Genomic DNA, 72,089 nt, shown 5'->3' on the forward strand with positions numbered 1-72,089 from the left:
GGATAGAGCAACATGAGAGTTCGCTGAAGGGCCCCTAGAGCTACTGAAGAAATTCAAAAGAGTCAAGCTCCACAACATTCTAATGACATGAGTTTGGGATTTCCTATCGATGTTGATCTTGATGATGATGAAGAAGAAGAAGAAGAAGAAGAAAATGTTTACCATAGCTCTAAAGTTGGTACTAAAGAAGCTGAAAATGCCACTGGACAAGGTGGATTTGCTACAGTTGAAGATTTTACCGAACCTAGTTCATTTACTAGAGCTGAAAATGTCACTGGACCTAGCATATTTAATGAAGGAGAAAATGTTGCTGGTTCTGAAAATGAACATGTTGGATACCGAAAAAGTCATAAATAAGGTGAGTATTCAAAAAGATCATTTTCTAATGTTAACGAGAAAGAGAAAAGCAAGAAAAGGAAAAAATAGTAGAGGATGATAGTGAGACATTTCTTAAGGGTATGATGGAAGTTATGAAAAACTTTACTGAAAGTCAAGATAAAAGAATTAGTGCTTTGATTGAAAAGATGGGGGATCGTAATCGATCTAATGTTCGTGGTCAAGTTTATTCTATTCTTGAATCCCCTGTATTTGAGTTGTGCATCACAGAGCAACGTATAAAAGCTGCAATGATCCTCTGTAATGACGAAAAAAAGATGGAATTATTTTTACGTATAGGTGAACATGATCGTCCGACAATGATGTGGATGGCTGTCCATGATAAACTTTGAAGTACTGTGAACTTGTGATATAAGTGGCTACACTAGTTTAGTAATTTTTGCTTGAAATCACTTCAAAGTGTGACAACAGTCGCTTTTTTGGGCATCTCTAATTATTAATGTGCACATGAGCATGTTAAATCTTTTTGGGTAACTAAAGTTTTATCAAAATATTTCAACTTTTGTGTCAATGCTAAGCACAAATGTAATTATATAGTTGTTATTACAACTCTTCAAATTCTAGTGTAGTCATTTACTTTTGAGATTCTGAAATGCAATTATATAGCTGCTATGACAGTTTTCTAATCTGTCTTGTATTTCTGTGTCTAGTCTCTGTTTTTCATTGTTAATTTCTTTATGAGTTAATGAATGTGTGTGATAGAAGAGGTGAAGAAGTTCGTTTCTATTTGTTTGAACAGTGTGGCAGATGATTTAGGCGGAATATGGAAACTATAAATTTCATCTCATTTTGGAAGGTTTGATACTGCATCTGACCATAGAATCAATTTCGTATTTGCTATTTGGACACCTTATTTTTAATGATAAGTCCCATTGTGTCAGAGATAATGGTTTCATACTTTATGTCCCTCTAGCTTTGTTTTGGTTCACACAGAACTGGATATAAGATGTTATAACCCCGTGAAATACAAAGAACAGAATTCCAATCGAAGGCTCTACAACTACTTTGCAAGTCAAAATTTGGATATAACCTATTTCACCCTTCATTTTTTCAAAAGTCTAGTATCAGGCTTAATAAATCAATGGTTGCTGACTTTAAGCCATGTGCAGTGACTACTTAGAAGATTCATCATCAGCAATACGGTGATGAATAATTGGTGAAGATTCTCCACAAATAACATAACATTGAATCAATAAAACCACATTTACTTCATCAAAAAAAAAATCAATAGAACCACATTTGTCCAGATTCCGACAGTCCGTAGGTGGCATCGTGGTGCAGCTGCTGAAGGAAGATGGGGAAATCTAACCAAATGTGAGGTTACGGAGTGCGTGACGAACCGTCGTATTCATAACGATCCGTCCTGCTAGTTCGTCATGAAGGTCAGAGAAGTAGTCCAGTACCCAAATTCCAAGAGTTTAAGTGTTTTGGAACGGAGACCCTCGACGGACCGTTGTGCTTGTGACGATCCGTCATATCTGTCGTTGAGGATAATGAAGAGAGCAGCAGAAGAAATTGAACAAGTATGGGATGACGGAGTCCATGACGGTCCATCGTGACCACGACGATCCGTCGCGAGGTTCGTCGACCCAGCCGCGTTTTGACAGATTTCCAGCAAATAGAGTCCTTATGTAATTAGTTTTTTTTTTTATATAAATTGTTCGAAAAATCTCCTTTGTAAAGTTTAAGTGCAATGGTAATCGTAATCAAAAAGGAATTGTCACAAAAAGTTACCAGAAGACCATGCAGCCTTTCTCTTTTTCGTTTTTCCTTTTTAAGAAAAAGACAATGGATCATATACAAGAGTTTGATATATCAACAAATAAAAAAATATAAATAAGAGGACATTACTTCCTCTATTTGAGACGTATGGTGGCAAAATTGTGAAGATGTTTGACATCTTCTTCTTCTTGTTCTTTTTAAATCTTATTTTAATGTAGTAACAATTTTTTAATTTTATATTAGAAAAAGAAGAAGAATAGGAATAAATAATGTTTTAGCAAAGAAATCTTTTTTGATGTTTTAACAAAGAACCTTGTTGCAAAGAAAGTGTAAAAATAAATAAAGTGTAAAGGGTATTTTTGTAAACATACATTTTTTAAATAGAAATTATGCAAGATTTGTTTTTTCTAATACATCAAACCAAACAGTGTATAAAAAATAATAATTGCATAACTAATGCAAGCATTACTAATACACCCTATTTTGCATTATTCTTATACACTCTATCAAACGACCCCTAAGTGTATTAGATGGACATTATATATATATATATATATATATATATATATATATATATATATAACACCATTTTCTTATCGATTAAATAAAAAACGCGCTCATTAGATTGTCAAAATCAATTAGTTAAAAATTGATAGTGTATATCTTATTGATTTGATTATCTTCACAAATCGAATAATGATAAATCGAAACAAAAAGTAGGAAGTTAGGGTTATTTTAGTCTTTTGGGGATGTTTATATGAGGTTGATTGTCTTCTTCGCTCGTTTCACCCTAATCTGGAATTTTTGGGAATAAGGTCTCAATCATGTCTTCTTCAAAGCGAAATCACAAGGAAAAGATTGTTCGTCGCAACAAGTTTGTTTCTCTCTTTCATCTTCGATTATGTAAATCTCAATAGATCCTTCTTTAATTTGCTGAAAAATGGGGGATTTTTCTATTGTTTTTGTTACAGAGAAGAGAAGGTTGAAGAACCGGAGTTACCAAAGTACAGAGACAGAGCTAAAGAAAGGAGAGAAGATCAAAATCCTGATTATGAACTCACTGAATTTGGTGGTTTTCATGCTGTTGCTCCTCCCGGGAATATTGATCTCCTGTAAAAAAAAAAAAAACGAAACACCCATTTCTCTTTTTCTTCGTTTAATTTTGTTCTAACTTTCTTGTTTTGAACTTTTACAGCTCTGCTGATGCTCAGAAATTATCTATTGAGAAGAGCAAGTATCTTGGAGGTTCGTATAGTCTGTGGTTGTACAAGAATATTTTTTAGTTTCAGTTCAGCAGTTTTCTTGATATATGGCTTCAGCTAATCAATCCTTGTTTTGGCTGATTGTAAATTAGGTGATGTGGAACATACACATTTGGTTAAAGGGTTAGATTATGCTTTGCTTCACAAAGTGAGAAGTGAAATAGATAAGAAGCCAGAAACTGGAGATGAGGCGTTAGAAGGAAAAGCTAGGTAAGTACTAGGTTACTTTATTGCTTAGTTGTATGTATGACTCATTTACTTCAACCCCAGGAATAAGTAACTGACTCTCCAAGAGCCTGTTAGTAATTTTCAGCTAATAAAGTTGATCCATGTGTAGCTCCCATTGGATAAGACTGTAGCTTTAGATAGGGAGTTCTTTTGTAGATGCCCCTTTATATGTTCTTCCATAGATTACCCTGATTTAGGGACACTCTGCTAACATCTTTTTGTGTATATGCAAAGTAATGAGCATATTTAGTGAATTGTTCTTTTGAACACCATGTCTAAGAAGCAGTGCTGCTGGAAACTGTTCGATTAACTATTCTATTTATCCCTTTTGCTAATAGAGGTGTAAAGGAAGATCATCAATTGTCATTCCGTACTGCAACTGCCAAGGTGCATTAACTCTTTCAATTGATTTCGTCTCAAATATTTCTAGTTGTTGCTTGGTGTAGTTATGTTTCAATAGAGTGACTAGTAAGTTTGGGGTTTCAGTCAGTATACCAATGGATAATCAAGCCTCAGACTGTTATAAAGACCAACGAAATGTTTCTTCCTGGACGGATGGCTTTTATTTTTAATATGGTATGTTTCCCTTTTATACTTCCTCTGCTCTTATGTGTTGTGTATGCTAGGTTCTACTTGCCTGAAAAGGAATTATTTCACAGACCATTAGTTGAGTCCTCTTATAGTGCGCTTAGACTTGAGATGTAATAGTAAACAAAATTTTGTACTTGTGATAGGTAGCTGAGAAGCTTCTATTTCTATATTGGATCATACTTTTTTTTTTTGGGCAAAACTGTAGTTAACTGTTGATGTCACGCTAGAGTTTAGCTTGTATGGCGGGGGTGAATAGTCTTTTCCTTCTGAAGGCCATTCTTTTTCTTGGAGGAAGGTGGAAAGGGTGTTGTCGGAAATTAGATGCTAGAATCGTTGAAGTTGATTTATTTTACTACTAAAATGTTTGGTGATCAGATGTGTCATATGGAATATGGATAGTGAAGAAGATGTGAAGATTTTGTTCACTTGCGGTTACTGTGTGTATGTTTTCTTTCACGGTCTCTCTTTTTCTTCACTTATGGTTGATGTGTATATTGCAGGATAGTGGATACTCCAATGATATTCCTACAACTCTACACAGAAGCAAAGCTGACTGTCCAGTCCTCGAGGTATTTCCCTTTTCCATACTGCATTACTGTCAGGCAATTTCTTCCTGAATTTTCCATCTGAATGGGTTATCTCATCTATATTTTTCAGGAAATGGTTACAGTCAGTGTTGATGGTTCTGTTCTAGACCGAATAGCTAAAATCATGTCCTATCTCCGTCTTGGATCATCAGGAAAAGTTCTCAAAAAGAAGAAGAAGGAAAAAGATAGCAAAGGTGCTTAGCGTTCGTGCCTTCTAAACCTTACTGTATTTTCTGAAAGTAATTAGAGTCACAATGTGATGTAGATTCTTATATATCCAGTTTGTTTTATGGGAACCTTTTCTCTAATTTCCGACTGGTGTTGTTGCATCCTTGGTAGGCCTATTAATATTATTGCTTACGAAAGTGAGTTTGGGCCTGGTTTCCTATAAAGAAGTACAATAGAATGTTTTGTAGCCGGGATAGAATGTGGGTTATTCTTCTTTGAAACCGGGGCACAGGGTGTAATTGAGTGTGAAGGTAGTTGATAACTAGATATAGTATGATTCTGTATTTCCATGGAGACTAAAAAAGAGCATTTTGGTTCTCTGGAGTCCTTATTATGTGTTTCCAACACTAAGTATACCTTGCTTCTTTTTCCTTTTTTCTGGGCTTTTGGATCTTCTTCTGTCACCTGTACATTAATGAAGAGCTGGGGGAGGGGGTCCCTTTTGCCCTTTTCTTGTTCTTTTGTTGGTGGTGAGTTATCTCTTCTCTTCATTGATAAGGAGCTGCACTTCTATATCCTTGTTCTGTGTTCTGACACAAGTTTTCAATATTGTACAGGGAAGACAGTTATATCCAATGGTTATGACGAAGTATTGAAGTCGGATGCATCAAAGAGCCAAATTGATAAAGAAACTGTGCATCCATCTGCACAACTTCCTAAAAAGAACCATTCAGAAAGAAGAGAGGTTCAGGGACCTGTTGTTGCTAGACCTGAAGAAGAAGATATCTTCATAGGGGAAGGCGTTGACTACTCCGTTCCTGCTGGAGATATGGGTCAAAGCCCTGTATCGGAGGACATGGAAGAATCTCCTCGAAACAAAGAGAGAACCTCATATTTCAGTGAACCTGCCTATGGCCCAGTACCTCCATCTGAGCCTTCTCATGATTGGCAATACACGGTGAGTCAGTTTTGAGTTGTAAGGCATTAGATCATTCCTGTTTAAAATGCTTAACAATATTTTATGACAAAATCTGCCTAGATTCTTTTTCCTACATTTATACGAAGAAAGGAAGAAATTGGATGCCCTCCATCGTATTTGTCGACTTTACTTTATTTACTCCCTTAATTAGATTTTACTATGTGTTGCAACTATTACTCATCTTTTGATTGTTGAATATGTTTGATCTGTCCAGAATGGATATGATGCAGCGCAAGCACAAGCGGTAGCTGGTGTTTACCAACCAGAGTGGCAAGATTATCAGTATCCTGAACAGGTGGCTTATCCTGAGCAATATCTCCAGCAGAATTATGATATGCAAGCTGATGTTGACGGTCTTCAGGATCCACAGTTTATGACTCAAGAAGAAAAGGATAGAGGCCTAGGGTCAGTGTTCAAGAGGGATGATCAGAGGCTTCTGCAATTGAGAGAGAGAGATGCCAGAGAGAAGGATCCTAACTTTATTTCTGAAAGCTATTCGGAGTGCTATCCTGGTTACCAAGAGTACAATCGTGAGGTTGTTGACAGTGATGATGAAGCTGATTTGTCAAAAATGGACATGGGTGGACGCGTAAGTGATACTCTGTTCTTGCTGAAGATTATGCCATTTCTTAGTTCACCCCTTCCCCCGTACTTTTGAAACCTACAAAATGTTGGTCCCTGTAAAGGAAACTTCAATTGCCTCACATAACTGAAAATAATTACATTTTTTAAAATTGTACGAAGATACAACTCTAATTTTTCTTTGATGTTGTGATGCATTGTAGGCAAAGGGAAGGCTTCATCGTTGGGACTTTGAGACAGAAGAGGAGTGGGCGACATACAATGAGCAGAAGGAAGCAATGCCGAAAGCTGCATTCCAGTTTGGAGTGAAGATGCAGGATGGTAGGAAGACGAGGAAACAAAACAAAGACCAGAAGCTTACGAATGAGCTGCATAAGATAAACAAAATACTCACCAGAAAGAAGATGGAGAAAGACAAAGGTGAAGCACTTGAAGACGGTGAAATACAACCTGGAAAGAAGCAGCGTGTATGAACAAACAGACAGATAAAACTTTGATCTTTTTGTTTTTTTAGATCTTCCTCTACATTTTACTGTTCAGAATATCTTGAATTTGAATTAGTACTATGTCTTGATTTAGTGTTCAGAATATCGTGTCTTGATTTAGTGTTCAGAATATCGTGCTAGTATAAACACGTATCGCTTTATTTATTTTAAATCTGAAATATAAATGTTATTTTATAAAATACTATAACATATATGGAAATTTTTTATGATGATTGAAGTGGATTCTAATTATACAAGTTAATTTTTGTAAAATATAAGGGGTTGTTTGTAGTTGATTAGAGTATATCAATATTATTAATGTAGAGACTAGTTATTAGTGAATGAATGTATTATTACTTCCTTATCCTTATTAGAAGTGAGAGTTGAGGTTTACAGTTATGTGAGGCAAATGAAGTCGTAAGTTTGATAGTGTTTAGGTTTTCAGCTCTAGATTTCCTTGATTTTGAAATTTATGTTGTTTTAAAAAATTTCTTGCTACATTTGTACATGCATGGTTTAAATTTTATCTAATTTTGACATGCATTAGGAGATGGATAGAATAGTAATACTTTCATCTAATTTTGACATGCATTAGGAGATGGATAGAATAGTAATACTTTTATCTAATTTTGACATGCATTAGGAGATGGATAGAAGAGTAATACTTTTATCTAATTTTGACATGCATTAGGAGATGGATAGAATAGTAATACTACCTCCTTTCACATTAGGAGATGGTGGAAGGTGTTGAGTTGTAAGAGAGTGACTTTTAATGTAATGTCATTACATAATACATCTTGACAATCTATGTTGCTTAGATTAACTAAAAATATAAGTGAATAAGTATCGTGTTTTTAAAAATATTATTTTTTAAGAATTCGACATGAGTGCGATAAAATATTTAAAGAATCTGAACAACTTAGTCGATAATTGTATTTTAAAATGGATAGAATAGTAAACATATATTGCTGGTCATTGGACAAGCTATTATATACAGAGATCTCTTCTATATATATGACTAATAATAATTTACTCCTTGACAGATGAGAGTTAAAGAGCCATTTATTTACTATTCCCCCAATGGTATATTTCTCAGACCGGAAGTGCAAACATGAATTATTTTTTAAAAATATGCTAACGTGAATTTCTTATTCCTTAGCACAAAGTGCTTAAATTCCATTATGCTCCCTTAAATGATTATTTTTTTTAAAAAAAAAATAACATTGTGGACTCGGAAAAGGCAAATGGGGGAGGAAATTAAATTATGAAAAATCAAATTCTCACCAACAATGTAGGAGTACAAATTGTTACCAATAAGCTACATAGCTATCGGAGCAAAATCGGTCAATTTTGGGGGCTGGAAGATTCATAGCTATCGGAGCAAAATCACTCAAGTTTTGTTCATCGTCATCACTCAAATCACCAAATAACCACCATGTATGATCCATAGCTATCAAGCGAAATCACAATTGATTGCCTTGTTCAACATCCAAAACATTTAGACACCGCTAAAATTCACCAAAATACCCAATTGAGATTTAAACCTTCGTGTTCTACCTTTTATGCACTAATTGCTACTTATGTGTGCAAGATTAAGGCTTTTGATGTTGTTGATATCTTTGATGAAATGTTCAAAGCAGATGTAAAAGCAAATAACGAATTTACCCCTCAAACTTTGATAAATGATACGTCTATATCTTCCGTTATACTTTGCGTCCATATAAGCCCCTGTTATCCAATTATCGGTACAACCCCTCTCACTAATGAGCCCCTCATTTTGTACACATGTCTTAATCCTAATCAACTACCAGTTTAACCGTTTTTAACCTATAAACTAACAACCTGCCCCATAAACTCAATGTCCACCCGATTCTCACTAAAATCCAACCAGTTATTTTGGTGCAAGATAAGACACAAAAATTCAAAAGCCTACCCTAGCACCCATCAATTAGCTCAATCACACTGGGAAGTTATATAGAAGCACATTAAGGAATTGCAATGGAGGTCAAAAGCCTAAGTATGCATTTATGCAAGGAAATAGACAGAAAACTGAAAAACTAAATCACAACTATAAATTAAGATACTACCCTATAAAGCATGTTTCACTCGAGACAATCTCAATAGGAAAGATTTCTAGTTTGTATACAAGTGTTATCTATGTTTGGAAAAGATGGAAACAGTAAACCATTTGATATTGTACTGCTCAGTAGCCACAGATCTGAGGCACGCTTATAGAGGTGATAAAGTCATCAAAGGGATTTGGTGGAAGATACACTGGTTGGATTTTAGTGAGAATCGAGTCGGTATTGAATTTATGGGGCGGATTGTTAGTTTATGTATTTAAAAAAAATGGTCAAACGGATAGTTGATTAGGATTAAAACACGTGTACAAAATGAGGGGGCGTTAGTGAGAGGGGCATGTGTATACTTATAGTTGGAAGGCAGACTTATATGGACGCAAAGTATAACAACGAGTATAGACATACTATTTATTAAAGATCGGGGGAAAATTCATTTTTTTCCCTACTTTAATTGATGGATTTGTTGAACTGGTAAAATTAATGGTGGCTAGGGTTTTTTGGACAACAATAGAAGGAGGGTCTGAGATTTTTTTAATTATTATTTAATATTTTCTAAAGATTTCAATGCTCTCACTCGTCTATTAAAATGTGATAGCACACGCTGTAATGAGTCAGCAAAATAAATGTCAAACAAGCTCGATCAATGGTCAAAAGGGTTTAAGAATCTCATTAAGGGTTCAATTGACAAAATATTAAGTAGAAGAGTCTAGAATAAAGACTTTCTATACTCTTACAAGTACAAGGACTCATCAAATCATTTTACCTAAAAAAAAATAAGCATAATACATAAATTGCACCCTTAACTTTATATTATAACTTTGACCTTTAACTTTGTTAGTGCACAAATAGGCACTTTAACTATTCAAAACTTAAACAAAAAAATATTCGGATCCTACCTGGCAAAATGCGTAAAATACACCCAAATCAGGCGCGTCAGATGTAAAAATTGAGGGGCCCAACAATTAAAAAACATTGAAATGACAATTAAACTCTCTTTCTAATTTTTCGACAATTTCCCCATTTTTTTGCATTATTTGTTGTTCATTGCAAACTGCTAGTGACATTTATTTACTTTTTTGTTATTATGAAAAAAAATTATAATGAAGTTTTTTTTTTTGGCAAGATAAGGTGAGTATACAATTATACATATTGAATGCAATTTAAGTTTGAAGGCATTTTGATTAGATATCATATTGCTACTCAAACTTGTCAAAAATTTCTGAAAAATTCTATCAGACAATTTATCAAACACTTTAAGTGCATCATTTCACTTAATAATTTTTAGCACTATAAGTTCATTTTTTGGCATCCAAAATTCATAATTGCAGTTCTCTTCACTACGACAATCACAATAAACAAAGCACCCTATTTTTTCCATTAAGTATTTGACAACTTAAAGCACTTCAAACTAAAGAAAAGAAGGAGAAGTTCATTGATTCTCATGTCTTTCCAGATTTATGGCTGCTCTGAAATAATTTTGCAATAAAAACATTAGTTTCCTCTAGAGATTCTCATATTAGTTTGAACATTTGACCAACAATATGTAAATTCTTGTTTGTAAAATGTTGAATCTTGGTACCTTGACTAAATTGAGGAAGAAGAATATATAATCCGTAAATGAAATTTTAGCAAATATCTTGAACAATTTTTTCTTTGATTTGAATATAAGGGGCATAAATTTCATATTAGGAATTTTTAAGAGAGAGAAGAGAAAAGGTAGTTTTTTTTTCCTAAAAATGAATTTGTTTTCACTTTCATCAAATTCTATATTATAATTTATTTTTATAATTTTTAAAATCTAGGTGTTTTTATTTTAGTTAGTTGGCAGCAACTGAGTGATTTACTTTTCCACGTCAAAACATGTGTGTAACACGTGTTTTGCTGAAATATTTGCGTGTTTTTTTGTTTAAATTTCGGTTAGTTAAAGTGTCTCTTTGTGCACTATCATAGTTGAGGTCAAAGTTATAATTTAAAGTCAAGATAAGAATCTAATTTATGTATTATGTCAAAAAAAACAAATTGTAACATTCAAATCAAAGCTCTAAAGATGGTGAATCGTCAACGGAAAAAGAAATTAAAATTTCCAATCAAACTCCTAAAGGTATATGTTTATTTCTAATTTGTGTGTTTTCATTTTCTTTAATAATAATCGTGTTCAAGCTAAATTTTTCAATTTTAAATGCATGACAAAAAGTTTTGGAGGCTTCAAAGAAAGCAAATTCAATGGATATTCTAGATCTGGTGAGTTCTCAATACATCAATTGAGTTCATTTATTGAAATTTGTTATTAATTTGATTTAGAGTGCGTTTTGTTGCTATTACTAAAAGATTTTTTTCCGCAATTTAATTTATTTCAATTGTCTAAAATGTTTTTAAACTTTGGTTGTTTTCGGTAGGAAAGAATGTATTTAATTTGCTTGAAAAACACTAATTCTCATTTATAAAATTTGTCATATCTGTTTTCTCATTCCCTGCTTTAAATGTATGTGTAAATGCTTTTTGATTTAACATTATTTACATAACTACTTAACAATGAAAAGAAGTAAGAATTTTTTCTAAATTTTATTACTATGTTTGTTTGTTAATAGTTAGGGAAAAGGGTTAAAAATATATTTGAACTTTGATCGAAATTATCATTACGATATCGAACTTTGAAAAGGACCTTTTACTCCTTGAACTATTTAATAATGTATTTTAAAGGTTAAGGGGGGGTAAACGGTCCTCATAAAAATTTGATATCGTATAACAATAATTTCGGCTAAAGTTAAAGTATTTTTGAGATCCTTTTTCCTAATAGTTAATAGGAAAAAAAATTAGGTTTATCTTTTTTATATCTTGATTGAAGTGGTATTAATATTTGAAAAATTTAAGAGTAAGCTATGTGTCTTAACATCATTTTTTTGTCCTATTTAGGCCATGAAAGTTTACTTTGAAGAAGACATACTTATTGACATCAGCAACAGTTCATTAGTAAAGTTTATTCTTCGATTTAAATGTGTTTCAAAATTTTAAAAAATATTAATTGATGAACCGTACTTTAAGATGAGACATCTCAACCATGCAAAGAATGATCAGAATTCTCAAACTATTTTACCAACGATGTCTTGGGGAATTTGTCTATCTCATATACTGTTGTTTATTATCGCCGACTCAGTTGGTTGAGGATACACATAAACTAAATTTTCCTCTAAATATTGAACCAGAGTTTTTTACGAATTATAATGATTGTGGTGGCTTAATTATTATTAATGTTTTCGAAAATACTGTTGAGTACAACATACTTTTGTTATGGAATCCTCAACTAGGAAATCATTGGTACTTCCCGTTTCAGAATTTTCAGTGGGATTATCTTCATGTTTTGGATTGAGTCTTGATTCAAATGGTGACTATAAGATTCTAAAAATTGAGGGGAATGAATTTGGTGGTCACAAAGTGCCAGGTGAAGTTTTTACAATGAAAAATGACACTTGGCGAAAAATTGGTGAATACCCTCGTGTCACTGGAAATAAGGTGTCTGCTATGAATTCTTTGGCATTTATACGTGGGGCATTTCATTAGATTGGTTTTTATTTAAAAACTTACTTTGTGGTTTCATTTACTATTTCTCATGAAGTGTATGGAGAGATACCATTGCCAAAGAAAATATGTCTGTTGAACACACGTAAGATTGACATTTTTACATTGGAAGGAATGCTTTGTGCTTATTCTAATACGTATGATCAGGGGATCCGTACTTTTAAGGTATGGATAATGAGAGATTATAATCTCAAGGAATCTTGGAATGCAATATTATCTATAGAAAATCGTTATCTTTTTAAAGCCACATCAAAATATAGGTTTGCGAATGGTGAAATAATATATTGATGCGCACATTTACGAGGTAAGGATATTAAATTTAGGACACAAAGAGGACCCTTTACATTGTTGCCTCGAGGTAAATTTCAGAATAGGTTCACTTACACAGAAAGCTTGATCTCTCCAGAATTACTTATTTAGTATTTACTCATATATGATCGAGACACTTTTCATTTTTCCATTATCATGTTACATTTTCTTATGTTTGTTAATTTATTTATCAATCACAAACTTTTTGTGTCAAATTTTGTTTATCAAAGTTTTGTTTATTTCATGTTCCATGAGAAACAACATGAGTCATTTCTTTGTTCATGAGAAATAATTAGTGATTACTGTCACCACCATCCTCCCATCACTAATTCATGTAGTGAGTAATCTATTGTTTATTACTTAGTTGTAGCGGAATAATTTCTACTTTTATACGAGTATCAGTTATGCACGAATTAGTTGTTTATGTATTAGTTATTTCATTTTTATTCTAGAGGAAAAAGACATAAATTTACTTTCGAACTTGTCTCGAAAAGTCAGTTACACGCTTAAACTAATATAGTGAGCTGTTACACACATCTGCGCCACATCAATGTCATGTCACTACCACATCAGATGCAATGTCAAATTTTGACTAAAATTCTCCATATCATTAATTATTTCTTCTTTAATGAACATCACCATGAAAACACAACCATTGTAGCCATATTACTACTAAATCTATATTTTCACCATGTAAATCAGAATAGTCGCCATTAATTTATTTATTTTTATTTTATGTACTTTTCTTTTTTATTTTTTGTCATGTCAGTTTTAGGGGGTAAAAAAATATATTTTTAAATAGTAAAGGTGTGTAAGGTCGTCAGGATAGTTTAAGTGCATGTGTAACTGACTTTTTTCGAGACAAGCTCAAGGGTGAATTTATCTCCCCTTTTCCCTATCCTATATAAAATAATACATAAATTTCCTTTTAACTTATACATGTATTAGTGATGCAGATATTGAAATTGTTAATCAAATGTTATATTAATACTTTTACATGAATAACTTATTTTTTGTCTGTCTATCAAATGTCATATAAGTTATAAAATTAATATATTTAAATAATTTACTTCTTATAAAGTTATATATGTACTCGTTATAAGGGTACTACTGATATCAGTAGAGCTGTTCAAAACTGAACCGGAATCGATAAGTTGAATCGATAAAAAAGTTATTGGTTTATAGTATTGAGTTATTGATTTAGTTGTTTTGATAACAGTTTTGATTTTCTTTTTTGTTATCGGGTTATCGGTTTTTAACGGTTTGAAGTTTTTTCTTAACAAGTTAACTGATAACCCGATAGTAAATTAAATAATAATATTTATATCCCTTTGTCTATAAAGTACTCGACTTAGAGTTTGATTTTCTACTTTTATTTTTTGTTGTCTCAAACACTTGGTTATTCTAAAATATGAAAGTGTTTGTTTTGAACAAGATGTAACTTGTGAACTCAAGTGCATGGTTTATTTGGTTTGTCACCTTGTTTCTAAGTGATTTTCAATGTTTTTTGTGTCGAATCTTAACGGTTAAATCGATAACGATAAAAAATCGATAATTCAATATGTTAATGGTTCTATAATAGTTTATCATCTCTACAAATTGATAACTCATAAGGCAACTCGATAAACTTTAAAATAAAACCTAATCAACCGATACACATTCCTAAATATGAGTATTAAAATAAAACCTAATCTCTTTGCGTGCACTTCAATGGACCTTACGAAACTACAAATACTAATATATAATTTTTTTAAAAAGAAATAGACCCAAACAGACGCTTGCTTACCCGGTTTCCGAAGCAAACAGAGAACCCACAAAACCACAAACCTCTTATCGCCTTTCTTCATTCCTCCGATCACCGATCATCAAACAAACAAAATCCGGTAAGTTTATTCCTTTTTTTTGTCTCTTATTTCTTCCATCAATGTTGATTATGTTCTCTTCAATCTTCAGGTTGTCTCTGTCTATGTATGTACGATTTTTTTAAATTTTTTTTGGGTATTTTAGGTAACCCTAGGTATCGAGATAATTGAATCTGGAATATTGGTTGTTTCGTCTAGAATTTTGATCGGATTGTGTAAATTGATGTGTTTTTAGGTAACGAGTATGTTCTCGCTTTAAAACCCTATTTTTTGTTTCTCCAATTTTTTTTTTATTGCGGTTTCTTATTTGGTTGTTATTCTCTCTTTTATTCGGTATGTTTTGTTATAAAATTGCATGCTTTTTGGTATTTTTGGTTCTGTGGCTTAATTTTTCATTTTTAAAATTCTCAGCAATGTTTAAGTTCTCATTCCTGGCTGAAAGGAATTCTCCAGTGGCGAATATGTTCATTTATATTCCAGTACTGGAATTGGAGCTGAATCCATTTAGTTTGGGGTTGGTTTGATTGTATATTGGATTAGTTTTCTCCATATTTTCTTGTAGGCTTTCTGCTTGCTACAGTTATTAAGAGAATTTTTAGAAACACATCTGGTTATATACTTTTTTCAGAAAAATGTATAATGAATAGAATAGAGGATAAAATTGTGTGAAGAGTTAAAAAAAAGAAGAAGAGTTAAATTGGGTCTAACAAGACTTTTTTGTGGTATTTAAAATTTAAAACCTTTAATGTAGAGCAGGATAAGCATTTTAGGATGAATGGGAATCTTTAAAGTGGTTACTATTTGTTAAATTTTCTTTTGACTGGTGTCGTGTTACCTCTTTGCAGCCCATCTGTTGTTTGTATGTTATACTGATTATCCTGGATACATGGTGAAATTTGAAGGAAAAGTTGTGTATTCTTCACTTGCTAATTTGGAAAAAGACAATACGAAATTTCAATTTGTTGAAGATGAAGTTGATGAGGATTCATGGGGTAGAGTCTCAGAAGATTCCCATGCTGCAGGTAACAGTTATCCACATGGGTACCCACTGATCGAATCTGATGATGTATTGGATAGGAGCTATGGTTCTGGTAATGTCCCATATAACTTTGTGCCGCAAAGTGGGCCTCCTGAGGTCAATTTAAGAAACGTCTTGAGTGGACTAGTTGCTATTGTTACTGGGCAGAATAAAGTTCAGGTTTCAAATACAGTTCCGCAGTTACCTAGTTCTAATGTTTCATTTCTTGGATCTGGTACAAATGGAGATACCTTCTTGCATTCATCAGTTTACATACCAAGTGCTCCACCGCTAGTTGAGCCAAGTGCATTTAACTACAGTGCGTACAAGGATGTGTTGGAATCTGAGCCTCCAGAGTGGCTTCCTGACAGTTCAACAACTATTTGTATGCAATGCACTGCGCCTTTCACAGCATTTACTCGTGGAAGACATCATTGTCGGTTTTGTGGAGGAGTTTTTTGTAGGACATGCACAAAAGGGAAGTGCCTGTTACCCATGAAGTTTAGGGAGAAGAACCCCCAGAGAGTGTGTGATACCTGCTATGATAGGCTTGACCCAGTGCAAGGTGTGCTCATCAACACCATCAGCAATGCTGTGCAGGTTGCAAAGCATGATGTTATGGATTGGACTTCTACAAGAGGTTGGTTGAACCTTCCTGTGGGTTTATCCATGGAGTATGAGATATACAAGTCATCAAACACTTTGAGGACGTATGCACAGGTCAATTCTCTTTACTACTTAGGCGTTTTATTTTTTGCTTTTGCTGGCTTTTATCTCAAGAATCAACTCTCTGCCTTTTGTTACTGTTGAGGTGAATATTGTAAGTTTTTGTATTTTCCGTGCCTTATCTATGTATCAGCTTTTAACCTGCACCCTGTCCTCTTATTGTTTTTGTTACAATTTGCGCCTAATCTGTTTGTGGTTTTGCAAATCCATAAAAGAGTTCATTCAATGAAGGGTAAAGAAACTTTTTGTGTATTTTCTTCCTTTCTTTTATTGAAAAAGAACATAATTGAAACCTAAGGGTGGAAGTAGAATCACATCCAATGGCATGCGTGATCTTCAACAAGATGTTGTAGGATTTACTGCCGTTCCCTTTTTTAAAATGAATTATTATTATGAATAATTGAGTTAGCTCATGGTTGTCAATAAAATAAAAATAATCGAGTTAGCTGATGCTTATTATTTTATTTTGCTATATAGATAGATTTAGGGTATTGTTCAATGTTTTTTTGCGGATGTTTTTCTTTTCATGAATTTGTACCTTTTCTCGTACATTAGTTCTCGATCATTCAGAATTCAGAGATATAGTGCAACATATCTTCCAATCATTGCATGATCTACTCTGTATTTAGTTTAAGCGCACGTTTGGAAATTCATATGGGAATTGGATTTGAGTGTAATTAGGTGTGATGACACAGTTGACATGTTTGTTTGGCCAAGTAATTACTTGGTAGTAGGGAAGTGGGTGTTACTAGAGAGCACTTGACTACCTACTAACCTTAACCATCGTCCTCCATATCCATCTACCTAGGGTCATGTCCTCAGTAAGATACAGGTGTACCATGTCCAGTCTAGTCACCTCTCTCAATACTTTTTTGGCTTGCCTCTACTTGTTCGTACTTGTTCGTAGATGCACGATAGTCAACCTCTTAACACCTCCTCATTGAGGTATCTGTGCACTTCCTCTTTACATGTCGGAATTATCTTAACCTTGCTACCCTTATCTTGTCCACCACGGAGGTCACTCCCACCAGTTCCTAAATATCTTTGTTCCTAACCATATTTTTCATAGTATGTTCAAACAACCATCTCAACATCCTCATTTTGTTACTTTATCTTCTGAACTTGCTAGTTCTTCATCAGCCGACGCTCCGACCCATAAGACATAGCTTGCCTAGCAGCCACTCTCGAAAACTTACCTTTTAAGTCTTGGTCGTACATTCTCATCGGACAAGAACACCAAATGCAAGCTTCCATTTCATCCATCCCACTCCAATATGATTGTAACATCGTCATCACCCCATTTCCGTGGATTATTGACCCAATATACCTGAAACTTCCTCTCTTTGGGATTACTTGTGTATCAATCCTCACTTCCACATCTTCCTCGTGAGTTATGTCATTGAACTTCTATTCCTACTATTTTATCTTAGTCCTGCTCAACCTGAAACATTTAGGCTCCAGGTTATATGCCTCCAAACCTCTAGCCTATTGTTAACACAAATGCATGTCTCATCCATCAATATGTCATTTGCACATAGCATACACCATGGAACCTCGCCTTGGATGTGCCGCGTCAATTCATCCACTGCCAAGACAAATAAAAATGGGCTAAGACAAGTTAGGAGGGTAATCATTAAAAAAAAAATAGAGAACAAGGTGCAAGTTAAAAAATAGTCATATACTAGAGGTGCAAAATTAAAAAAATAAACTTGAATAGTGATATCTTTTTTTAGTTTCATTGTGAATGCTCTCTCTTTACTCACACAGTCAGAGCTCATCTTGACATTCCATAGTCCCTCTTCCTTTAAGGTTAGAACAAGAATGGTAGTGTTAGAATATGCTTCTGCATTCAGAATCTTCAAATTCTTCTCTGAATTATTTGAGGACCCCAATGTGCAACTTCTACCTTGTAATGCTAATTAAATCTTGTAATGCACAGGTTGCTCGGTTGAATCCTGAGAGGTCCATACCCGGTGCAGTTTTAAAAGGAGCTAAAGGTCTGGCAATATTAACGGTCGCCAAAGCTGGGATGCTTCTTACTTATAAATTTGGCTCTGGCCTGGTGGTTGCACGAAGGTCTGATGGTTCATGGTCTGCACCATCTGCTATACTATCAGCCGGTTTGGGATGGGGTGCGCAGGTATACTCTAAATTGATGGTCTTTGCTATTGACACTCCTTCAGTTTTCATCAATTCAGATAGTATAGAAGAGTTATGATAGGAATTCAGTTGAATTGAGTGATTACATTTTGTCCTTAATCAGATTCATTTTCTGTTTTGGCAAAGCTTGGGTCTTGGGTCTCTGAAGGTCTTTTGTCTTGTAGAGGAGCAACGAAGGTTCATGGACATCTCATAAACATTTTGTTTGATCGTAGTTGACAAACATTGTTTTATCTTAATTGACAAACATCGTTTGGTTCTTCCTGAACTAAGAATTCGGTTGATTCAATTGAATTAAACTTTTTTCTCCTAATTAGCTGAATAGTCAAGCACATATTTATTGAATCGTCTTTTTGTGTTTTTGGTTTAAATTTGTCCTCCTCGTCCTTACTCTAAAAGGTTGATTTTCGCCCTTCTACAGATTGGAGGTGAGTTGACAGACTTCATTATTGTGTTACATGACTCTAAGGCCGTGAAGACATTTTGCAGCCGCATGCATTTTTCTCTTGGTGCTGGTTGTAGTGCTGCAGCTGGTCCAGTTGGAAGAGTTGTGGAGGCAGATCTGCGAGCTGGAGAGAAAGGTTCTGGCATATGCTATACTTACAGTTGCAGTAAAGGTAATGTTATTGCATTTCTTTCAAGAGTGAATGTTATCACTTATCAGCAGTACTGTGGTTGCCTTTTAATGGGAAATTAACTTAAATAGCCGCCTGCTCAAAAAAAAAAGCTGACAAATGTATAATACATGTATATTTCTGGTTGAGCGGCCAAACATGTAATCTTCCCCCTGCTTAAATCACTTGGGGTTTGATTTGTATGTTTCAGGTGCATTTGTGGGAGTCTCACTTGAGGGGAATGTCGTTACAACACGGATGGATACTAATCTCCAATTCTATGGAGATCCTTACCTCACTACAGCTGACATTCTTCTTGGAACTGTAGAAAGACCCAAGGCTGGGGAACCCTTATATGCAGCCCTCAAAGACCTATACGAAAGCTTTCCACTACGACTGAAGGGAGTCCTCAACGATTAAGATGGTGGGATGTTTTAAGCTCTTTCAGCGTCTATTGTTTCATACAATGAGAAATGTACAGTATTTGGTTTAACAGGGTAAATCAATTTGCTTTTGAAACAGGATAATATTTTTATTTCCTTGGATATAAACATCTACACTTGTACATAAGTAGTATTTGTGATATACAGTTATAATTCTGGATTATTTGGGGTTAATTATCAGGGTGGGTATTTATCAAATAAGACTATACTTGGTATTTCAGCATTTGTAAGTACTAAAATTGATTATTCTTCTTCTTATCTACGATTTATAAAATATAAACATTAAGCTGCTGAAATTGTAGGTAGACAGCTTAAGACAAGTCTGAGTCAGATGTGAGTAATAAATCCAGTATAATTCCGAAGAAGGGTATGAGGAAGGTAAAGAAGGGGATGAGAAAGGTAAAGTGTATGTAGATTTTACTACCTTAGAGATAGAGATGTTTGGCTGAAGAAAAAATAGCCAAAAGTAATTTAGACAAAGAAATAATGGAAATAAAGATAATCATGTAGACAAAGAAATAATGGAAATGAAGATAATCATGGTAAAATACTATAGGCATTCTAACAAATTATTTTAAAAGAATAGTCATAACCAGATATAACAATAACAAAAGGCATAATATATAAATATGCTCTTTAACTTGGTTTTAAATCATATTTATACCTTTCAACTTTGGATGTGCACAAATAAATACGTAAATTTGTATAAAGTTGAACAAATAGACACACATAACCTACATGTCATTTTTTGTTCTACGTGTATTGTGACATGTAGGACTCATGTGTTTATTTATTTAAAAGTTGGATAGTTAAAATGTTTGTTTGTGCATTATGAAAATTGAAGGTCAATGTTAAAATTTAAAGTCAAGTTTAGAATCTAATATATGTATTATGTTATAACAAAATGTCAATGCTCACTAACAAATTTCCTATCCTAATATGTGTCATTTAAAACATTCTATTTAAGGTCGCGTGTTATATAATATTTAATAACCTATCCCTAAAGTCGAGTAAATAATACTTGAAGTTGACTTATTTTTAAGTAGTTTTGACTCTTTAAGATCTTTTTTAAAAAAAAATAAAAACGGTATACACCCCTTGAGAAATGAGTGATCTTTTTTATTTGATTTAGAAAGATCATAATAATTGAGGGGGAATACATGTGCTTGTTAAGAAATCTAATATCACTTATCCCCAAATTATTTTTTTTTAGGCCCTTCTTTTTTTTAAAAAAAAAGAAGAAGAAGAAGAAGAAAGATGAGGGATGATTGATTGCTCAAGGGACAATCAAGGACTTGCCAAGTTGGCTAAATTTGGATGATTAAAAATTGAAAGCGAAGTGCAAAATTGATGTTGAATTGGATGGCAAGAATTCTTTCATTTCTTCTTTTCTTTCTTTTTTGTAGTATTGACCCACATTATTTTGTAGAGACGAATAATTACAAAAGAAAACAACAAATTTAAGAGCAAGATTTTTAAGAGATATGTATCACAATAATTTAGGAGAGAAAAAGACATGAAATATATAATATTTATTATGATTTAAAATTTGAAAAATATAGTGCAGAAATATATTAGAGTCGGAAATTTCTAACAAAATTGATTAATTTTTAAATTTTTTGAATAAGTGCATAAACTTTTGTGAAGAAAAAAAACCCAATCATGTTACTTGATATAGAACTCGCCAAATGCCAACTCACATGAATTCATATGCGACGGAGTACTTCGCATTTGTGCTCATCTTCATCATCATCATCATCATCATAATAATAATAATAATAATAATGACAGTAATAGTAATAATAATTGTAATAAGTGTAGCTAAATATTTATTTTTCAAGAATGTTCACTCTTGCCGGAGTTTTCACCTTTTAGCTCACTTAGTAACTCAAACTCACAATCTTAAGGTTAGAAGTGAGAGATGCTTAGTGCTTTCCATGTGAATAATACTATCGTCTTATTTTCAAAATATTATTTCTTGAATTCATAAATTTTTAAAAACAATTCTTAAATAGAGGCATCAAAGATATCCTTTTAAAAGTTGCCCATATTTAGCTAGCGTTTGGCCATAGATTTTCAAATATTCTTGGCAAATATTATTTGAGTGAAAATTTGGGTGAAATTTCACCATGTGTTTCGCCATAAAATTTGGAAAATATATTTCACCTTTTTAGAAAAATATGATTTATACACACAAGTTTTAAAAACTATCAAAACTAACTAAAAGTTTGTATTACAAGTCAATTGAATGTTAGTTACAACAATAACAAATAATGTCCATGACACTGAAGCAATGTGGTAATTTGGAGTGAGTGCAACAAGAATTATTCCATACATCGTGAAGTAGATAAAGTACATGACTTTGTTACCTAAGGCCAATTTTTAATAATTTTCATCAACAATCATATCATTATTTAATATTCACTAAATATTTCATCACTATTTTGGTGTTCACGTAAAAAATGATGTAATTCAACGCAAGCAAATACTAGAGAGGGTGTTTTTGTAAAAGATAAAAGATTGGGGTATAATTTTAATTTTAAAATATCCCAAATAATGTTATTTGGCCCAAATACTAGAAAAAACTAGTATTTGAAAATTTGGGATATTTGCCAAAAATATTTGCCAAATAATGACAAATTGTATGGACAAATATTATTTGCCAAATTTTTTCCAAATATTATTTGAAAAATTTATGGCCAAACGGCCCTTAAATTGTGGCAAATTATTCTTGGGATGTTAAATGAGGACTTCTATAAACAGAATCCTCTTAGTTTTGATTATTCCTTTTTTAAAATAATGCTTCTATGAAGAACCACCTAAGTATTGGAATGATATTTTATTATTCTCTTTTAAGAACTCTAAGAACTTATTGATACATTTGATAATGACAGATAAGTTAACATCTTTCAGTGTGTTAATAAAATATGAGAAAATACATACATCCTAATATAATAATATCAATCTCACAATGTCAAGTGCATTTGATATGCGTCATGTCATTGATACGTCAGCATCACATCAGTGTCACGTCATTGCCATATCAGCATCCCATTCAACATATTTAAATTTTGATTTTTAATTCTTTTTTGTTTCTTTTTATTTACTCATAATTTTAGAAAGTAAAAAAAATCTCAAAAATAAGAATAAATATAAGAAAAATAATCTTTAAAAAAATCAATTGAAAGAGATTCAAAATCTCAAAACCATTCTCACAAGAACACTCAATTTTTAAGACACAAAATTAGAACAAATAAATAATAACAATTAAAAATTTAATTTGAAATGAAAAATTTATACAGTTTCATTGAAAAGAGCTTCAAGTTCATTCCATTCAAACCTTACCATAAAGACTAATATTAATTTGAAGCAAGAACTAATTGATGACTTTTCAATTTTTTCTTGTTCATCATATTTTTTGAATTTATTGATAAAAATTATAGGAAATGAGGGTGGGATGGGACGTCTTGAAGAATGAGAAAAAATATGAAAAGTATAACAAAGAAAAAGAAAGAAGAAGAAAAGTGTGAAGTATGGAGACTAAAAGACAAATAAAGGGTAGAAGTGGGGATTCGTTGGGGGTGGGTGTTGGGGGTGTCAAAGAAGAAGAAAGGGTAGTGCAAATGGTGGTTGAGGGCGGGAGGGATGGACTGGGTGTGAGGAAGATGAAATGACGGGAGGTGGGGGTGGGGTTGGTGGTACTAAAGGTTGGGGGTGATAGGGTATGGAGAAGATGAAAAAAAAAAAAACTTATTGGATAAAATGAAAATAATTGGGATCCACTCATTCTTTTTTTTATTAATTTTTTATCTTTACGCGTCTCTTTTTTTTTTTGACTTGTCATGTCAACAATTTGGATGTATTTTAATTCATTTGAAAAAAGATTAGAGAACAAATAATTATTCATAAAATTAAAGTGTTAAAGTGAATCTTCCTACCAAATACAAGGGGATTTTATGTATTTTCTCGTAAGAAATTAATAATTTATATGATATATGAATGTTGGCTAGTACTTTATTGTTTTTTTCCTTTTTTATTTCGAATTAATTTTTTTTATATATATAATTGATTAACATGAAGTTTTTTATATTTTATTTTGAATATCTTTATATGTAAGATATTTTTGAAAAGTCAAAATTATAATATCATTATATGAATATTTAGAAGTTAAACTAAATATAATTATTAACTTATCATACTCCAATTAAATTTACTGAAATCAAGATTTCTAATATTATACCATATTATATCATGTCCACTCGACTTCTCATTCTCTTTCAAAATACATTATATCTCAAATTTTTTTTAACTATAATATTTTTTTTAAAAAAATCACTCAAATTTTATAAAGATCCTAATATCTCCTTAAACAATTTAAAAATAATAAAAGTATCTCATTTTTCGATTAAGCCCAGGTATAAAAAAGAAAGTGCATACACGCAACAATCAATAATTATCATGTGTCAATTAAGTTAATTTTAAAAATTTATTTTCTGTTATATTTCTTATTCATTTTTTAAAATAAATAAATAATTTATATTTTCTTTTTCTCCAAAAATAACTCAACAACAGACATTCTTTTCACCGGCGGCGACAATTCTCTCGTGCCGCCACTGTCATAATATTAATAACACATCTTAACAATAGCTAAACAAATTTGTAGGAGAAAATTTTCTTCTATTCTCTCCCTTGATTACTCATTTTTTTGATGTATTTTTTACTCGAAATTAAAATATCTTGTATTTGCAATAACTGAAAGTCTTGCTATAATTTAATAAGTATTTTCTATTTCATTAAACATTATAGCGGGGATTCTTTCTCAATTAAACTTTTTTGCCCATAAAAAATACAATAAATCAAATAGAGTAAGAAAAATCATATTTCTAACTAAATAAATGCTAAAATAAATATAATAACAGTTTTTTTTTTTTAACTCACTCCCCAGTTCCCACCAGCACACTTTGTGTGCCACATAGGATTATTAGGGTAATTAATTAACCTTAAAAAAGAATAAGGGAATATTATTAAGTATCTTCTTAAAAAGTATTATAATTAAATGATGTAATAATGTATTTCCTCTTCTCAAAAACTAATTTGATTTTTATTATTTTCATTATATTTCTCTCTCCTCACACTTTTTTCATGTAATGAAAAGCCATATATTCAACTCTTTTAGGGAAATTCTAAGGATATAACAACATAAAATATTACACTACATAATTCAATATATAATATTAGATCATATTATATTTGAGAAAAACATTATTCATGACTACAGTATTTAGTGTGGAGGAAAAATCATTTTACTTTCGATTAATCAAATTTTTAAAACATGTTTTATATAAGAAAAGAAGTTTCATATAGAAATAAGAAAAGTGATTTTCTTAATGAATATATTGTAAACAAATTATACAAGTGACATTCTATTGATATTATTCTCTCATACTAACACATTTTATTTTCATCCTTATTTTCTCCATCTCGAATATTCTACTTTTCATCTTCACATATTATAGTATTTGTTTTGATTATAAAAAGTATTAAATGAATTGTTTAGCGAATAATAAAGCATGAAATTATTGAATAATACTAATCATCGTATCAACCACAACCAACGTGTTAAAGTATTTGTACAAATGTGTGTAATGATATGAAAAGGAAATTAAAATAAATATGCTCTTGAATTGACAAAATTGATATGCAGATATCCCCCCTCATACTTTTGAGATATTAGTATCCATGTTGTTAAAAAACTAGATCATATACGTCATTCACTCTAACGGAAGACTAAATAGGGACACGTGACACAATCTTATTCGTTGAATCGATATTTAATAAATATTGATTCGGTGTATAAGATTATGAAACATGTCTGTCCGTTCATTAGTATAAAAAATATATATGCTCTAGTTTTAAAGAATAGAAATATCAATATTTTAAAAATATAACAAAAATATTCGTATACTATTTATGATAATTTAAAAATTTATTTATCGTTTTTCCCTATATAAAATATGCTCATACATAAATATAGCTAAAATGGAATATAATATTACTGAATTATGTGACGTGAAAATTTTCTCCTGATAAATATAGAATGTAATTTTTTCCCTGTTGTATAATATACATGCTAGGATGGTTATTACATATTGTAGTATATAGCATTGTTAATTTAAATACATATAAAATTTGTATTGTGTTATATTTATTTAAATTTATTACTATATAATTATAAAATATTTTATACTATATATCAATTGATTTGATGTAATCATGTTATTTTCTTTTTATACTGACACTATTTTTTATTCAATATTTTATTTATCTTTTGCCTTACCTTTCCGTATCAACTCTCACTTTATGTTGTATTCTACTTGTATTATATATTTATCATTTAAATTATTATTGCTTAATATTTTTTAATATAAAGAATAATATGAAGTGTTTAAATATTAGACTATATTAGTATTAATATAATATTATTACAACAATAATAAAAAAAATTGAGAACATTTTTAAATTTCGCTTAAATTTTTAGTTTTACTTAAAAGTAATTATTTACTTGACTAACTCAATTTAAATGTATCCTCGATCTTATAACATGTGAGTGAAATATCCTCCTAAATTATTTTCATCAAGTTCGAAAGATATTTTTAATAGTTCTCTCGATCTTTTATTAAGAGATTCATGCTTTTATAATAGATTGAGATCACTTGTTATGTTATGTATCAAATCGAAGATATATCTAAGTTTGATTAGTCAAGTAAATGTGTATCTTTAAGACTGACAATAATTAAATTACGAAGCTTTAAAAAATTTGTAATGACCACGTGGCAAGATGAAGGTTGAAAGAAATGCATGCACACTCCAAATCATCACTCTCTTTTCGTGTCCCAACTATCTTTTTGTCGTCATAACATTATTTCCGTGACTCTCTTGTTTACTCAATTATTATTTATCAAAGAAATGATTCACTTAGATCATTTTCTCGCTTTACATTTTCTCTCTATAATATAACAGAAAAAATAAATAAATAAAAAAATCCAAAGGAAAACAGAAGGCGGTGGCGTGCCGGAGAAGCGGTGGCCGGTGGTGGGTTCGTCGGAAGTTTCACTTGTTTGGTTTTCTAACAAATGTACTCTTACTACTTTGTAGTTATTTTACATATAATGTTATTATGGAAGGAGTGTAATTTGTTATTTGTTTTGTTTGATAATTGCATTTGCAGTGGGAATGATTAGTTTACTAAATCTTGTAAAGGGTTTGAGTTAAAATCAATTCTTTGAACTTATACAGTGAGGATTGGGATGGAGAAAATATAATTTGTACTGTATTAATTTTTTTTTTTTGTAAATTTGTTTGATTGAGTTGTAGCTTATTGATTGATATTCTTCTATGATTTGGGTGTTTTATTATCTTTTCCCTATTTTAGTTGTGACTGGTTTGTTTCATATTAAAAGCAGTCTTCACTAATGTCTGAAGAAAATAGTCTTAGGCTAACGAAACATTGCTGTGAGATATCCTAAATAAAGCTTGACAATCAATTCTTTACTTTTTGAAGAATATATGAATTAACAGTTGTAGAGTCTGTAGAAGATGATTAATAGGTGGTGATAAGTATGATAATCTGAATGTGCTGAAATATTGAGACGAAGGTTTGAGTTCTCTTTTCTCTATGCAGTGTAGATTGGAGACTGATATATATTGGTAGTAGCATGAGCTGTGGCAGATGATTATTAGGTAATGATGAGCATGATAGTCTGGAAGTTGCTTTCATGGACACGCCTGAAAATAAGAAGCTATCTGAGATAGTTGACGTAGTAAAATTATGGATGCCGAGAAAGACAGAGGCGCAGGTGAGTGTGTCCAGAGATTTCTGGATGCCCGACCAGAGCTGTAGGGTGTGCTATGAGTGTGACTCTCAGTTTACTGTGTTTAACCGTCGACATCATTGCCGTCTCTGTGGCCGAGTTTTCTGTGCAAAATGTGCATCGAACTCTATTCCTGTCTCAAATGAGGAGCCCAAGGCCGGCCAGGAAGATGGAGACAGGATTAGAGTATGTAGCTTCTGTTTTAAGAAATGGCAGCAGGGCTTAGCTACGGTTGATAGTAGGATGAACCTTCCTTGTCCGGGACTCAGTCCATCTCCTTCCACAACAAGTTTGGCCAGCAGCCAGTCTGGCTGTACTTGTAATAGTGGTAGTAGCGGTAGTTCAACTGTTTACCCCACAGGACCATATCAATATGTACCATGCAGCTCATGTCAAAGTGCTTCTCAATCAGCTCAGTTGGGTCAGGCAGCTCTCCAGCAAGATCAAGCAACATCTATGGGGAATCCAGAATTCAGTCATTTTATCTCTTGCTACAGGTATCCATAATTAGTTTCATAAGTACATACTAATAGAATGTATAAACGAGATTTCATTTCCTTTATGCCGGTCTTGCTGGTTTGCTGACGCATTGAATTGCATTTATGCTGCAATGTTGCTTAATATATGGTCCAAACGTATTTTGCATGTTGCTATATCCACACATGGAACACCATACATTATATCTTAGTTGATCATTAGATGTGATTGTTAGAATTAGAATACGAACATGAATAGAATATAGAATCCTCTTCGATAAGGATTGTAATGTATTGTCAATAAATGGGGCTTAGTGTAATAATGTAGATATAATATTTTTCACTTATATTTCTCACATGTGGAAGGGGTCCATAGAAAAAAAATTGGCTTCTTTTTCTTTTTCTATTTTTCGTTTTAGACTAGATAAAGAGACGAAACTAAGGGTACGTCCGGGGCTTCCTCTTTCCATTTAAAATAGAAGCGGTGAAGTCCATTCTAAAGTTCCAAATCTACTTCCAACACCAGAGGTTCTTGATGATAACAAATTGTAAGGTATTTGAGTATTGGTGAAAACACCTAGTGAAAGAAAATTAGGTCAAAATAACGACTGTGTGTCAGATTATGGCAACTTTCTAGGGCTGTTTTGGGTCAACCCAATATCCGTCAGTGTTGTGCGAAAACCAACACCACCATAGACTATAAACCACAAAATTTCACCAATAGAAAACTTTACACGTGCCTTGTCGAAGTAACCTTCTTCATTGAGATCTACATCACGTGTCGGGCGCGTGGGCCTCTATTTCGAAAAGTATCATTGTGCATCTATCCAGTCAATGATGACTCCGTCGTGGGAAGAGCTGCTTCCTTCTTGCTTGAGGGGGGGGGGGGGCTAACATTCACTAATGTAGTCTAAAAGTGCTCTTTGAACCGTGATGGGTAGTCACCCAGGCCATCACACGACTCTCAAACCCAACCGATGGTGGATCCCGCTTGACACACGTGACGGTTATCATCTCTACCACGTCCTTCTTAAAGTCCCTTGTTATCTCGTGCATGCCACCACTTTTACCAAATATAGGTCCGAACGACCAAAGAGCCCGCCACTAGAACCCAATCGTTAAGAGGCTAAGTCCAAGGGACTACGATCTTCAATTTATGCAAAATTTCACTTCTTTCTTCTCTTCTTCTACTAGTTCAACTTCGTTGGACGCGCAAAGCGCTGCATCGAATTTAACTCAATATTTGCGTCATCTGCAAAAATAAGGCAGAGTTGCTTTGACTCAGGCACTCAGCGGTAGGGATGTACTCGAGCAGTTGAACCGAAGCAAGGAAGGAAAGTGGAGTAATTATGAAGACTAGCATAGAAGTTACTAAGTCGTGTTGCAAATTGCAGTGACTATTCATAGCATTCTTCGTTTAAATTGTTGTTGTGGAAAATCCAGCACCACCACAAGGTTTAGCAACATCTGGCAACCAAAGCCCATCCATTGTTACCTGTTGTATATCCCTCATGCGCAACTATATTTACGGTGCCAGCGACCACATTAGTACCATGCGCTGGCGTGTAATCCTATTATGACCAGTTTTTGGGCGACTTTCTTGTTGAATATTTACTCGTTTCTTGATAATGGGATGGTCCATATATATGATTTCAAATTTAGAGCACTCTTTGACAATCTCTACACTATTTTCAGTAGATTTGAGTTTTCTAGCAGTGTTTTCTCTTTATTCCAAATTCTCATCGGTAATCCCTCCAATGGCTAAAATAGCATTTGTTCATCCTTTTCTGTGTATGACTTCTTTTCCTAATATAGTGGTGTGAATGCCATTCATTCGGCAATATATGGTTTCATTTGGATTGTAATGGGGATCCCTAATATTATTTCTTCATTTATATCTTCTTGTTATTACAAAACATTAATTAAACAAATTCCATCCTTTCATATGTGCCTCTTGTGGAGCTTATAATTTATTTTAAGTCTTTTTCTTGTTGCGGATAATAATCGTGAAGTGCTTTTTTCAATATACTTGGAAGGGATAATCCTTTCAATGATGCAATTTTGGTCTGCACCAATCTCTAATAATGCGCAGGTTCCAGGAAGGAGCTGGACCATGAGGGTCCTCGTTATGCAACCTTACCTTGCATTTCTGTAAAAGGGTGTTTCCACGTCTCAAACAAGTGACCTCCCTCCTGACAACAACTTTACTAGTTATGCCAAACATCCCTCTCCTAATAACTTCATTAAAAAAACATCCATCTCCTAATAAAATCGTAATCCAACTCCATGAGTTCCATCCTTAGCATTAAAAAAATGGGTTATTAGTGTCACTCTAGTTACTAAAGTATTCATTTTATAACCCCCAAGTATTCATCTACTTCCCAACTACTCGACCATGTTCGACAATATCCACTTTTAAGGTTCAACTATTACTCCAATCTGGCTATGGTTTCTACTAACAATCATCTTCAACATACTCATTTATATACAAGTGAAAATTGGGTGGTGGAAGTACCTCTTGAAGACAAATCTTGAAAATCTCTACTTTGAAGAATTCTTTGGGAGATTGAGATTTCTTGACAAAAAATCCAAATGTTTGTAGATGTTAGGCTAGCATTAATCAAGTATAATCGACTTAAAACTTCCTAATTCTTACCTGAGATTGTGGAATATGCCTGTTAGCAGGAGATCACCGAAAGACCCCAAGCTCCAACTCTTTAACATCTTCTTCTACTCTTTCCACAACTGGTCTATTTAAAGGCAGGGATGACTCACGAAGTGAGCTCATCATGCGCTCCCCTATCATTACTCGCTTGCTGGAACCTTAGCTTCTGGCGGCTTGTGGTGTGGGGTTGGCTCACATGTTGGAAATCTAACTGGGGTTTGTTTGCCGATCAATGACGGATTGCGTGGTGTTGTTGGCTTTTGCACAACACTGAAGGAAAAGCAGAGGACACAAATTAGCGCACGATGACTGTATTTTCTTATCCTAGATGTTTTATCACCAATGCTCTGATACTTCGTGAGAAATGAAGGAGGAAAATGTTATTGAATTGTGTTGTTACATAATAAATTGTGCCCTATTAATAGACACTACGTTACAATCCTTTTCCACATAGGATACTATACAAGTCCTATTCCTATTCCTGTTCTAACTATAATCTAGCAAGGAAATCTGTATAATCAATCAATGGTAATGTACCCCAAGCTATGTACAATAGCTTGTCCGATCTGTATGTTTATTAATAAATGACCCAAATTTGATCTCATATGAGGTTGAGCGAGCTTCCTTGTGCATATGCCAGTTCATGTGTCGTGTATTGTAGTCTATGTAAAGTCTCCTCGAACAAGAAAAAGGTGATTTATTTGTTATCTCTAGGTGTAGAGTGTTCTTGCTAAAAATACTTAATTCTGTTATTCTCAATTTGGATCTTCTCATAAAGAGGTTATATAAACTCAAGGCTACACTTAGCACCAAAACGATAATACAAAGGTATAATAACCCGGCCTTCTATTATCCAAGTACTAGGAACCTATAACTAACGGCATATTTGGATCCTGAGCAAGGTTTATGTTGTTCATTAAACTCTGTGCTTTCCAGGAAAGGAGAGCTCTACTTTTTGTGGTGCACACTTTGAGTGGCAGGTTGGATATATGTATGGGCCAATCATGTATAGTATTGTCATGAAAGATTGATGAGACACTTGAATCAGACCTTTATTTTGCTTGCTTTCATGTATTGTTATTAGACTAATATCTTCTTTCCAGTGTATGTTTCATTTAGCTGTCTTAGCATTGTTATGGCAGGAGTGATGATGAAGATGATGATTACGGTGTGTGTGGATCACATTCTGAGCCAAGACACTTTACTGCAACAGATGTCTATTATGGTGCTTTCAACTACAAGGAGATGAATGATATCTGTGGACCAAACAATGGTCAACCTGCTGAGATTGAATCAAGTAGTGTAAATTCCTCATCACTGACAGAGAACTGTGAATGGAAGAACTCAGAAGGGATGAAAGAACTTGCAAAAGAAATAGATAGTTGTATCAATCGTGTCGAGCATGAAGAGCCTCCTCCTTATGATGTGAATGACACAGATAATGCACCTGTTGATTTTGAGAGTAGTTATTTACTCTGGTTGCCACCAGAGCCAGAAACAGAAGAGGATGATAGAGAATCTCTTTCATTTGATGAGGATGATGATTGTAGTGAAGAAGCGCCAGGGGAATGGGGTTATATGGATTCATCATGGAACTTAGCTGATGGAGAGTACCATAATAGGTCAACCGCGGAGCATAGGAAGGCAATGAAAAATGTGGTTGATGGACATTTTAAATCTTTGATTGTGCAGCTTTTGCAAGTTGAACATATTCCTCCAGCTGAGGAGGATAATAGTGAGAGTTGGTCGGAGATAGTCACATCTTTATCCTGGGAAGCTGCCACACTCCTAAAGCCTGACATGAGTCAGAATGGAGGAATGGATCCTTGTGGATATGTGAAGATTAAATGCATTGCAAGTGGACATCGTAGAGAAAGGTTTTCTACACCCGACTATATGGCTTTCTATTGTGACCTAACCCAAACTCTCATATACCTTCTTTTCATCTTCTCTATAAAAGAATTACATAGAAAAACTAATTTCAACACCTCATATGCAAACAAAATTTTCTTGTTTTGCAACGTTGCAGCTTAATATATTGTTCTCCCTGCTTTCTAACTTGATGCTTATTTATTTTAGTTATGGACTTTCTATTTGTCTTTGATCAGACTCCTATACTGCGCTGAAATTGCTTCTCATTATCAACCAAATAACTGCAGGCTTTGCGATGCAGGAGTCAAACTTTCAAGTTGCTTATTTTTACGCATGCATAGATTCTAAATGAGGTGTTTGAATTGGTGCCATATGTTAATTTTTCCATCAGGATTTGGCAGTCCTGTTGAATAATTCTTTACTTGTTTTCTGCCATTGTTGTGCTTCATTTTTCCATTAAATCATTGGTCATACTATGCAAGTTTTGGTAGTTTATTTTCCTTCTGCTGATAAAGTTCTCCTTTATGCTATTTACTAGTATGGTGGTTAAAGGCGTTGTTTGTAAGAAAAATGTGGCGCACCGACGAATGAACTCAAAATTCAAAAAGCCTAGACTCCTAATTCTTGGAGGAGCACTGGAATATCAAAGGGTGGCTAATCACTTGTCAAGTTTTGACACTTTATTGCAGCAGGTCTTCACTCAATCCAATTCTTTATTGATATTTTTAGTTACTTGATAGGATGCGGAAATGCTATCTGGCCTCCAGACTGCAGGATCTTTGGGACCTTGAACACATGATTGTTTCTTCCCTGTTGCTGGAGGGAGTTGAGGTGTGTGCATGTTGGCGTGGACATCACGGTTATTAGAAAGAGAGGATATCTCCATATCACTGTTTATCCTTCACTAGACCTTTTTTAAGTTTGTGTAGAGATGAAGCATTTATGCTAAATGGACCATCTTGTTAGTTATTTTTCCATGTACATGACATCACACCATATCTACTTAATAAAACTGTAGGAGCCTTTTCCTCATAGAAAAGCCTTGAATTGGCTTTAGATCTTATACATAGCATGATTATGAAATTACAAAATTAATGATTGAAATACATGGATAAGATAATGGCTGAATGTACCCTAGGGTTTGACTTAGTGGTCAATGAAGTGGTTGAGAGCCATGAGGTGTCTTGCAGGTGGGAGGTGACGAGTATCCCGTGGAATTAGTCGTGGTGCACAAAAGCTATTCTGGACACCATAATCATCCAAAAGAAAAGATAATGGCTGAACCGTGATACAGAATCATTTCCTTTAAGATTCAGAACTGAACTATTTAAAAGAAGCTGGGGAGCTAATATGTACACTATCATTGCTATTGCTTTGGAGGTCTTCTTGAATTCTAGGATCCATTTCCTATACATTTATTTGCTGGGTAGTACCTCCAATTTGGGAAATTTTTTAAATCTCGTTGGTCTCTCCTCTCTCTCCTCTCCCTCCCTCTCTCTCTCTCTCTCTCTCTCTTTTTTGGGCTAGGAGGAGGAACAATTGGTGGAGGGGAACAGAGTGGAAAGATAAGAGGTATTTCCCTTGTTCGCTTAGCAAATAAACTAGAAGTAAAGGTAAAAGTGGAGGGTTATACTTCATACATCATCTACTTTTTGATCTTGCCAAAATTAGACAGAAAGAAGAAAAAAATATATATTAGTTCCTTTCCAGCTAGTACTGAACAAGTAATGGGATATGAAATACATTCCTTGATGAAGGTAACTCAGAAAGTTCCCTCCTCATACTCTAGTTAAACTTAGTTTACCCCAAAATTTGAATTTTGTTGGCCATACCTGTTGTCGATCAGCTTAATCATTTTTATTGAGATGTTGCAACTGTACCTGCTGCAGCATAAAAAAATATGATATGGGGAAGTTGGGTAACAGTAGAAGGGTAATAAGGATTGTTTTTTTTTTTAATGTGTGGGGGGGCGGGATGAGGAAGGCATGTAAATAAGAGGATGTAGGTCACAGGGGAAAGCTGGTCAGTGAGTCTATGTAGTGATGCAAATGAGATAGGCTCAAGGAGGGAGGTCTCTTGTATGTGCAAGTGTTTATGCATTGTAGTTCATGTTATTCTTTAAATTTCTGGTATTACAAGTTTTTTTTTATTCTGTTTCTGTTATCAGTTTGTTCTGGTTTTGCTTGTCCTTCATCAAAATAGTAGACTGGTTCTCTGATGACTTATACAATGTCCTTTCTAAGTATTCACTAGATAAGACATTAGAGACTGAGGGAGAAATAGTTTTTTCAAGGGATCAATTAAAATGATAGTTAGGTGCTACGGTGCCCGTCATTCTTATTGTAGTATGTGTATGATTTTAAAAAGATTGTGCAGCAAAAGAATTTGGAAGAATAATTAAAAAATGTCTTTGAATAATTTTATCAAGCATGGAGGGCTTTAAATAGACAACTTGAAAACAGAATTGTCAAAAATATGCATAATGAAAATTCAAAAAAACCACTAACAAACTAAACCAATCTACTAGAAATTTGAAATTAAGAAAAGTAGATTCATTCTAAAACTAAGCAACTTATTATGCTAAATTAAAAAAATGCTTCAGTAACTGAAGCAAATTTCAACCTAAGTTGTGCAGACTCTTCATTTTTGTTATCGACATGTGACGGGTGTGGGTGCAGGATACAAGTGGGGTTCGGTCAACCCACATTGTATACTTTGACCATAGTCCATAAACAATTTTGATCCACTAAGAAAATAAGATTTGATCTTCACTGACCAAATCTGATAGATTTCACCTGTGAAAGTTTGTGGGGCATTCAAAGAGATATTGCAGCTTGCAATGTTTGAAAAATAGGTTGAATATTAGTATTGGTTAAAAGCGGATTGAAAATGGTTCTTTAGATGAACTCTCAGATCCCTTAGGACTAGTGAAACTCTGACTACTATTGGTTTTTAAAAGATGGTGCAGCAAAAAGATTGGAGGAATAATTTTAAATCTCTCTCAATAATTTTAAACATAATCTGCAGAAAATATGTATAGCAAAAATTTAAAAACACTAAAATAACTCAACTAAGAAAATCTAATGGAAATTAAAGATTCAAAAGTATGTTCATCCTAAAACTAAGCAATTTATTATGATAAAAGATGCTGCAGTGACTGAAGCAAATATCTACAGTATGTCATTGGTTTCTTGTTTTATCGAACCATTCAGATTTGCTAGAATGCTCTAGTTTCTTGTTATCTTGGTTTTGACCAGGGAGAGAAGACTTTCTAATAAAAGCACATTGCGTTATTTGGGTTATCAGTTTTATTTGGATTAACACTGTTTGGTTCATCACTTTTACTTGGATCATTCTTTCTTCTAGGAAATGGACCATCTGAAGATGGCTGTTGCAAAGATTGATGCTCATCATCCAAACATTTTGTTAGTAGAGAAATCAGTATCTCGATTTGCGCAGGAATACCTGCTTGTGAAAAACATATCTCTAGTTCTCAATGTGAAGCGGCCGCTTTTAGAGCGTATTGCCCGTTGTACAGGTGCACAAGTAGTCCCTTCAATTGATAATCTTACAACGCCAAAGTTAGGGTACTGTGATTCATTTCATGTTGATAAGTTTGTGGAAGAGCATGGTAGTGCTGGGCAAGCTGGAAAGAAACTGACAAAGACCTTGATGTTTTTCGAAGGATGCCCAAAGCCTTTTGGCTGTACTGTAAGTTGCATGTTTGATGGCTTGTATGTTATTAGCTGGAACATGAAATAAATTTGAATTATGTGGAAAATTACATTCTATTGGTTTTGGTTGTATATCCTATCTCTTTATGGCGGGCATGATAATATTTCTGTTTTTGTTGACTTAACAAGGAGTAACCAAAATTGTTCATAGTTGAAAAATTTAAGAAAAGAAGAAAGACTGATCCTTTGGCAGAACATACTCATTGGTAGGATATGGATGTGAATATGATTTCTACTTCTTTATAATCAAGTAGTATGAGTATGTAAATTATTTGAGTTAGAATTATTTGACTTAGGCATTGCACATGTCCTCTATTGCTTATAGGTAATATTTATGCTTATGATGCTAGAAAATGTGAAACAAGAATGGTGCACCTATTGTCTGTTCTTGACCAGTCTCCTGGTGCAAATCTCGAAAGCGTGGAAGTTGACCTCTTTTTGATTGTGTGGGTTCTCAGATTTTGCTCAAGGGTGCCAATGGGGACGATTTGAAGAAAATAAAACGTGTTATCCAATATGGAGTTTTTGCTGCTTATCACCTGGCTCTGGAGACATCTTTTCTTGCAGATGAAGGTGCTTCCTTGCCAGAGCTCCCTTTGAAGTCCCCACTTAAAGTTGCATTGCCTGATAAGCCATCAACTATGCAAAGATCCATTTCTGTCATTCCTGGTTTCTCCGTACCAGTAGCCCAGAGACCGCACGATCACCATTCTCCTGGCACACCATCTCATTCCTCAACCAAACCGTTGTCTGGTATTACATCACCATCCAATAGTGCTCCAATGCTTGTTGAACAGTCAAGTTTTCCCGAATGTTATAACTCATTACCTAGTGCTACAACTGCCTCAAATAATGTCGACTTTTCTGATTGTCCTAATTCCTCGCATCATTCGAGGCGTCAGTTCTCAGATCAAGCTGATGGGAGGAATGAAATGGCTCCAAATGACCCTCATGAAGCATCTCCACTAGACAGAGGTGAAGATGCAAGAAATGATTATATACTTAATTTTCCTAGCAATTCCTTGAGGGATACTGGTAGCTTTTCTCATGTTGTGGGAGGTTTTCGCACGGTACACTTATCTTCAGAATTGGTGCTACCAGAATTTGATAATAGTTACTTCGAGGAGTTAGGGTCACTACAGCAAGATTATCCTTCCTCACCTTCCGACCAACTGATTATTGTAGTATGCCTTTCAACACGCTGTGTTTGGAAAGGAACTGTTTGTGAGCCACCTCATATTTCTCGAATAAAATTTTATGGGATTACCGATATGCCTTTGGGACGGTTTTTACGAGACCGGTTGTTTGATGAGGTAATGTCTCTCTTCCTCTTTTAAAGTTGCAGTGGATATATTCTATGCATGCATGGTTTATTCTTGTCTTTTTTCTGATATATGTAATACATTCACCAGAATTTTAGGTGTCCCTCATGTGAAATGCCTCCAGAAGCACATGTTCGTTGCTATACTCATCGGCAAGGCAGCCTCACAATTTCTGTAAAGAAGCTACCTGAATGTATCTTGCCAGGAGAACAGGAAGGAAAGATATGGATGTGGCACAGATGTCTGCGATGTCCTCGGGACAATGGTTTCCCTCCTCCAACCAGGAGGGTAGTAATGTCTAATGCTGCTTGGGGGTTGTCATTTGGGAAATTTTTGGAACTCAGTTTTTCAAATCATGCAGCAGCGAGCAGGGTTGCAAGTTGTGGTCATCTTCTTCACCGGGACTGTCTCCGGTTCTATGGGTATGCTGTTTCCAGTAAGGCATTTGTACGCATCATCTTTCTACACTGGGATTGCAATGCTTTCACCTATTTGGATGAGTGCTCTTTTTCTTTAATCAGCTACCTAATATCATGTAAAGTATGTAGAGAGACAGAAACCCGTTGCATTAGTAAAATTATCATAAAAGCCTCAGACGCATTTCCTGTATAATGGTTAAAGTTGGTATCAGCAAGCAAGTACGTTATTTCAAATAGACAGTTTCACATAAACTTGTGGAAACATTACCTTCTAAGTTGTTAAAGTAGGCGCCTAACCCCACTTCATGTGAAAATTTTCTAACTTGAATTGACTAATATAGACTTGCTGATAACAGCTACTAATGACAAACTCCTCAGTGACATTAGGTCATAGGTTGGATCATTTTGTTTACCAGTGTTTTGTCTGGTTGAGCCGTTGAGGTTCTTAATATTGCATGGATCCTCAGCTTTTAGTTGTTTGCATGAATACTATGATGATGTTGCTCATCAGCATGTATCAACTATCCTGACTGTTTTATATTAAGATTTACTGAACGCTCCAAGGCAGGTCTCCCAAAAACTCTCTCCCCTACTTCTTAGGAGTGTAAAACGTCTTTTCCAGTGGTTTTCAACTGGGAAAACCTTTCTTTTTCTTCTAATCTTAAGTCATCACCTTCTGTGATAGCTTTCAACCTTTTCTTTCTTCATTTTCAGAGATGGGGGATAATATTATTTACTTTAATGCTGGTTTTAAATCCTCCGACATTACTAGATGGACTGCTGGAACACCATTTGTTTTGTATGGGTGAAGAGAAGCTGTTATAATGAGAAGTCCTGCATTAGCAGTAAGATCATGGAATGAATATGCTCTGTCCTTAAAGAGTCCTTGACAGATCAGAAGAATGTGGTAAGGAGATGGAAAACCATAGACCAGGGCCCAGAACATTTTTTGCACCAGAAAATCTAACGAACGAGGGAGATATATGAATATCTTATCCTTAAATGGTGGTGGGAGATCTGTCATTAGTATCCCGGAAACAGTTTATAATGCTGGTTGGTGTGATATTGCATTTAAGGTAGAAAGATTTATTAAATGATCTCCAAAGTTGGATGAAGTGGAGGCTTGGCCCTCTTGAGTCTTGTGTGTTTAGAAGGTACCACCTAAACTTAAAGGCAAGTTTTAAGAAGAAGTGGTTAGACTGGCGTTATTGTATGGGCAGAGTGTTGGCCAGTCTAGAACTCCGATGTATTGAAGATGCAAGTCTCGGGAATGAGGTTTGAGATGGGTGTTGGGCACACTAGGAGAGATAAAATTAGAAATGAGGTTACTTCTTGACAAGGTGGGAGTGGCCTCTATGGTGGACAAGATGCGAAGCAAGACCAAGATGGTGAGGAGATGTGTAGATGCCCAATGAAAAGGTGTAAGAGGTTGGTCATAGTGAGTATGAGGAGAGAGAGGTAGACCGAAAAATTATTGGGGAGAGGTGATTAGACGGGACATGGTGCAACTCCAGATTACCGAGGATGACCTTAGATAGGAGGGTGTGAAGGTCGGGTACAGAAGGCTAGTAGGTATGGAGTGTCGTCTTTTTTTTGAGGTGTTTAGCCGTTTTCTTATAGCGTCTTGCTTTTGATTCCACCATCACTTGTTGATTGTGTTTAGGTTATCCCATTATTTTGTGGTTGTTACTGTTTTCTTATTAGTTGCTTTGTTTCTCCACTGTTGTTTTCCCTTTTTCATTATTCGGATATGTTCTACTCGAGCCGAGGGTCCTTCAGGAACAGTATTCTTACCTCCATTAGGTAGGGTTATGGTCTGGGTACACTCTATTCTCCCCAGACACCACTTGTGGGATTTCACTGTGTGGTGTTATTGTTAGGTTCTACATAGAGGTAGATCAGTTTTGTTTCTCGAGTACACTTGTAAAATGTGGTTTCAGTACCGCCCATGTGCTGTTTTCCCCACTTTTATATGTTTTTATATATTGGGTTTACTGATTTATTTTTGCTTGTTCCAAATGTTTCTGTGACCTAGAATTTACAATTTGAACTTCTTGTATTGCTCTATGGGAGAGCTTGTGATGCTACTTCTTATTGCGGTCTGTTGACTACATCATTTTATCAGTATAGATATGGAGTCCCTGCTAGGAAAAGGGAACTTCTGTTAATAAGAGAGAACACTACAACAAGAGAATGCTTCCAGAAATCTTGACAAAATGGATAAGTTGCATCACATCGTATAAAAGGCTTATAAGTTGCATCACATAGTGGAAAGGCTTAGAGAAACTGGATATTTTCCTATCGCTTGAACCCTTTCACTGGAGAACTCAAGGGGGAAAAATTCTTCAACATAGTCACTAGAAGGTGGTCTACGACCATTAGATCCCTAGAAAGAGGAGTAACTAAGAAGAGAGAGATATAAAAGAAGGAAAGGAATATCAGGAAAATCTTACAGGTGTATGGTTTTCTTGTCATTTTTGTTACTGTTCCATTTCTAGTTTTTTAATGGTGACTTCCCCATATTCTGGGTTAATAGTCTCAGTCGGTGTTGTGTTATCTTGTGCTCGATTCTGGTTATGGTGCATGTGTAGCAGGTGTTCCGTTCTAATCTTTCTTAGATTTATTCATTTGATGGTCCCACAAAGTATTTATTTCCCTTTCTTGTTGCTGAAACAATGCTTTTCTGCACCTCATCTTTGGTTGTTGCCACAGGTTTGGGAAAATGGTAGCTTGTTTTCGATATGCTCCTGTTCATGTTTATTCTGTCTTTCTCCCACCTCCAAAACTCGAATTTAGCTATGATAATCAGGAGTGGATTCAGAAAGAAGGTGATGAGGTACAATTGGATTAAATTCTTGCGTTAGTTTTGATACTTCTATGTTTTGCTTTTTTCCTGATGTGTTTGTCTCCTGCAAGAGAAGGTGCGCAGAAGGGCTAATGCGTTGTTTGCTGAGGTGTCCAAAGTTCTTCATGTCAAGTTGGAAAAATTCTCTGTTGATAGCAGCTTGAAAGCACCCAAGACAAGTGAGCAGATCACAGAGATGGAAGAAATATTAGAGAAGGAGAAAACTGAGTTTGAGGTGGTTTCTTGTTTTTTCTTTCCTGTTGTTGAGATACTAAGTCATAACATCTGCATTGTCAGTGATGTATGAACAAATTTGTCAATCTGGTCTATTGAAAATGTAGCGATTAGTGACCTGTTTGAAGTTCAACTATTTGAGAGATGATTTCCAAAGTAATATCTCTCTTCTTTGGTGTGGATAACATGTTCCAAACCTTTTTAACTTTTTTAAACAACTTGAGAGTTTTAGTATGATTTGTGAGAAAATTCAGAGGCATGTTCCATCATTCTAAGATATGTGAAAATCAATGCAGCAGCAAGTTTGAGAAGAAAGAAATGATCAGGGTTCTCTGTAAGAATTAGCAGTAAAAAAAAGAATATAAGAGGAGTCAACAGAGGAAAACAACTGATTGAAGAGAGACTACAGTCCCAAGATGAACATGTATCCTAGGTCCTTTTGGTTCTAACAGAGAAAGGGTCTTTGGTTTGACTAGTCATCAAACCAGAAGTTGGGTTTCTTCCATTATAAATGTGTAATATAGAATCCTTCCTTTTGATGGGTCACCTCAGGAAGAAAGCGTTTTAATCTTTGAGTAATTGAGACCATACCCCATATAACTGTTAGGTCTAGGTCCTCAACCTTACCACCTTCCTCTGGGGCAATTAGGAACTCCCTCAACTGGAGGACTGTTCCTCAGAGCTGCACTTCAATTGCTGCTGTTTCTCTCAGTAGATGTACAGCTGTTGGGAACTTCAGTGTAAAGGGCATTATAACTCAAAATACATCTATTTCTTCTAATTAAAAGTCTGTTTGGTGGTAATTTTTCATTTAAGGCATGACCTCAAGTTTCCTTCTGAACAACAACTGCACCCCTGGGGATGAGTGGTTGCTCAATACCATCCCCTCTCTAGTCACAGCAGAAGATAATCAGTTTCTTACGGGCCCTCCTAATACGGAATAGTTCAAAAGTTAATTTTTAGCATGTGGGCACGCACTAACCCCCAAAAAGGTCCTCCCCATAGCCTTTAAAGCCTTATTTAGGGTAGATTCTTTTATTTCCTCTGTTCACCCTTTTCATTTTCTTTTGGGTAAGGTAGCAATGTAGCTCCAAATGACTTATTTCTTACTGGTGTTTTCATTGTTCTAGGGATTATTACGCAAGGCACTTAGCAGGGAGATCAAAGTTGGTCAGCCTACAGTTGACATCCTTGAGATAAATCAACTGAGAAGGCAGTTGGTTTTTCATGCTTATCTATGGGACAGACGTTTGATACATCTTTCCAGTTCTCATGGTAAAAATTCCCGAACTCCGGGCAGTTTGACACAACTGAAGGAGAAACCCCTCAGCTCTAGTGAGGAACTTCCTGAAAGGACTGCAATTTTGAGACCTGGAAAAAGTTTGGGGAGCTATGATTCAGCTCTTCAGAATGTGAAGACTGAAATAACATCTAGTGAAGGAAGACATGGTCAGATTCCTGATGGGGTTCACGAAAGATTGACTACTGATGAGAACCTAACTCACGGGAAAGACTGCGAGATTTTCTGTGCTATAAGAAATACAGGAGATGGTAATGTACTGGAACCTGGAAAAAATGTCAGACGTGTTCTTTCAGATGCAAAGTTCCCGTCTGTGGGAAGTTTATCCGACACTCTTGATGCTGCATGGACCGGTGAAAGCCACCTGGCTATTAAAGAGCATAACAGTGCATTTCCAGGTTCGTTCGTTGTAGATTCTACTGCTTTGACTGGAGTTTCAGCAAATACAGATGTCGAAAGGTCTCTGTGTGACAAAAATGGGGCTGAAATACCTCATTTATCTGCTAAGTCTGACAACACAGATTACCTGACCTGGGCAACGGCACATTTCTCAAATTTCTATCGTTCGTTCAACAAGAATATCACAGCAAATCCACAATATGTTGCTAAATTGAATGAGCATAATCCTGTTTATATCTTGTCGTTTAGCGAATTGCTACATCAAGGTGGTGCCAGGCTTCTTACAGCTGTTGGTGAAAATGACATTGTTATTCCAGTTTATGATGATGAGCCGACAAGTATCATCTCATATGCACTTGTCTCACCAGATTACCGCAATCAAATGTCAGATGAATCTCAAAACCTGAAAGAAAATCACAAGTTTTCAGCTTCTTTGTCATTTCTGGATTCATTAAATCTACTTCCGCTTCACTCTGTGGATGGAGTAGTTTCGGAATCTCCAAGAAGTTTTGGATCTACCAACGAAAGCATGTCATCGGGTTATAGTTCTCGCAGCTCAAACATGGATCCACCAGCATATATTAATGCTTTGCATGCCCGAATATCTTTCTCAGATGATGGCCCTCCTGGAAAGGTTAAGTACACAGTCACCTGCTATTATGCGAAGCAATTCGAGACCTTGAGAAAGTCTTGTTGCCCCAATGAATCAGACTTTATACGTTCCCTTAGCCGATGCAAAAAATGGGGTGCTCAGGGTGGGAAGAGCAATGTTTTCTTTGCCAAAACCTTGGACGACCGATTTATCATCAAGCAGGTAACGAAGACAGAGTTGGAGTCATTTATCAAGTTTGCACCAGCTTACTTTAAGTATTTATCTGACTCAATAGCTAGTGGGAGCCCAACTTGCTTGGCAAAGATTCTGGGGATCTACCAGGTATGCTGTATATCATTTCTAAGTAACCAAAGTCATTGTTATAATCAGTATTTTCAGCTTTCTGATATCTATGTGCAGTGGAGCACTATTATTCTGGTGAAGCAGTCTGGGGTTGTAATTGTTAGCCAATTTGGCGTTTTTTCAGCTTATTATTATTTTACTGTTTTTTACTTATTTCAATTTAGTGCTTCCTATTTTCTAGCTAGACTTAGTCAACTTTAATTGCTCAACTTTCTGAAGTTAGTGGCCCCATTATGGTTGTTAGTGGCCCCCTTTTATGGTAGTTAGTGGCACATGTTCTTATTTTAGTTTTAATGTTTATGTTTTTTACTTGTATAAATTTAGACATTCTGCAGATTAATATACACAAGGAATTTCATAAGTTCACTCTATTTTTATTTTTTCAAATCAGTTTCTTGAGTATTTTTGTTCTAATAGTGGCATCAGAGCCTCTAGTTGATCTTACAAGACAAAAAAAAAGTTTTAACCTACAACACAAATGGCATCCAACAACCTACCTTTAAATCCACCATTCACTTTCACTGGTGAAAATTACCGACTCGGGTCTGTGAAGATGCAAGCTTTTTTGGAAGCCTATAAACTTTGGGAAATCATGACGGAAGATAAACCACTTGCTGCTCTACCAGCAAATCCTACCTTGGCTCAGATCAAATCCAACAACGAAGAGAAGACAAAGAAATCTAAAGCCAAGTCGCTTATGCAGAATGCTGTGGCAGATACTGTGTTTTACAGAATCATGGCTTGCAAAGCTGCAAAAGAGACTTGGGATAGGTTGAAAGAAGAATATCAAGGCAGCGATAGAACACATCAAATGCAAGTGGAACCTAAAAAGAGAGTTTGAGTCTTTGAATATGCAGGAGGATGAAACTATTAGTAAGTATGCTGATCGAATATCCTTAATTGTTAATAACATTAGACTTTTTGGTGAAGAATTTACAGACAAACGAATTGTGGAGAAAGTTCTTGTGACTCTTCCTGAGAGATTTGAATCTAAGATTTCCTCTCTTGAAGAATCCAAGGACCTGAGCAAACTTTCATTAGGTGAACTAATGAGTGCTCTTCAAGCTCAAGAGCAAAGGAGGACTATGAGACGGGAAAAGTTCATTGAAGGAGCTTTCTCTGTACAAAAGCAAAAAGGAAAGCAACAATTCCACCAAAAGAATAAGGGCAAGCATGATTGAGGAAACAATAGTGGAGATGTGAAGCAGAAGTTCCCTCCTTGCAAACATTGTAAAAGAAATACACATCTGGAGAAGTATTGTTGGTGGAGAGTCGATGCTATATGTGGCAATTGTAAGTAGACGGGACACGTATCCAAGGTTTGCAAATCAAGAGCAAAGGCCTCTGGTGCTTTGCAAGAACAAGTAGCAGAAACTGACGATGCACATGAAGAGCAACTATTTGCAGTTTCCTACTTTTCAATCAGTGAATCCTCTGATTCATGGCTTCTTGACAGTGGTTGCACAAATCACTTGTGCAACAAACTACTCAAATTCCTAGATGATACTTACAAATCTAAAGTAAAAGTGGGAAACAGTGAGGCAGTAGAAGTCAAAGGCAGAGGTACAGTGTCTATCTCAACAATATCAGGTATCAAAACTATTTCTGATGTTTTGTACACACCTGATATGAGTCAAAATTTGTTGAGTGTTGGACAGATGCTTGAAAATAATTATTCTCTGTATTTTAAGAATCGTGAATGTGTTGTTTCCGACCCTTCTGGAGTAGAGTTATTCTATGTCAAGATGAGCAACATAATGTTTTCAATTGATTGGGAGAAAATAACAGAGCAGGCTTACACTATTACTTCACAAACATGTACAAACCTATGGCACAAAATACAAACCTATGGCACAAAAGGTTTGGTCACTTCAATCTGAGAAGCATCGCCGAGATGAAAAAGAAGGAGCTAGTGGAAAATATGCCTGAATTTCTTTCTAATGCTCAAGTTTGTGAAACTTGCCAACAGGGAAAGCAACCAAAATTGCCATTTCAAGCAAATCAAGTACGAAGAGCTAACCAGAAACTTCAGCTCATTCATATGGATGTTTGCGGCCCAATGAAAACAGATTCGTTGAGTGGTAACAGATACTTTCTCCTCTTTATTGATGACTACAACAGAATGTGTTGGGTTTATTTCATAAGACTGAAGAGTGAAGTCTTTGATGTTTTTAAACAATTTAAAGCTTTAGTAGAAAATCAATGTAATCTTAGTATTAAGGCTTTAAGGTCTGACAATGGAGGAGAATACACTTCTTCTCAATTTGTGGAAAACAAGGTCTGACAACAGAGGAGAATACACTTCTTCTCAATTTGTGGAGTTTTGTAATAGCACAGGTATTGAACGCCAATTGACATTACCATACACTCCACAACTAAATGGCGTGTGAGAAAGGAAGAACAGGACAGTAATGGAGATGGCCATATGTCTTTTGCTCGAAAGAAAGATCCCAAATCAGTTTTGGGCTGAGGCAGTCAATATCTTTGTATATTTGCTGAACAGATTGCCTACTAAGGCCTTGCAGGACATGACTCCATATGAAGCTTGGTGTGGGAACAAACCATCAATACACCATCTCAGAATCTTTGGGTGTATATGTTATTATCGAGTTCCAGAAACAAAAAGGAGTAAGCTGGATAACAAGGCTTATAAAGGCATATTTATGGGCTATAGTTCATCCAAAGGTTACAAAATTTTCTGTTTTAAATCAGACAAACTAATTCTCAGCCGAGAAGTGAAGTTTGATGAAGCAGTTGGTTGGGATTGGATCAGAAGACCTCTTATTCTGATTCATTTTCAATAGAGCAGCCTCAACTTTCAGAAGATGAACTAGTGGATGATGTACCAGTGAGGGGAACTCGATCCTTAAAAGATGTCTATCAGCGGTATAACTTGGTTAGCTCTGAACCAACAAGCTATGCTGAAGCACAAGACTCTCAGGCATGGAGAAGAGCTATGCAAGAAGAACTAGACATGATCGAGAAGAATGGAACCTGACAGCTTGTTGACAGACCTAGAAATCGCAAGGTAATTGGTGTAAAATGGATTTTAAGACAAAACTCAATCCTGATGGAACAATTTGCAAACATAAGGCTAGATTGGTGGTGAAGGGATATGCACAACAATATGTGTGGATTACCAGGAAACATTTGCTCTTGTAGCAAGGTTTGCTTGCTCAACTACTGGAAAAGAGGATCAAGTTTATCTCTTAACAAAGGCTTTGTATGGCCTAAAACAAGCCCGAAGGGCATGGTATGAGAGGATGGACAATCATCTCATCCAACTTGGCTTTAGTAGAAGTCAAGTGAAGCTACTTTATATGTGAAAGTCAATGCTGCAGGTGAGTCCTTAATTGTCTCAATTTATGTGGATGACATGCTTGTGACAGGAAGCAAAATTGAACTAATCCAAAGGTTCAAGGATGAAATGGAGAAAATCTTTGGAATGACTGATCTTGGAGTCATGAAGTACTTTCTCGGCATGGAAGTGTTGCAATCCAGTGATGGAATTTTTATATGCCAGCAGAAATACATTTCGGATATTCTAAACAGGTTCAAAATGCAAGACTGCAAACCTGTGAGTACTCCAATATCTATTGGTGTGAAGCTTGCCAAGGATGAGGATTCCGAAAAAGAGGATGATAGTATGTATAGAAGCTTAATTGGCAGTCTTCTATATCTAACCGCAAGCAGGCCTGTCATTCTATTTGTTGTTAGTTTGCTCTCTAGGTTCATGCATTCACCTAGAGACACACACCTCACAGCTGCTAAAAGAGTGTTAAGGTATATTAAAGGAACCAACAAGTTTGGAATTTTTTTCCCAAACATCTGCCGAAGTAACTATGAACTTGATCGGGTACTTTGATAGTGATTGGGGTGGTGGAGTTGATGATTCCAGAAGCACATCTGGATATCTTTTCTGTTTGGGGACAAGTTGTTTTAGTTGGAGCTCTAGAAAACAAGAAACTACAGCTCAATCAACAGCAGAAGCTGAGTACATAGCTGCTGCATCTGCTGTGAATCGAGTTATCTGGCTAAGGAAGATGATGATGGACTTAGGCCATAAGCTACCAAGATCATGTGTGACAACAGTTCAGCAGTTTCAATCTAAAAAAATCCAGTGTTTTATGGTCGAACTAAACATATCAAGATCAAGTTTCATTTTATTAGAGAAGTCCAACAATTTAATGAAGTGTTGCTTGTTCATTGTTCATCTGAGAACTAGCTAGCTGACATTTTCACCAAGTCATTGCCAAAGGAAAGGTTTGAAGATCCGAGGCAAAGAATTAGTGTTTGCCACAAAAATGCCAAGGAGGAGTGTTAGACAATTGACATTTTTTCAGCTTATTATTATTTTTACTATTTTTTACTTATTTCAATTTAGTGCTTCCTATTTTCTAGTAGACTTAGTCAACTTTAGTTGCTCAACTTTCTGAAGTTAGTGGCCCCCTTTTATGGTAGTTAGTGGCACATGTTCTTATTTAGTTTTAATGTTTATGTTTTTTCTTTGTATAAATTCAGACTTTCTGCAGATTAATATATACAAGGAATTTCATAAGTTCACTCTATTTTTATTTTTTCAAATCAGTTTCTTGAGTATTTTTGTTCTAACAGTAACTAAGTTGTGTCTGTGGGTTATTATGTCCATCTGGTCTTCTATTGCAACTTCTTATTGTCAAAATATTTGAAGAATGTGTAAGATTATCATTGTTAAGCCTCCCATTTTAAAGTCACTTATTTTTCTTGATTGAGCTAATTTTCCAACATAGTCAGTCCTGTGCTTCAGAGGTGCTCCTAGCTGTACCCTAAATAAAACTAGGAGGTCACCCAAAAAAGTAGTATAAATTGGTTCATAAGATGGATCTAGCTTCTGCACTTTGCACTGCCCTTGAAATATTTTCTTTACAAAAGATGATGCCCTGAAATTTATATGCTCTCCAATTTTTAACTGCATTATTGGATGTTTGTTAGGTTACATCAAAGCATCTCAAAGGTGGGAAAGAATCAAGAATGGATGTGCTTGTTATGGAAAATCTTCTTTTTAAGCGCAACATCACTAGACTGTATGACCTCAAAGGGTCGTCTCGATCACGCTATAATCCAGATTCAAGTGGAAGTAACAAAGTTTTACTTGATCAGAACTTGATTGAAGCAATGCCAACTTCTCCGATTTTTGTGGGAACGCAAGCTAAGCGGCTGCTGCAGAGAGCTGTGTGGAATGATACTTCATTTCTAGCGGTAAGCTTTGAAACAGCACCGATATGACTAGTAACTTCGTTAAATTGTGTTCTATAAAGAGTTCTGTATTTCTTCGTTCTAGCTGGGGTTACTAGTTTATTATTTCCTCTCTTCAATAAAGATTATAGATGATTGCTGGACCCGTCCCCCTTTTCTCCCTTTGCCACACCCGGTATCTTTTCTTTGTTTTCTAATTGTTTCTCCTTTCTTTTGCAAGATGCACTTGACCTTGTCACTGCACTAGTTCTCTCATTTGTTAGTAGGTTCTCCAAACTTTTTTGTTAGTCTATGTTAACCACCACCAAGTATACGTTGAAGTGTCCAAAGTGGGACTTCATGCTCTTCAAACACGTATTAGACGCAACTTATGTTTCAGTCCCTCCTCTGCTATATTAATAGAGTTATGGTTTTGCAGTCAATAGATGTGATGGATTACTCATTACTAGTTGGGGTGGATGAGAAGAAGCAGGAACTGGTGCTTGGTATTATTGATTTCATGAGACAGTATACGTGGGACAAGCATCTCGAGACTTGGGTAAAGGCTTCAGGTATTCTAGGTGGGCCGAAGAATGCAGCCCCAACGGTGATTTCTCCAAAGCAATACAAAATAAGATTCAGGAAAGCAATGTCTACATACTTTCTGATGGTGCCAGATGAGTGGCCTACATGAAGTGATACCCCAAGTATCAGTGCAGAAAAATTGCCCCGGCCGGTCTTGGTATAATTTTATCCATCCTTTCTTATGCCATCAAGTTTTGTGTATTTTGTGCAGGAATGTTGGGTAGTTGCTTTATCATTAGAGGATTACTTTTGTTTTTCCAAAGTAGTAGTATTACAGAGTTATTTCCATACAAAGAATTTGTTAGTTTCTGGGCGTTCCGCCAGTTGTACAGTCAATAGTCGGTCTTCGTTTCTTTTTATCCCACATTCTGATGCTCAATGGAAGCTCTTGGTATATTCATGTGTTTACATGAGAATTGAGACTCTTTTGACAAGGGCTGCCGTGGTAGCAGTAAAGATCAATGTAATTTGATCTTGTAAGTCCTACAATCGGATGGTTTCAAATAAGCTGCACTCGCGACATTTTGATTTTCAGGCACCTATGCAATGAGTTGTACTTGTCGCGATTCTTCGCCTCCTTCCTATTTTGCACACGGTATAGGTTGATCAATTATTATGTGCTTTCAACTTGCAGAATATTCAGCACCAAAATTTCTGTAGTTTAAATGTTGAATTTTTCCTGGCAACTCGAGAGAGTAAGGGCCTTATTAATTTCTATTAAGGTTAAGAAGTCTGAATCTGAATATTAAGATGTGGTTTCTAAATTTGGACATTAAATAATTCATGCTGTTTGTTTTCAACATCTGAATGTGCATGTGAAATTGAACATTATATAAGTAACATATTATAAAAAGTTCATTTAACAAAATATATCACTTTTGATTTAAAAAGAAGTCTTAAAAATTTAATGAAAATGATTTGAAGTAGTATTTTTCATTCAAAAATAAAATAAAATACGAGAACATGAAAATTATTGCCCCAAAAATCATTCATAAATAATAATATATCAAAAATATTACTGTAATTGTCTTTTAGACACACGTCAACACGCATCAAAAAAGACTTTTCGAAGCGCGGAATTCCAGAATGGAATCATTAGAAAATTATTGATTTAAAAAGAAATACTTAAAAGGATTTATGAAGATTTAGCGGTTAGAGGGAAAAAATGGTGTTAAATTGAGGAAAGAGAGGACAAGTTTTTAGTTATGAGGTTAAAAGGTACATCCAAAGCAGAGAAGCGAAGATTTATTATTTGATAACTTATTAAATGAGTCTGAAAATTGTTAATAGTCTCTTACATAAATGAACTTAATAATTTAATGGGTTGAATTTGAATGATTAAAGATTGAAAAAATTACATAAATAAATGTCTTTTATTTTGTAATTACCAATTTTAAGTATATTTTAATTTATTATCATTTTTGTCAATTTTTAGCCATACTAACTTAAAACAATTTTAAAACATATTTATTTCTTTTTCATACAATTTTTAAACTAAGCAAAAATGTATTCACTTATATCCTCTCTCTCTCTCGATTTTCTTTCTACTCGTTTGTCCGAAAAGTTAGGCTTTCTTGTTCTTTCTTTCCCATTTTTCTATACAAATTCTAATGGAAGAAGGTAAAGGAAAATCAAGAAGAAGTCAAAGGCTACTTAGTGAGGTTGATACTTCGAATATGAAAGTTAATAGAAAAAATCAAAAGAAGGGTCAAGTTCCATCTCCTACTATTATGGATGAAGTTAATAACAGTCCAAATTTTAGTTTGAGAATCTCACAAGTATCGGGTGAGCAGAACAATGTGGAGAAGAACAAGAAGCTAACAAAGTAAAAAACGAGTCAAAGAGGTGAAAAATGTGAAGAAATCGAAAAAAAGATGTGTTGATTTGACATATACGCCGAAGAAACTCGTGGACAGTGATGACGATTTTGAGGATTTACCTCTTCAATTTCAGTCAAATAAATTAAAAAATAAAGATGGACGGGAGAAGAAGAAGCCAGTAAAGAATGGAAAAACACGAAATCGATTGCCCAAAAATATCATTCTACCAGAAATCCGGTAAGTGCTAGTATTTTGACTCTATGTTTATGTGTTTTCCTTAGTTATTTGTTGTTTAGCAATGATTGTATGCTGATTACTGCCTTGTTATTGAGATGTAGTATGTGGAATTAATCTTTAATTCAACTTTAGTATGGCAGGAAGTAAATAGAGCAGGTTTTGCTCCAAATGCTGACTTTAACTAGCTTTGGATTTGAGTGTCCTAGTGTATTGAATATATTAGGATGTTATATATCACACTCATAGTATTTTATTATTAAACAAACTCTCAAATGAAGTCCAACCTGTGTCAAGTCTGAATTCAGGTACTAAGCATTACATGTGTATTCTGTAACAAACAATACTAGTGCAATGTCTATATGCCTTTGCAGTTGGCTGAATACAAAGATCACACTGTTAGAAATGACATCAATGAACCATGTTCTATACATAATTTAGTTACTAGATACAAGTTTGGGTCCCTAGTTCATTTTGATATGGTAATATTGAATAGTATAAATGACATTATAAAATAATTTGTGTAACTGTTATAGAGAAGGGTAGCTTTTTCAGCCTCCTATTGTTTTAGGAAGTATAAATTTGGGTTTCTTCATGAGTATGAATTGCCTTGTGAATGTACGATGTGTTAGTGTTGCAGTTCATTTAGGATAACAAACTCAAGATCAAACATGCTCTCCTCTCCCTGCCTTAGTTTCCCCCTTAAACTTTTCGAGGAAGCATGAACACGATATGAGTTGAAGCCAATTAATTAAGGTTATTGACGTTGAAGTTCATGTAAGCTTGTTTTCAAGTGTGTAGATGTTTCTTGGAGAACCTTTCTAGGAAGCAACATATGCATTGCCCCTAGGTTTGTTGGTTTCTGTTTTGATGTAATGTGTAATTTGTACAATGTTGATACTGCAAGTTAGTCTTGCTTTCCTGTGATAGGCGGATAGTATTATTGTACTTTACAATTGTTTGATAGTTCCAGTCACATCAATATTACATGATAACCCTTTAACTTGATTATTTAACGAAAGATTCATAATTTCAGAACCCCCCAAAAAGCAGCAATGAACCAATATGATTATTATAAGACAATCTTAAATTCTATTTGTTAGAAAAAAAATTAAGGATATCAAGAATAACACTAACAATACTAGCATTACTACCATATAAAGATTTCACATTTGTACTTTCAGTGAAATGCATAGGGATTTGCCAAGGAGAGAGTCTATCATTTTCGCTAATGCTTAAAGTTACTAAACCGGAAACCCCAAAAGGAAATAGCTGACCAAATATTTTTGTTTTACATAATTGAAAAATATCTCCTCTTTGTCTATTGTTTTGTCTACAATTAGCGGGAGCTTGTCAAATGGTCGGTAACACTTGTTTGTGTTAATTTGAAAAAAAATATGGAAACGATATGTAAATGAGACAATACATATATATTTGGAATAACATTGTTTCATGTTCTGTCTGAACTTTCTCCCTGCACTCAAACGTTTTGTTCCAATGGATAACTTGAAAATGTAGGTTTAAGTTGCTTTGGAAGTTGATTTTTCAATAGAAAAATAGAGTTTAACTGTATGACAACTAGGTCATTGTTTAGGCTGCTTGCGTTGAAGTTGATAAGTTGTGTCTGGATTTGGAATCATAAGTGGTCATTGTTGTAATTCATCTTTAATTCAACTGATTACTACCTTGCTTTCACACTTAGTATGTGAAATTCATCTTTAATATAATTTTAGTATGTAGTAACACATTTTCAATTCATATTTAATGCATATGCAGGATCATAAATTTTGGAAACATCTGAATGTTGTGTATATTGCGAGTAGGTCGTCTAACACTAATCATAGTGTCATTGGCCAAATCAAATTATCTTGATAAACAACTTGAGTCAGGAATACATGTTTTGGTTACTTTCTTGACCTTCCAAAAGCAAGCACACAACTACAAGTTATTCATTGCCTTATCAATAGAGAGTTAAAACACACACCGGATGATGTGTTTGCTATTGATATAAAGAACAAAAAGTTATTTTTTGGTCTTGAAGAATTTGGGATAGTTGCCGGCTTAAATTGTGTTAGTGATGACACTCCTATCAATGTTCCCGATTCTAGATGTAGTTTTTTGAGTAGTTATTTTTCGAAAAAAATCACAGTTTCAAAGAGCCATCTGCATGCATTGTTTTTAGCTAAAATATCCATAGATGATGACTCGACTGTTTCATTGACTATTCTCTATTTCATTAATGTTTTTTTATTATCATATGAGGACAACGAATATCAAATTAGCAATAGAGATTTTTACCTTGTGGAAAGTGAAAAATTTAATTCATATCCGTGGGGCTTAGATGTCAACAAGAAATTGTATGATTCTGTGAGACATGAGCTTAAGTGAACTCATAAATACTGTAGAATCGGTGGTTTGCCTCTTGCTCTTCCAATTTGAATATTTGAGTGTTGTTTAAAAGTTGATAAAGATATAGCAATTCGGGTTGCTGACTCTATTTCAAGAATCTTGAATTGGAAGACAATTGCCGAAAGTCTATGGCAAAAATATGTTGAGAAATATCTCTTCATGCCTACAAAAAATAAGGTATTTGTACAAAGTTAGTACATTTAATTACATTGTTTATTTCAACTCAAGTTACTATATCTAATTTCATTTTGTTTATTAGATTTTTCAGTTTGAGAACATCAAACTAGTGAAGATGAAGTATCTAAATTCATGCTTCCTGAACCTCGTGATTACCATGGTGAAAATTTGAAATTGGAGCCTAAAGGATCAAGTCATGGTCTAGACATTTTGAACAATCAAGTTATATAATTGAGAAAAGAGCTTGTAAATGTATACACAAACTTAACTTTAGGCTTTTTATTTCAAAACTATTATATTTTAATATTTGTGTTATGGTTTAATATCTACAAGGTGAATGAAAATAACAAAGCGCTTGAAGAGAAGATTGATTTATGATTTAATCAAATCAAAGAATTTGTGGTGAATTTAAACAAACAACTATTGGAGGATATTTCTTTGTTGTTTGCTAAGAGTGGTGATAGCATCTCTGTTATCCGAAAAGTTAGGGAACCATCTAAAAAGCAGGCTGGCGAGACATTTTCGGATGGATTAGACTTTAATGGAGGTTAGTTTATATTTTCAATACATTTCTGTTATAGTCACAATATACTTTAAATATATAGTCCAATAATTTCTTCCAGTTCATGTAGAAGTGACAGGAACTCGATATTTTATTTTCTAGTTCATATTTTTGATATCTCGGTGGATTATAAAATTGATGTCATGACACAATTTTAATAAATTTTTCTTATATTATGTTAGTTACATATACAACATTCTTTCCCTATGTTAATGCATCTATAAATGAATCAAGAGGGCATGATCCTCATGTTATGGGATCAAATTAAAATGAAGAATCTCAAGTGCTTACAGCTTCAGTTAGATTTGTTGACGTTGGAAATTTTGAAAGAGAATCAAGTAAAGTAGGTAAATGAGGGTTTTATACAAATATATTACATATTTCATATATTTTAATTCAAATATCTTATTTTAAATGTTCATGTTATGTACAGATGAAGATGTTGCAGGAATTGCTATTGAAAAGGTTTTGTCAAAGTTGTTGCTGATATACATGATATTAATTTTCTTAACTTCAAATAAACTTCTTTTGTTTTATTTTAATAACATTATTAAAATATTTATTTTGCTTACAGTCCAAGAGACAGCTAATATGAATATAGTTGGCGCAACCTGATGGTAATGTAATTAACAAAGTTAACATAAATAAGTGTTGCATCTGTTGATTGTAAATTAATCAATATGTCTATTATATGCAGATGCAACAGAGGATTGTCAAAAATCTTTGCATACTTTTGATGACTTTATTTTTCTTGATGAAGATCTTTCTCATATCAATAGGATTGAAGAATCTTATCTTAGAAAAAAAAGAGCCCCTATTGACCAAAATAAAAAGAAAGCGACACCGAAGAAACGAGGCAAAAAGAAAAATCCAGAAAAGTTAATAACATCTTCGTTCACATAACATTTCAAATCTTGTGGAGCTTTATGTGTTAAACGTCAGTTTTTTTGAGACAAAACATCTTTTTTCATATGCAACCAGAGGAGATAATGAATCTAATTCGATCGATTCATTATCTCCTCCGATTGCGTATGAAAAAGTATATTTTGTCTGGAAAAATTGACATGTAACACATAAAGTTCCTCCAGATTCAAAATATTGTGTGAAGGGAGATGTTATTAACTTTCCTGGATTTTTCTTTTTGCCTCGTTTCTTTAGTGTCGCTTTCTTTTTGTTTTGATCAACAAGGGGATCTTTTTTTTTAGATAAGATTCTTTAGTCCTATTGATATGAGAAAGATATTCATCAAGAAAAATAAAGTCATCACAATCCTTTGTTGCATCTGCATATAATAGACATATTGATTAATTTACAATCAACAGATGCAACACTTATTTATATTGGCTTTGTTGATTACATTACCATTAGGTTGCGACCCAGCTATATTCACGTCAGCTGCCTATTGAGCTGTAAGCAAAATAAATATTTTAATAATGTTATTAAAATAAAACGAAAGAAGTTCATTTGAAGTTAAGAGAATTAATACAATTTATATCAGCAACAATCTTTCACATAACTTTTTCAATAGCAATTCCTGCAATAACTTCATCTGTACATAACAAGTACATTTAAAATAAGAGAGTTGAATTAAAATATATGAAATGTGTAATATATTTGTATAAAACCCTTCATTACCTAATTTACTTGATACTCTTTCAAAATTTTCAACGTCAATAAATCTAACTGAAGCTTTAAGCACGTGAAATTTTTCATTTTAATTTGATCCCTTGACATGAGCATTATCCCCTCTTGATTCATTTACAAATGCATTAGGGAGAGAATGTTGTATATGTAATTAACATATTATAAGAAAAACATATTAAAATTGTGACATGACATCAATTCTGTAATCCACCGAGAGATCAGAAAGATGAACTAGAAAATGAAATATAGAGTTCCTGTCACTTCTACATGAACTGGAAGAAGTTACTAGACTATATATTAAAAGTATATTATGACTATAACAGAAATGCATTGAAAATATAAACAAACATCCATTAAAATCTAATCCACCCAAAAATATCTCGCCAACGTGCTTCTTAGATGGTTCCCTGACTTCTCAGATAACAGAGTTGCTACCACCACTCTTAGCAAACAACAAAGAAATATCTTCCAATAATTGTTTTTTTGATTCACTACAAATTCCTTGATTTGATTCGTAAATCAATCTTCTCTTCAAGTGCTTTGTTATTTTCATTCACCTTATAATAGATATTAAACTATAACACAAATATTAAAATATAACAATTTTGAAATAAAAAGCCTAAAGTCAAGTTTGTGTATACCTTTACAAGCTCTTTTCTCAATTCTATAACTTTATTGGTAAAAATGTCTAGACCATGACTTGATACTTTAGGCTCTAATTTCAAAATCTCAGCATGGTAATCACGAGGTTCAGCAAGTCGGAATTTAGATACTTCATCTTCACTAGCCACTATGTTTTAAAACTGAATAATCAAATAAACAAAATAAAATTAGATATAGTAGCTTGAGTTGAAATAAACAATGTTATCAAATGTATTAACTTTGTAAAAATATCTTATTTGTCGTAGTCATGAAGAGATATTTCTCAACATATTTTTGCCAAGGACTTTCGAAAATTATTTTCCCATTCAAGTTTCTTGGAATTGAGTCAGCAACCGGAATAGTTATATCTTCTCGATCATCAACTTTTGAACAACTCAAATATCCAAATTTGAAGAGCAAGAGGCAAGCCATCGATTCTATAGTATTTATGGGTTGACTTAAGCTCATGTCTCACAGAATCAAACAACTTCTTGTAGGCATCTAAACCTCCACATATATGAATTAAATTTTTTACTTTACACAAGGTGAAAATCTCTATTGCTAATTTGATACTCATTGTCCTCATATGAAAATAAAAAATCATCAATGAAGTAGAGAACAACCAATGAAACAGCCGAGTAATCATCTATGCACTTTTAGCTAAAAATAATGTACGTAGATGACTCTTTAGAACTGTGATTAATTTTGGAAAATAACTACTCAACAAACTACATCTAGAATCGGAAACATTAATAAGAGTGACATCACTAACACAATTTAAGCTGATAACTATTCAAAATTCTCTAAGACCAAAAATAACTTTTTGTTATTTATTTCGATAGCAAACACATCATCTGGTGTGTGTTTTAACTCTCTATTTATAAGGCAATGAATAACTTGTAGTTGTGTGCTCGCTTTTGGAAAATCAAGAAAGTACCCAAAACATGTATTCCTGAACAACTCAAGTTGTTTATCAGATAAAGATAGTTTGATTTGGATAATGACACTATAACTCGCAATATACACAACATTCGAATATTTTCAGAATTTATGATCCTGCATATGCATTAAACATGAATTAAAAATGTGTTGCTACATATTAAAGTTGAATTAAAGATGAATTTCACATACTATGTGTGAAAGCAAGGTAGTAATCAGTTGAATTAAAGATGAATTACAACATTGACCACTTTTTGTTCCAAATCTAAACAGAACTTATCAACTTCAACACAAGCAGCCTAAACAATTATCTAGTTGTCATACAGTAAACTCTATTTTTCTATCGAAAAACCAACTTTCAGAGCAACTTAAACCTACATTTCCACGTTATTCATTGGAACAAAATGTTTGAGTACAGGGTAAAAGATCAGACAAAACATGAAACAATGTTATTCCAAATATATGATGTATCATCTCATTTACACATCTTTTCCATCTGTTTTCCAAATTAATACGAACAAGTGTTACAAACTATTTGACAAACGCCCGCTAATTCTAGACAAAACAATAGACAAAGAGGAGATATTTTTCAATTAAGTAAAACAAAAATATTTGGTTAACTATTTCCTTTTGGGTTTCCGCTTTAGTAACTTTAAGCATTAGTGAAAATGGTACTCTCTCCTTAGAAAATCTCTATGTATTTAACTGAAAGTACAAATTGGGATCTTTATATGGTAGTAATGCTAGTATTGTTAGTGTTATTCCTGATATCCTCAATGTTTTTTCTAATTAACAGAGTTTAGATTGTCTTAAAATAATTATAGTGGTTCTTTGCCTGCTTTTTGAGGGGTTCTGAAGTTTTGAATCTTTGATTAAATAATTAACTTATAGGGTTATCATGTATTATTGATGTGACTGAAGAATCACACAATTGTACAGTACAATAATATTGTCCAACTATCACAGGAAAGAAAGACTAACTTGTTGTATTAACATTGTACAAATTACACATTATATCAAAACGAAAACCAACAAACCTAGGGGCAATGCATATTATGCTTTCCAGAAAGGTTCTCCAAGAAATATATACACACTTGAAAACAATTTTACATGACCTTCAACGTCAATAACCTTCATTATTTGCTTCAACTCATATCGTGTTTATGTCCCCTCGAAAAGTTTAAGGGGGAAACTAAGGCAGAGAGAGGGGAACATGTTTGATCTTGAGTTTGGTATCCTAAATGAATTGCAACACCAACACATTGTACATTCACACTCATTAAGAAATCCAAATTTCTACTTCCTAAAACAATAGGAGGCTGGAAAAGTTACCCTTCTCTGTAACAGATGCACAAATTATTTTATAATGTCATTATACTATTTAATATTATCCTATCAAAATGAATTAGGGACCCAAACTCTTTGCATCTAGTACTAAATTATGTATAGAACATGGTTCATTGGTGTCATTTCTAACGGTGTGATCATTGTATTTAGCCAATTGCTAAGGCATATAGACATTGTATTAGTATTATTTGTTAGAGAATACACATGTAATGCTTAATACCTGAATTCAGACTTGACATAGATTGGACTTCATTTGAGAGTTTTTTTAATAGTAAAATACTATGAGTCCGATATATAACATCCTAATATATTCAATACACTAGGACACTCAATTCTCAAACTAGTTAAGGTCAGCACTAGGAATCCTATTAATCAAGCAAATGCAAAATCTGCTCTATTCATTTTTTGCCATACTAAAGTTCAATTAAAGATTAATTTCACATACTATATCTCAAAAACAAGGTAGTAATCAACATACAATCATTGGTAAACAACAAATAACTAAGAAAAACACATAAACATACATTCAAAATATTAGCACATACCGGATATCTACTCTCTGGTAGAATGACATTTTTGGGCAACCGATTTCGTGTTTTTCCATCCTTCACTGGCTTCATCTTCTCCGGTCCATCTTTATTTTTCAAATATTTTGACTGAAGTTGAGGAGGTAAATCCTCAAAATAGTCATCAAGTCCACGAGTTTCTTCGACGTAGATTTCAAATCAACACATCTTTTTTTTTATTTCTTCACATTTTCACCTCTTTAACTCATTTTTACCTTTGTTCTGCTCACCCGATACTTGTGAGATTTACAAACTAAAACTTGGACCGTCATTAACTTCATCCATAGCAGTATGAGATGAAACTTGACCCTTCTTTCGACTTCTTCAATAAATTTTTGGATTCGAAGTATCAACATCACTAAGTAGCCGCATACTTCTACTAGGCGACTTTCCTTTACTTTCTTCCATTAGAATTTGTGCACAAAAATGTAGAAGAATGAACAAGAAACCCTAATTTTTTAGACGTACAAGGAGAAAGAAAAGAGAGAGAGAGAGAGGATATGAGCGAGTACGTTTTTGCATAGTTTTAAAATTGAATGAAAAAGGAATAAATGTGTTGTAAAATTGTTTTAAGTTAGTATGACTAAACGTTGACAAAAATGGTAATAAAATAAAAATATACTTAAAATTGATAATTATAAAATAAAAGACCTTTGTTTATGTAATTTTTGTATATTTTAATATGTTATTTTATGCAAAATATATTTCTTATAGAATATTATTACAAAATATTTCAGTATAGATGTTTTATAGGAGTATATTATTAAGAATTTAACCTTATTCTGAATGTCACTGTTATTATAAGTAGAATGTTGTTATAGATATTAATATACTATACATAAATTCGATTTCGAATAAAATCTATGTCATTTTTGTAAGAAAGAATTTAGAAGCAATCGATGGAAACATATGATGATAATGACTTGAACAAAAATCCCATTGTTTATCTTCCTAGTAATATTGTTGATAAAATTTCATATTTTTTACCAATAGTAAAGCATGATATTTCTTCTTCTATTGTAGCTAAATCGTTTCAAAATTTATAATCATATGCTCATAATTTTTATTTTGAGATAAATTGTTCCTTAAGACATCCCGAAAATAAATAATATCATAAGCAAGTCAATACTCACCATATATTCAAGCAAAGGCAAGTACATCTATTGTCCTATATATATTTTTTCTAAATAATTATGTAAGATATTATCAATACTTAAAGATTCTTTACTACCTCTCAAGGAAAAATTCATCTTAAAATATTTGTCAAAAATATAAAAATTGAGAGCGTATAAATCAGAATTTAGAAACGATTTACCAACAATAGATGAAGAAATCATGACATGCTTAATAGATAAAAAAAATGAAAATTCTATCAACAAAATCATTAGGAGGAATAGAGGATAAACAATAAGATTATTATTGGAGCCATCATTACCATTTCTTTACATAGAGTTTCTTCTAAATAATTTTTATTAGATGAAGCTTTCATCAATTTTTTTTTCTAAATTAGAAAAAAAATATTCAGACATGATATACAGAAAATATTAAAGCAAAGTGTGAGAATACAATGGGAGTAACTTGTATATTTATAGGGAGAGAATTGCAAGATGCTTTATAGATTTTAAATGCATTTAATAAGTTTCCTTAAAATGTAATGCGTATCTTTGGAAAGTTAAAAAAATAGAATATAATCAAATTTCATTTATGAGGCAGTCTATAATTATAGGTAGTTTAAAATTACTTAGAAGGCCCTCATTTATAGCATTTTCTATGATTTAGTGGCCGAAATAAATCAGATTATATAATTGAATATAAAATATGGAAAATAGTATAAATAGCAAAAACAATTGCTTTAAAAAATGTTAATCCCTTCTACTAATTTTATGTGAGATAGTTTGATTCAGTACAGATTTTAAGAAAGACAGAAAGATTTTCAAAACATGTGGTCCAAAATAAATAGACATAATACATAAACATATCTTTAACTTGGCGTCAGTTGACAATTAATGACCCTTAACTTTAGATTTGCACAAATAGACACTTAAACTTGTATAAGATCGAACAAATTGACACATTCATCATACATGACAACCTGCATGAAACTTTTGTGTCTGACGTGTATTGTTAGGTTATTAGCATTTTAATATTAATATTTAACATATTAAATTGCTTTATTTTGAAGTTATTAGAATGAACATTGAATGGATGACTTCTACATCATCCATTAGCATTGGTTGTCCATCACATTATTTCATTCTTAATACCTCCATTACTCTTTGTAATCTATGTAACATATGTAACTCCTATTGTAACATATGTAACCTATGTAACTCCTATTGTAACCTATTTAACCTATGAAACTCCTAAGGCCATTATCTTCACTATTTAATACCTCCATTATATTCCTATTTATTGCTAGGAAGACTTCTTGTAGTATAAATAGTGGTGGTCTTCATTTGGTTTGGAACACACAATTCATAAGAGAAAACAAAGAGTGAAAGAGTTAGTCTAAAAGAGAGTTCTTATAAGTTGAAAGGAGGTGTTCTTTTTTGTGGAGCTTTGAACTCAACTCTTTTCCAGAGTTGTTGAGTTATACTTTGTGAAGGCTGTTGTATCCTGGAGGGGACAAGTCAAAGAGGACTACTGCTAGACCGGTGAAAACATTTGCTGCAGTGGGCTTGAATCTCCTTAAAGAGATCGAGATATCCGTGCCTCAGCTTGAAGAGATTACTTTCTTTATTTTATTTTCAATTGTAATCTTGCAATTTTATTATCTTGTAAGTTTTTTCACTAACAATTTTAAGGAGATTCAAGATGGCTACAATTGAAAAAACCGCGGATGTCAAGATGGGAGATCTTAACAAGCCATTTCGGTTCAATGGTAACCATTTCAAAAGATGGAAGGGTAAAGTACTTTTCTACTTAAGTCTTCTCAATGTTTCTTATGTATTAACGGAGAAGAATCCAAATAAAGAAGACATCACCACTATGAATGATGATGAAACTATTTCTCATCTAGAAAAAGTGGAAAAGTACGATGGTGATTCCTATAAGTGTCGGTATTATCTTCTTAATTGTCTATCTGATAATTTTTATGATTATTATGATAGAACTTACTCTAGTGCAAAGAAAATTTGGAAGGCATTGCAGAGTAAGTATGATACCGAAGAGGCTGGAGCAAAAAAAATATGCAGCTAGTAGATTTTTTCATTTCCAAATGGTGGACAACAAATCAGTGGTAGATCAAGCTCAAGACTTCATCATGATTGTCGGAGAGCTTAGGTCCGAAGAGGTTAAAATTGGAGATAACCTTGTTGTTTGTGGCATAGTGATAAACTTCCACCTTCTTGGAAGGAATTTCAAAAAACTATGCGCCACAAACAAAAGGAAACCTCTCTTGAAAGCTTTATAATGAAAATCCGCATGGAAGAAGAAGCAAGAGGCCAAGATGCACTTTTACAAACAGAAGAGAACAACATCACATCGAAGGTAAATTTAATTACTTCAAATAATTCTACTCCTGAAACTCAAAAAAATACTTCTTTAAAGCCTAAGAAGAAAAAATTCAAGAAAAATAATGGTAGACCTCCCAAGAAAAATAATGGTGAAAATCACCAAGCACAAAATCAACAAGTTCAAGAAAAGGGACCATGCTTTGTTTGTTGCAAGAGTGGGCATATTGCTCGATTTTGCAGATTCCGGAAACTTGGTCCTAACCCTCAGGCAAACGTTACCGAAGAACCTTTTGTGGCGGTGATTACTGACATAAACATGGTTGAGAACGTTGATGGATGGTGGGCTGATTCTGGTGCAAACCGTCATGTCTGTTATGACAAAGACTGGTTTAAAAAATATACTCATTTTGAGGAGCCCAAAACTATCATGCTTGGTGATGTTCACACTACTCAAGTTCTTGGAAAGGGAGATGTTGAATTGTAATTTACTTCTGGAAGGATATTAACATTGAAAGATGTGCTTTATACTCCTTCTATGAGAAAAAATTTGATGTCTAGTTTTCTTCTTAATAAAGCAGGCTTTAAACAGATTATTGAATCTGATCAATATGTAATAGTAAAGAAAGGTATTTTTTTGGGGAAGGGGTATGCATGTGATGGGATGTTTAAGTTAAATGTTGAAGTGAATAAAACTTCTACTTCTGTTTATATGCTTTCTTCTACTAATTTTTGGCGTGCTCGTTTGTGTCATATTAATGATCGTTATGTTGGAATCATGTAGTTTAGGATTAATCCCAATGGTTAAAAAGAATTTTGAAAAGTGTGAGGCTTGTAGTAAAGACAAGATCACTAAAAGGCCTCATTTTCAAGTTGAAAGAAAAACTTATTTGTTAGAATTAGTTTATACCGATATTAGTGAACTTGGTGGAATTCTAACTCGTGGAGGTAATAGATATTTTATCACTTTCATTGATGATTTTTCTAAGGTTACATATGTTTACTTGATGAAAAAAAAAAGTGATGCTTTTGAAAATTTCAAAACTTATCTCAATGAGGTTGAAAATCAGTTTGGAAGAAAAATAAAAAGAATTAGAAGTGATAGAGACCGTGAATATGAATCAAATGAGTTTAATTCTTTTGTTAGATCATTGAGAATAATTAATGAAACTACTCCTCCTTACTCTCCTTCGTCTAATAGAGTAGCAGAAAGGAAAAATAGAACTTTGGTTGAATTGACTAATGCCATGCTAATTGAGTCACATGCACCTTTAAATTTTTGGGGTGAAGCTATCTTAACTGCTTGTTATGTGTTGAATCGTGTGCCTCATAAAAAGTCTAAATTGACACCTTTTGAATTGTGGAAAGGTTACAAGCCAAGTTTGGAATATCTAAAAGTTTGGGGTTGTCTAGCCTTTGTGAGGCTAATGGATCCCAAGATTACAAAGTTGGGTAAGAAAGTTACTACTTGTGCTTTTCTTGGTTATGCTTCAATAGTACAACCTATAGATTTTTTAATCTTGAAGATAATATTGTAATAGAATCTGGTGATGCTATTTTTTATGAAAATAAATTTCCTTTTGATACTAAAAATAGTGGGGGTCAAAGGATTGAACAAAATATTTTGTCACTACCTAGTTCTTCTACTTCAACTTTGAAAAATAAAGAAGTTGTTGATTTTGAGTTAAGAAGAAGTAAAAGAGCTAGAGTAGAAAAAGAGTTTGGTCCTGATTTTTATGTGTTTAATGTTGAAAATGACCCTCTAACTTTGAAAGAAGCATTATCTTCACATGATTCTATTTTTTTGGAAAGAGGCTGTAAATGATGAAATGGAATCTATAATTTCTAATAAAACTTGGAAATTAGTTGATTTACCACCGGGTTGTAAAACAATTGGTTGCAAATGGGTCTTAAGGAAAAAATTGAAACCGGATGGTTCTATTGATAAATACAAGGCTAGGCTAGTTGCAAAAGGTTTTAAACAACTAGAAGGCCTAGAATTTTTTGATACTTTTTCTCTGGTAACAAGAATTACATCCATTAGACTTTTAGTTGCTATGGCTGCAATTTTTGATTTGCAAATTCATCAAATGGATGTAAAAACTTCTTTTCTAAATGGAGACCTAAATGAAGAAATTTATATGGACCAACCCGAGTGTTTTGTTGAAGCAGGCCAAGAAAGCAAAGTATGTAAACTTACTAAATCCCTATATGGCTTAAAACAGGCACCAAAGCAATGGCATGAAAAGTTTGATTCCTGCATGATTGAAAATGGTTTTAAGACAAATGAGTGTGATAAGTGCATATATCATAAGTCTTGGAATAATTCACATGTGATCATTTGCCTATATGTTGATGATTTGTTGATCTTTGGCTCTAACATGAATATTATTGATGAAACTAAAAATGTTCTTAGAAGCCATTTTGATATGAAAGATCTTGGTGAGACAAATTTTATTCTTGGAATAAAAATAACAAGAACATGTGAGGGGATTTTCCTTGACCAGTCACATTATGTTGAGAAAATTTTGAAAAAATATAAATTACAGGATTGCAAGCATGTTGCTACTCCTTTTGATTCAAGTGTTCACTTATTTCCTGTTGAAAGTGAAAATGATGTAATAAATAAAAAAGAATATGCTAGTATAATCGGAAGTTTGAGATATGTGACTGATTGAACTAGGCCTGATATTGCATATGCAGTAGGAGTACTTGACAGTTTTACAAGCAAGCCAGGTGATGAACATTGGCATGCTATAACAAGAGTTATGAGATATTTAATTGGAACAAAAAATTGTGGTTTGTTCTATAAAAAATATCCTGCTGTACTTGAAGGCTTTTGTGATGCGGATTGGAACACTTTGTCAGGTGATTCCTGTTCTACCAATGGTTATGTCTTTACTTTAGGTGGCGGTACTGTTTGTTGGAGATCAAAAAAGCAAACTATAATTGCTAACTCTATCATGGAGGCTGAACTAATTGCTTTAGCTTCAGCTAGTGAGGAAGCGAATTGGTTAAGACATTTATTGTTTCAAATTCCTTATTTTGAAAAATCAATTCTTCCTATTTTAATTCATTGTGATAGCACCGCTGTAATTGGTAGAGTTCAAAATTGTTATTACAACGGTAAATCCAGACCTATAAGGAGGAAACACAGTAATGTAAGATCGTATTTGACAAATGGTACCATTAATGTTGATTATGTCAAATCTTGTGATAATCTTGCAGATCCTCTTACGAAGGCCTTAACAAGAGAAAAGTCCTGGAGCACATCGAGGGGGATGGGATTGAAGCCTACAAATCCTTGAGTCATATATGAGGAAACACAACCTGGGGAATAGATATCCTATAACCACGTTCAAAGGGAAAAACTAATCATATGATGACTTTTTGTGAAAAATGCACTATTTTTCCCCTCCCTATGATGTGAGTGCATTGTTTCCTGTAGTTTGTGAAGGTTGAGTTGATAAAAACTCTTAATGAATATCTGTAGTTCGTATGGATGGAGTGTTAATCTTACAGGAGCACTCTCGACAGATTTCACCTATGTGATGTGTGGAAGTAGGTCGCTTCGTATGAGAATGAGGCTTATTCTCAAATGCACTCATGAAACCGGGATAACACATGACGATAACGTGCTGGCTGTTAAAGCTCATGTCAACACCTTGATTATTATGTGTGAGCAGTGATTTAAGCAGTCATAGTTCAAGTATGAGACCACTACAACTCTGGAGTAAAAGTTATTATTTCACTAAGTTGAGGTTCAATGCAGAGCACACCTTCATTATGCATAGTAGTCTTCCTTCAGCTGATATTTATCTAAATATTAAAATGAGTGGGGGATTGTTAGGTTATTAGCATTTTAATATTAATATTTAACATATTAAATTGCTTTATTTTGGAGTTATAAAAATGAACATTGGAATGGATGACTTCTACATCATCCATTAACATTGGTTGTCCATCACTTTATTTCATTCTTAATACCTCCATTACTCTTTGTAACCTATGTGACATATGTAACTCCTATTGTAACATATGTAACCTATGTAACTCCCATTGTAACCTATGTAACTCCTATTGTAACCTATGTAACCTATGAAACTCCTAAGGCCATTATCTTCACTATTTAATACCTCCATTATATTCCTATTTATTGCTAGAAAGACTTCTTGTAGTATAAATAGTGGTGATCTTCATTTGGTTTGGAACACACAATTCATAAGAGAAAACAAAGAGTGAAAGAGTTAGTCTAAAAAAGAGTTCTTATAAGTTAAAAGGAGGTGTTCTTTTTTGTGGAGCTTTGAACTCAACTCTTGTCCAGAGTTGTTGAGTTATACTTTGTGAAGGCTGTTGTATCCTGGAGGGGACAAGTCAAAGAGGACTACTGCTGGACCGGTGAAAACATTTGCTGCAGTGGGCTTGAATCTCCTTAAAGAGAGCGAGATATCCGCACCTCAGCCTGAAGATATTACTTTCTTCATTTTATTTTCAATTGTAATCTTGCAATTTTATTATCTTGTAAGTTTTTTCACTAACATGTATCATGTCATGTAGGTCACGTGTGTCTACTTGTTCAATTTTATACAAATTCAAGTGTCTCACTACTAGAAATTTGACTTACTGCAACACTTATGTAGCAACGGTTATACTATCGTAGAATACCTCAACTATTACAAATTTTATAACCGTGACCAAATATCCTTGAATCTGATAGAACAATTCTTAAAATAAAATGTTGCATCTTCCCTATAAGCGTCTCTATAGAGAATCTATAGCAACAAGTTTTAGAACTGTTGCGATAGATAACTCTATGGCAACAGTTATTTTTAGAAAAATAATTCTGATTTTTTAGCCCTAAATATATTTCCCTCCTAAAAAATATATTTCCCTCCAATTAATTTGGCAAGATATATTAGTCCCTTATTAAATTTCTAGTAAAAGAAAAAGAAAAACCCTTATTTGCAGAACCTTTCATCCAAAAGCAATGTGAGAGAGCGTTTCTGAAGCTTTACTTGAAAAAAAATGAAATCTCTAGGTGAAGTTGTTGGTGAAGGTGTTGGTGAAGCTCGTTGGTGAGTGAAGCTGTTGGTGAAGCTCGTTGAGGAAAACAACAAGGAACAACCAGCTCATTTTTTTGGTGTAGTTTGTTAATTCGTCTTAAAGGTGCACAATGTTTAAGTTTTCTATGCTAGTTCATGATTTCTAAGTCCCATAGAATTATTTTTGAAAAATCTTAAAAGAATAATTTATTGGTTAGTCTTTAATCTATGTTATTTGCTTTAATATAGGTAGTATATAGACTTCCCTTATTTGATTCTGTGATATATAGTGAAACATGAAAAGAGAACACTCCGAATTTGATGTTATAGTTGAGTATTTAAGGTTAACCATGAAGTGGATTTACGGTTAAACTTGAAGAGGATTTGGGATTGAGTAATGTTCTAGATTCAAAACATTAATGCTTTTTGGTTGTCTATGCTATATGCAAGCTGACTCACTATGCCTAATGGCTTTAAGATAAGCTAGATTGCTATTGAATATGCCCTCTTTATTGTTTAAGAGCTGTCTTGTCTTTATTGGAATGAATTTGATGGAAAATTTTTGAGGGCATGATTATAAACTATTTATTTGTATTGCAGAAGTCACAAAAGATACAAGAAGCCAACTCTTGGTAAAGTAGAACTGTAATCGGTTAGAAACCTTTCTGTGTTCTCGTCTCAGTGTCGCTGCCCCAAAAAGGTAATCCTTTTGACCTCTACTTATTTTAGCCGACATTTTGTGTTGATATATGAAGCTTATTCTCCTTCGCTCCAATACTTCTTTTATTCTTTGATTACTGTTGATGTCTAGTGGTGGAATGTTTGATTTCAAAATGAGTGCGCTGAGTTGCTGGAGGTATAATCTATTGTCTTGTGTTTGTTGTTGTTTTGTTCGTGAAAGATATGGCTTTAATCACTAGTTCTATCGAATTTTGTAGTCATTTATATTTTAGGAGTTATCTATCGATTTTATTTAACTTTCTGATGATACTGATTCTGATTTTGAGTAGAGAGGATGTTAGCTGATGTTGCTCATTTCAAAAATTAGAAGTGTTCCCGTAAAATCTTCATTTAGTTACTATTGTGTTGATTTTTAGGCCTTTTAAAACCAATGAACTTGTTGGTTTCTTGTAAACTTGTCTGCTACTAACAAATCAAAACTGGCTTCTATTCACTAACTAATTAATTTTCTATGTTTTATTGTTTCTTTTCATTCTTGTATCTCATATTGCCATGCACTTTTGTTATTATTTACTGCTATTTACTAATAGTAACTTCTTTCTCCTCATCTACTTAAGGTTTGATAGTTAGAATCACCCTATAACAAGTTATGGCTGGTGCATAGAAATCCCTAGAATATAAACAATCCAGGAACGTGTTGCAACACAGGCACATTGTACATTAGTTACTAGGGTTCACAATCTAACTCCCCTAGAAATCAGTACCACCACAGTGGATGACACAGTATTACCAACAAAAAAAAAGCACATTGCTGAAGTAGGAAAATAACTCATCTGAATGATCAAGTACTGAATCTCTATTTTCTTGGTTTTCACATCTTGTGCATAACTGTTCATCTATAACATAAAGAGATAAGGTGGTCTATGTACATAATCTGGTTAGCAGAATACAAAGAACACCTACAAGTTAATATACTTAAGGTGTTTCAAACCTTGCAAATGCTGCTTATGAAAAAAACATGGTGTTGTCCTAAATAAGATGCTACTAGTTAATCACAAACTGAGATTCCTTCTAGTAGCTTCCATCTTCAGCAAGAGATCTTTGATGTTATTTTCCATTCTCATTTTCATATTAAAGTACTCCTGATAGGTTCTTTCTAAAGACTGCAACTCTTGCAACTTCTGTTACTGCATATCCTCAGCTTCAGACAATTGCAACTTTGTTATTCGTGTTACATATTCTTCTTCAATTCTCTCACTCTTAGTTCCACCAATCTATTTCAGAGCATCACCCTCTCTCCTAGCTTCATCCGCTCGTGCTTGGAACATTTTAGCTTCTGCCACCTTGATTCTAACAATGTTGTCTAGTTCATCAAATACTGCTCCCTTTTCCATACTTGCAAGTATGATTCCCAAACCTCTCAAGACTTTCAGGGCAAAAGCCCCTTAGAGAAACAAGCAATCAAGAAAGCATTTCTATTTCTCTTCAAAACTCATCCTCAGGCTGCTCAGAAACCTTTTTCATTCTCTTCTTCTACCACAGAACCATCCTTAAATTCATCTTTAATTTGTATATGCCAAATCCTTTCTGCAACTGAAATTTCCAATCAGATTGTACACTTTATGCAATCTGTTTGAGCTTGCCCTTATTGCTAGGTATAATCTATGTTATTTTTTCTAATGTATGTCTGCCATATAATATATATTTTTTTCTCTAATATAGGTCTATGTTATTTTCTTTAGTCTAGTATGTCCTTTTTTCTTTGAAATTTGTTTTAGCAAGCGTTTTGTCATTCATTTGAATTAAGTTTCTTAAATGGTAGGATCTTCTAATAACTTTAACTTGTCAATTGGGATCTACTATTAATGCTTTCAATTTTTTGTGTTGAATTGATATGAAGGTTTGAGATTCGATGAATCTAAAACTTAGTAAGGTTAAATACTGTCGATATTGCTTGTACTCATGAATTTATTGCCTTTAATGTTTTGCTCATGTCATGCATGTAGGATATATATCCAATGGATTTGGGAGATAAAAGTTGGATGAATCTCCGAAGATCCACCAATGAATATATATTCATGGAGTTAGTGATTTTCTTGATAAAGCATTTGAACGGGCTTCCCAAGGAAATGAAATATTGTGTCCTTGTAAGAAGTGTTTTAATCATAATTTGCATTGTCGAAATATGGTAGAGGATCACTTGATTTTTCATGGATTTATTCATGGATACACCAAATGAGTTTTTCATGGAGAAGGATTTTCCTAAAAAAAATACGCCACATCCAACCAATGATGAAGACACTTCTAACATGCATGACGACATTGATATACTACTTCATGATACTTTTAGAGATGTAGTAGATGACAAGAGACATGAAGGAGTGAGAGAGGGGCCACCTGAAGATGCAAAGAGATTTTTTAAATTAGTGGAGGAAGGGAAAGAAGAGTTGTATCCGGGGTGTAAGAATTTTTCTAAGTTGAGTTTTACCATCCGGTTATAGTTGTTTAAATGCATTCACAAGTTGTCTGATGTGGCGTTTTCAGATTTGCTGGACTTGATAAGAGAGGCATTTCCATTTGCTCAGATACCCGAGTCGTTTACAAGGCAAAAAAAGGTCATAAAAGATTTGGGTTTTCATTATGAGAAAATCCATGCTTGCACTAACAATTGCATGTTATTTTGGAATGACAATGCAACGTTAAATAATTGTTCTGTCTGTGGAGCTTCAAGATGGAAGAATGTTCATAATGACTTAACTAATAAGGTCACCAAAATCCCAGTGAAGATTTTTAGGTACTTTCCTTTAAAGCCTAGACTTTAGAGGATATTCATGTGTTCTGAAACATCTGTAGCTATGGGATGACATGATACTGAATGACTTAAAGATGGAAAT

General features: G+C 33.9%; 3 protein-coding genes across 4 annotated transcripts; all 3 read left to right on the forward strand.

Annotated features, from left to right (window-relative positions):
• The first annotated feature begins 2,726 nt into the window (after positions 1 to 2,726).
• On the forward strand, positions 2,727 to 7,200 carry LOC101259647 (suppressor of mec-8 and unc-52 protein homolog 2). The gene is made up of 11 exons (XM_004242849.5): positions 2,727 to 2,992; positions 3,090 to 3,230; positions 3,314 to 3,363; positions 3,473 to 3,590; positions 3,947 to 3,995; positions 4,095 to 4,184; positions 4,700 to 4,768; positions 4,857 to 4,980; positions 5,572 to 5,912; positions 6,148 to 6,522; positions 6,719 to 7,200. The coding sequence occupies exons 1-11, from the start codon at positions 2,943 to 2,945 to the stop codon at positions 6,986 to 6,988; spliced, it is 1,677 nt and encodes a 558-aa protein (XP_004242897.1). The 5' UTR covers positions 2,727 to 2,942; the 3' UTR covers positions 6,989 to 7,200.
• Positions 7,201 to 13,606: 6,406 nt separating this feature from the next.
• Positions 13,607 to 19,952, forward strand: LOC101259950 (uncharacterized). The gene is made up of 5 exons (XM_010325082.4): positions 13,607 to 14,849; positions 15,674 to 16,566; positions 18,512 to 18,712; positions 19,154 to 19,349; positions 19,558 to 19,952. Exons 2-5 carry the CDS (start codon positions 15,715 to 15,717, stop codon positions 19,764 to 19,766), a joined length of 1,458 nt encoding a protein of 485 aa, XP_010323384.1. The 5' UTR covers positions 13,607 to 14,849; positions 15,674 to 15,714; the 3' UTR covers positions 19,767 to 19,952.
• A 6,717-nt stretch (positions 19,953 to 26,669) lies between these two features.
• Positions 26,670 to 50,214, forward strand: LOC101260244 (1-phosphatidylinositol-3-phosphate 5-kinase FAB1B). 2 transcript variants are annotated; one of them, XM_010325083.4, is made up of 12 exons: positions 26,670 to 26,924; positions 27,471 to 28,157; positions 31,944 to 32,678; positions 33,212 to 33,365; positions 36,040 to 36,384; positions 36,866 to 37,720; positions 37,820 to 38,151; positions 40,861 to 40,984; positions 41,070 to 41,228; positions 42,358 to 43,860; positions 48,853 to 49,119; positions 49,535 to 50,214. In XM_010325083.4, the coding sequence occupies exons 2-12, from the start codon at positions 27,565 to 27,567 to the stop codon at positions 49,787 to 49,789; spliced, it is 5,322 nt and encodes a 1,773-aa protein (XP_010323385.1). In that variant the 5' UTR covers positions 26,670 to 26,924; positions 27,471 to 27,564; the 3' UTR covers positions 49,790 to 50,214. The 2 variants fall into 2 exon arrangements, with proteins under 2 accessions (XP_010323385.1, XP_010323386.1); XM_010325084.4 differs by having other exon boundaries at positions 26,672 to 26,924; positions 27,476 to 28,157.
• The last annotated feature ends 21,875 nt before the right edge of the window (positions 50,215 to 72,089 follow it).

Source organism: Solanum lycopersicum, chromosome 7 (genome assembly GCF_036512215.1).
Source record: "Solanum lycopersicum chromosome 7, SLM_r2.1".
NCBI classification, from domain to species: domain Eukaryota; kingdom Viridiplantae; phylum Streptophyta; class Magnoliopsida; order Solanales; family Solanaceae; genus Solanum; species Solanum lycopersicum.

Excerpts from the sequence above, each read along its gene's own strand:
- LOC101259647 (XM_004242849.5), top strand. The coding sequence starts at position 2,943 with ATGTCTTCTTCAAAGCGAAATCACAAGGAAAAGATTGTTCGTCGCAAC. Across the intron at positions 2,993-3,089 it reads AAGATTGTTCGTCGCAACAA|AGAAGAGAAGGTTGAAGAAC; the intron begins GTTTGTTTCTCT and ends TTTTTGTTACAG. Across the intron at positions 3,364-3,472 it reads GAAGAGCAAGTATCTTGGAG|GTGATGTGGAACATACACAT; the intron begins GTTCGTATAGTC and ends ATTGTAAATTAG.
- LOC101259950 (XM_010325082.4), top strand. The coding sequence starts at position 15,715 with ATGGTGAAATTTGAAGGAAAAGTTGTGTATTCTTCACTTGCTAATTTG. Across the intron at positions 16,567-18,511 it reads CTTTGAGGACGTATGCACAG|GTTGCTCGGTTGAATCCTGA; the intron begins GTCAATTCTCTT and ends TGTAATGCACAG. Across the intron at positions 19,350-19,557 it reads TACTTACAGTTGCAGTAAAG|GTGCATTTGTGGGAGTCTCA; the intron begins GTAATGTTATTG and ends TGTATGTTTCAG.
- LOC101260244 (XM_010325083.4), top strand. The coding sequence starts at position 27,565 with ATGGACACGCCTGAAAATAAGAAGCTATCTGAGATAGTTGACGTAGTA. Across the intron at positions 32,679-33,211 it reads AGTGGACATCGTAGAGAAAG|TATGGTGGTTAAAGGCGTTG; the intron begins GTTTTCTACACC and ends GCTATTTACTAG. Across the intron at positions 38,152-40,860 it reads GACTGTCTCCGGTTCTATGG|GTTTGGGAAAATGGTAGCTT; the intron begins GTATGCTGTTTC and ends TTGTTGCCACAG.